Below are 72,089 nucleotides of genomic sequence, written 5' to 3'. Positions count from 1 at the left end.
CTGAAAGAGCCACTTGGACCCGTTTCCCACAGAAAAGAAAACACTGGGAGCCGCAAAACCCGTTTGACATTTAAAATGAAATAACACTGCATACAACGTTTTGTTTTGCCTTTATGCTATGTATAAACAAACTATAATGTGTTGCATTTATGAAATTGATGAACTCCTGCAGAGAAAACGAAATTGCATTTCTGCATGCAACAAAAACATTTTGAACTCCGAAAAAAAGACGTTGGGTTGAAGGTTACTTTTAAGTAAAATACTCAACGTCTATATGAGTCCTTCTTGTATTTATGAAAAACGCCAAACTTAAATTTGCCGCCAGCAGCAAACCAAAAATAACGTCAGCCAGCTGTCAACCTGAAAAATAAAAGGACTATTTCACTGAACAATGAAAACATATGAATATACGTAAAATAATACGCAATTAAAATATTTATCATACTTGTTCAGGTTGACTCACACCTGACAATGCAGTCGTATTCAGTAGGGATGGATCGATGCTTAGGGGAGTGACCGGGAAGGATAATGTGTTTTTTTTCCTCTCTGAACTCACAGAAGCGTTTCCCAAACGATGTTTGCAGTTCGTAAATACTCCGAATTTATCATGTCATGACCTTGTTTGAACTCTCTCAAATTGGGGAAGTGAGACAATGTGCCTTTCTGTAAATCTCTGGCAAGCAACGTCAACTTGTGCTCGAATGCCAAAACATCCTCCAACATGTGCAGGGCTGTACGTCCTTACCCCGTTGAAGAGCTGTGTTCAGCGTGTTCAGGTGCGCTGTCATGTCAACCATGAAGTGTAGCTTTTCCAGCCACTCTGGCTGTTCCAGCTCAGGAAAGCTGAGCCCTTTGCTGCACAGGGAAGTTTTCATTTCTTCCAGACGCGCGACAAAGCGTTTCAGCACCTCCCCTCTGGACAGCCAGCGATAAAAACACGTTGTAGCGGTTGCTACATGCAGTCAGTAAACTGCAGTCAAAGATAGCTTTATTCGAACTAAACAGCCTTGCTTTTAAGCCTCCCTCAACCCGCCCCCCATGGGCGCGGATGCTGCAAAAGACACGTACTCACAAACCCCCGTAGGCTATCTCCCTTAGCCTGAACGCTGGCTCATTGTGAGCCGGTTCGGATGTGTCAGGAAATGGGTCGCCACAACGTCTTATTTAGATTGTACAAGATCACCATAATCTTCAAATTTAGATTTACATTTCAAAAACTAACAAACTAACATAAAATACATTTTAATTAAATACTGACCATGTAGCGGTGTGCTACACGCAGCGCTAAAATTATGACACGGAGTCGGTAACTGCAGTCGAAGGAAAAAACTTTATTCGAAATCTTCAGCCTCACTTTTAAGCCTCGCTCAACCTGCCCCCCCCCCCCATGGCGCAGAGGCTCCAAAGCTCTGTGCTCGCAAACCCCCGTAGGCTATCTTATTGTGAGTCGGTTCGGATGTGCCAGGAAAAGGGTCGCCACAACCAATTATTTCCCAAAGCAACAGGGAGCCGCAGCACAGACGTAAAAGAGCCACATGTGGCTCCGGAGCCGCGGGTTGCCGACCCCCGGGTTAGATCCTCAGAGATCTTGACACCCAGGAACTTGAAACTGCTCACTCTCTCCACTTCTGATCCCTCTATGAGGAATGGTATGTGTTCCTTGACTTACCCATCCTGAAGTCCACAATCAGCTCTTTTGTCTTACTGACATTGAGTGCTAGGTTGTTGCTTTGGCACCACTCCACTAGTTGGCATTTCTCACTTCTGAATGCCCTTTCGTCACCACCTGAGATTCTACCAACAATGATTGTATCATCAGCAAATTTGTAGAAGGTATTTGAGCTATGCCTAGCCACACAGTCATGTGTATACAGACAGTAGAGCATTGGGCTAAGCACACATCCCCGAGGTGCGCCAATGTTGATCATCACGCTGCACAGCATGAAGGTCCCAAAAAATGAGAGTATTGCTCAACATGAAGGCAGGAAAATGTCACAGAACTTAACAAGGTCCAGCCTTCAGACCCTTTATGTTTAGAATATGACAAAGAGTTCTGTCAGATCTTCATACTTTCAAAATCTCCCTTCTAGCCATAGTTGCTTTCAGTTGAGCAGCTAAGTTTACCTGATTTATCTCCATGTATATAAACATTACTTTTTGACTTTAGAAGTTGCTGCTCAATGGGATAAGTCAATAACAAGTCATGCCGTGTTTGAAGTTTCACCCTTATACAAATCTTCATTGGGTAATAGTGAATAAACTTGTCAGGAAATTAATAAGGCTTTTTTGGACTTTTACACTAATCTTTATAAATTTAATTTTCCAGACAACACTACTTCTATGAATGAATTTCTGCAAAGATTGAATATAACCCAAATTTCTACCCAAGATATGAATACTTTAGATGCACCCATTAACCGAGAGGAAATAGTAAGAGTTATATCTTCTTTTCAATCAGGTAAAGCTCCGGGACCAAACAGATTTACAGTAGAATTTTTAAGACATTTACGGATATTCTTACACCTCATCTATGCCAAATTTTCACTGAATCTATATCTTCTGGGACCCTCCCAAAAACTTTTTATGAGACATCTATTTCATTAATTCCTAAAAAAGGAAAAGATTTTTTTGAATGTGCCTCTTACAGACCAATTTCTTTATTAAATTTTGATTCTAAAATTCTTTCTAAGATATTGGCTACAGGCTTGAGAATGTTTTATCTAAGGTTATTTCTCAGGATCAAACTGGATATATTAAGAATAGATATTCATATTTTAATATTCAGAGACTACTGAATATCATTCATTCCTCTCCATCTAAAGAATTTGAATGTTTTGTTTCTCTTGTTGCAGAGAAAGCCTTTGATAGGGTAGAATGGCACTATTTATTTCAGGATTTAGAAAGATTTAATTTTGGTCCATGCTTTATTTCTTGGATTAAGTTGATTTATCAAGCCCCTTTGGTGGCAGTTATAACTAATAATCAAAAATTTTCTTATTTTAAGTTACATAGAGGTAATCAGCAGGGTTGCCCTCTTAGTCCATTATGATTCGACTTTGCTCTAGAATCTCCTGCTATTGTTCTTCAGGACTCCAATGAGCTTTTAGCTATTAAGAGAGGAGATAAAGTGCATAAGGTTTCATTGTATGCAGATAACTTGTTGGTTTATATTTCAGATCCAAATAAATCTATTCCTGCTTTGTTATCTATATTTTCTGAATGTAGTAGTTTTTCTGGATATAAATTAAATTTGAATAAAAGTGAGTTATTTCCTATTAACAATTATTTTGATCAATATGACCAATTTCCTTTTAGTATTGCTAAAAATAACTTTACTTATCTCAATATTAAAATTACCAAAAATTTTAATGACCTGTATAAATATAACTTCCTTCCATTAATTCAGTATATGCAGCAAGTAATATCTAAATGGTCTCTTATGACATTATCATTAATTGGCCGTATCAATGTTATTAAACTGATAGTGTTACCGAAATTTTTATATGTATTCCAAGCAATCCCCTCTTTTGTTCCTAAACTGGTTTTTGATTGAATAGATTCTAAAATTTTATATTTTATTTGTAATAATAAAAATCCTAGATTGAGTAAACCTTTATTGCAGAAATTTAAGGAAGTATGTTGGTATGGCTTTGCCAAACTTTGGATTGTACTTACTACTGGGCAATTAACATTTTTGTTATATCTCTGTTTGGATTCATTTTTCAGGTATACATGATTGTCCCTTATGGGTGGATTTGGAGAAAAACTCAGTGAAGGGGTATTCTTTGGCCTCTTTATTAGGAGCTCCTCTTCCTTTTTTGCTTTCTAAGATCAGTAGTCGAGATTTTAACCCTATTATTAAACATACATTAAGAATTTGGTTTCAATTTTGTAGATCCTTCGACATTAATAATATTGTTCTTTCTAGTAAAATCCATTTTAATTTTTTTTAAACCTTCAATTTTTGATCAGACCTTTTCAATTTGGAAAACCAAAGGAATAGTAACTTCTTTAGATTTGTTCATGGGTTAGTGGATAAATATGACCTATCTAATGTATACTCTTTAAAATTATTTACTAATTAGGAATTTTCTACATAATTTACTGCCAGATTTTCCCTTGGCTTATTCACCCAATATTATTGATACTCTTTTTCAGGTCAAACCATTTCAAAAAGGACTGATAGCTATAATTTATAAATGGTTGCTGAATTTGCCTCTGTTATCTATTGATAAAATTAAAGCTGCGTGGGAATTGAAGTTTCGAAAGTCACTTTCAGATAATCAATGGGATAAAATTTTTCATTTGGTAAATACTTCTTCTATTTGTGCCCATCATTCCTTGATACAGCTCAAGTTAGTGCATCGGGTGCATATGTCGAAGGACAAGTTAGCCCGTACTTTTTCTAATATTAATCCTATTTGCAATAGATGTAATATTGAGGTGGCTACTTCAACACATATGTTCTGGTCTTGTATCAAGTTAGATAATTTTTGGAAAGAAGTCTTTAAAACTTTATCAAAGGTTCTGAATTTGGATCTACAACCGAATTTACTTACAGCAATTTTTGGGATCATTCCATTGAAAGCAGGAGATATTCCTGTTTCCGTTCAATGGATAGCTTTTACAACTTCATTGGCTAGGAGAGCCATTTTGCTTAAATGGAAGGATTCTAATCCATCTACTGTTATTTATTGGCGTTACCACCATTATGTCCTGTTTAAGTTTAGAGAAAATAAGAAGTTGGACATTTAATACATCCTTTAAATTTGAGGAAATTTGGCAGCCTTTGATTCAATCTTTTCATATGAACTGACATGGACCTTCCAGTTGCCTTTTTGAAGTTTTGGATTTGACCAAAAAGTTTTTCCTTGTTTTTTTTTGCTTCCACTCTCAGTTTGAGTTGCCCATTTCTTTTTGTTTTGTTTTTTTGTGTTTTGGGTTTTTTTCTGTACATTTCAATTATAAAAGTTTCTTTAACTTTTTTTATGGATAAGAGGAGGATCAATTATCTTTTTCTTTATTATATACTATTAGATTAATACCATGTATGATCTTGATAATGTCTATTTTTCTTTTTATTTGAACTGTTATTGATATAGATATTTGTGATAATTCTTTGTTTTATATATATATATATATATATATATATATACTCTTTTATTTAACTAATAAAAAGATTGATAAAGAAAGAGACAAAGAATAACACTACCACTTAGCACTGAGAGGTAATTGTAGCTATATTTTGTGAAACATGAAGGAAGGTGGGTGCCAACTCTTACCATCATAACAAGTAGTACACCTACACCTGAGGGGGACCAATATTCTCACGGGCAGGTTGCTTAGAGCTGTCAAGAAGTGTTTAAACTAATTTGGCAAGGGGGTGGATGAATGGTAAAAAAGCAAAGATAGCATGCAGTTAGACTGTTGGGAGGAGCAGGCAGATGATAGGACAAAATTGCAGTCAGCAGGGTGAGTATCAGTGCATTAGGGAAGCAGAATCAAAAAGGGTAGCAAATACAGTACTCAAAGTGTTTATATATCAATGCACGGAGTAGGGTGGATGATCTTGCTGCAGTATTACAGATTGTCAGGTATGATTTTATGCCATTGGTGAGTCATGGCTGAAGGATGGTTGTAGTTGGGAGCTGAATGTCCAAGGTTACACATTGCATTGTTGGAATAGGAAGGCAGGCAGGGAGGTGGCATGGCTCTGGATCAAAAGATGTTGACCCCTTGTGGGTTGAGTTAAGAAATTGCAAGGGTAAAATGACCCTGATAACAGTTATATACAGGTCTCCCAATAGTAGCTGGGATGTGGACCTTAGATGACAATGGAAAATAGAAAAGGTGAGTCAAAAGGGCAAAGTTATGTTAGTCGTGGGCAACTTTAACATACAAATCGATTGGGAAAATTAGGTACATAAAGAATTTCATGAGTGTAAGCTTGTTAAATGCCTACAAGATGTTTTTTTTTAGAGCAGTTTGTCATTAAGCCTATTAACAGATCAGCTGTACTGGATTGGTTGTTATGTGCCAAACATGTCCTTACCTTAGAAATTACCTAGGGTTACCCATAGCCCTCTATTTTTCTGAGCTCCATGTACCTGTTCAGGAGTCTCTTAAAAGACCTTATCGCAAACACCAGAGGGCATATGTACAAAGTTAAGGGAGGGAAGCTTAGGGGAGACATCAGGGGTAAGTTTTTTACACAGAGGGTTGTGAGTGCCGGGAGTGACTTGCCAGGGATGGTGGTGGAGGCTAAAACATTAAGGGTATTTAAGCCTCTTGGATTGTCACATGGATGAAAGAAAAATGGAAGGTTATGGGGTAGTGTGAGTTTAGTACTTTTTTAAAGGATTATATGGGTCAGCACAACATGGAGGGCTGAAGGGCCTGTACTGTGCTGTAGTGTTCTATGGTTCTATGGTATTCACCTCCACCACTGTTGCCGGCAGCCCATTCCATGCACTCATCACTCTGCATAAAAAACTTACCCCTGACATCTCCTCTGTACCTATGGACCAGAGGCAATTAGGGAGCTTAAGTTAAAGGAACCTTTAGGAGTTAGTCATTACAGTATGATTCAGCTCAACTTGAAATTTGATTGGGAGAAAGTAAAGTCTGATGTAGCAGTATTTCAGTGAAGTAAAGGAAATTACAGTGGTATGAGAAAGGAAATGGCCAAAGTAGACTAGAAGAAGCTGCTGGTAGGGATGACAGTAGAACAGCAATGGCTTGAATATCTGAGGAAAAATCAGGAATGTACAAGGTAGATGTATTCCAAAAGTTAATACTCAAATGGCAAAATAGTACAACCATGGTGGACAAGAAAGGGGATACAACAAAATTCAGCAGGAAGATAGAGGATTGCGAAGCTTTTAAAAATCTACAGAAAGCAACTTAAAGAATTACTAGGAGGGAAACGATGAAATATGAAAGCAAGCTAGCAAACAATATCGAAGTGGATAGTGAAAGCTTTTTCAAATATGCAAAAATTAAAAGAAAGTTGAGAGTGGATATAGGACTGCTAGAAAATGAAGCCGGAGAAATAATAGTGAGAGACAAGGGGATGGCAGATGAACTAAATTAGTATTTGCATCAGTCTTCACCGTGGAAACCAATAGCAGTGTGTCTGATGTTGAAGAGTGTGAGAGAAGAGAAGTGGGTGCAGTTACTATTACAAAGGAGAAGGTGCTCAAAAGGGTGGAAGACCTAAGGGTATATAAGTCAACTGGAACAGATGAACTGCAACTTAGGGTTCTGTAAGAGGTAGCAGTAGAGATTGTGGAGACATTAGTAATGATCTTTCAAAAGTGATTGGCATGATGCCAGAGGACTGGAAAATTGCAAATATCACTCCACTGTTTAAGAAAGGAGGGAGGCAGCGGAAAGGAAATTATAGACCAGTTAGCCTCACCTCACTGGTTGGGAAGATGTTGGAGTCAATTTTTAATGATGACGTTATGGAGTACTTGGTGACTCAGAACAAGATAGGACAAAGACAACATGGTTTCCTTAAGGGAAAATCTTGTCTGACGAGCCTGTTGGAATTCTTTGTGAAGATTAAAAGTAGAATAGATAAAGGGAGTGTAGTAGATGTTGTATATTTGGGCTTTCAGAAGGCCTTTGACAAGGTGCCACACATGAGGCTGCTTAACAAGTTAAGAGCCCATACTAGTACAGTAAAGTTATTCACATGGTTACAACATTGGCTGATTGGTAGGAGTCAATGAGTGGGAATGAAAAGATCCTTTTCTGGTTGGCTGCTAGTGACTAATGATGTTCCGCATTTCTTTTTATGCTGTATATCAATGACTTAGATGATAAAATAAATGGCTTTGTTGCCAAGTTTGCAGATGCTACAAAGATTGGTGGAGGGGTAGGTAGTGTTGAGGGAACAGGTAGGATGCAGAAGGACTTAGATTAGGAGAACAGGCAGGAAAATGGCAAATGAAATACAATGCTGGAAAATGCAATGCCATGCACTTTTGTAGTAGGAATAAATGTGCAGACTATTTTCTAAACGAGGAGAAAGTCCAAAAGTCTGAGGTGCAAAGAGACTTGGGAGTCCTTGTGCAGAACATCCTAAAGGTTAACTTGCAGGTTGAGTCAGTGGTGAGGAAGGCAAATGCAATGTTAGCATTTATTTCAAGGGCTCTAGAATACAAGAGCAGGGATGTGATGCTGGGGTATTAAAAGGCACTGATGATGTCTCTCCTTATTGTGAACAGTTTTGAGCTCCCGAGAAAATATGTGCTGGCATTGGAGAGGGAACAGAGGAGGTTCACAAGGATGATTCTGGGAGTGAAAGAGTTATCATATGAGAAACATTTAGTGGCTTTGGGTCTGTACTCACTGGAATTTAGAAGGATGAGGGAGGTTCTCACTAAAACCTTTCAAATGTTGTAAGTCCAAAACAGAGTAGATGTGCAAAGGATGTTTCCCGTGGTGGGGGAGTCTGGCACAAGAGGGCACAGCCTCAAGATAGAGGGGTGTCCATTTAAAACAGAGATGCAGAGAAATTTTTCTAGCCAGAGGGTGGTGAATTTGTGGAATTCGTTGCCACAGGCAACTGTAGAGGTCAGGTCGTTGGGTGTATTTAAAGCAGTGCTTGATATGTTCTTGATTGGCCATGGTATCAAAGCTGATGGGGAGAAGGCCAGGGAGTGGAGCTGAGGAGAGGAAAAAAAGGATCAGCCATGATTGAATGGCAGAGGAGAATCAGTGAGACAAATGGCCTAATATGGTCTTATGACCCAAGTGGTTCAACATAACTACTACTGTTATGTTTTTCTCTGTGTTATAACACAATGAACGTCAATGCCAATGCTTTTTTTTGTTGGTGGGGAGAGGGAGATCGTTGCTTGCTGCTGCTTACAAGCAGGAGGGAGTGGAGCTGGGGGGTGACTTTGGGGTTCTAGCATTTAGCTGTCATTCATTCTTTGGGGACACTTCTGTTTTCGTGGATGGTTGCAAAGAAAAGCATTTCAGGTTGCATGTTGTATACATTTCTCTGGCTTTAAATGTACCTTTGAAACTTTTGAGTACAAAAGGCAGCGACTTGCAGTTTGAAGCTTTGTGCAGCCTCCAGTTAGCGCTGAGGGTTGATTGGCAAGAACAGATGAAGTAGAGTGTCCATTGTAGCAGCCATCATCAGAGTGGACAGATTTCGAGAGGGGATCTTGCGGCTTTAGATCTTCAAGGCTTCAGACACAGAAGACAAGATCGCTGTAGGTAATCTCCACCCCTGCTCCCAGTTTATTGTTCTTCCTTCTTTATACTTGCTCCGTTAGAACAGTAGAAATAGGATATCCAGCCAGGCAAGATAGTGGAATGATCCTCTTGCGGGATGTGGGAAGGCAGGGAGACCTCCAGTGTCGATGAGAAGCTGCAAATTCTAACTCTCCACGTTAAGGGGTTGAAACTGGAACTGCATGAACACTGGGTCATTCGGGAGGCTGAGTGGGTGATAAACAGGACACAGGAAGGTTCAGGGGAAAGGGGTTAAACAGCCACTGCAGAGTACTCCTATTGCCATCCCATTCAACAACACTAGATACTGTTGGAGAAGGTGGTGGGTGGAAATGACCTAATGACTTAGAAGAGGAAAGTCACAGTGGTGAGGTCCCTGGCACCGAGTCTGAATCTGTGACTCAGAAGGGAAGGGGCAAGCTGTTGTGATAGGGGATTTGTTAGAGGAACAGAAAGAAAGTTCTGTGGATGAGAACAAAATTGCCAGATAGTATGTTGCCTCCCAGCTGCCAGGGTCCAGAACTTATTGGATCAAGTCCTCAGCATTTTTAAGTTAGAGGGTGAACAGCCAAAGTCCGTGTAGGTACCATTGACATAGAGGAAGAGTGACAAGGTTCTGCACAGGGAGTTCAGGGCATTAGATGCTGTTAAAGGGCAGGGTTGTGATCTCACGATTGCTACCCATGCCACGTGTTAGTGAGGCCAGAAGTAGGAATATTATACAGTTTCATACATGGCTAAGGAGTTGGTGTAGGAGGGAGGGCATAAGATTTTAGGATCAGTGGGCTCTCTTCCAGGGAAGGTGGGACCTGTGCAGAAGAGACAGTTTGCATCTAACTGGAAGGGGACTAATACTCTAGTAGGAATATTTACTAGTGCTAAAAAGTGGGGTTTAAACTAGCGTTCCAGGGCGATGGGAACCAGAGTGCCAGAACAGTTAGTGGAGAGGTTGTGGAGACAAATGTTATTAAATCCTCAGGCAAAGTCAGGTGCCAAAAGGTGACTAATGTCCTGAGCTGCATATATTTCAATGTAAGTAGTATTGTAGGAAAGGCAGATGAAATCAATGCATGCATCAACACCTGGAATTATGACATTATAGCCATTAGTGAGACTTGGCTGCAGGAAGGGCAGGACTGGCAGCTCAATATTCTGAGGTGCCGTTGTTTTAGACGTGACAGATGTAACCCCTCAACGATAAGTACTCCATTTTGAGTACTGTTGGGGGGATGGAAATAACTTGCCTGGGGGAAGTGGCAGTGGCCGTGCCTCTGACACTGAGTCAGGCCCCGTGGCTCGGAAGGTTAGGGAACTGAAGAGGATGGCAGCAGTAATAAGGTACTCTATAGTTAGGACAGGTGATTCTGTGGATATGAAAAAGAAATACAGATGGTAGTTTGCCTCCTAAGTGCCAGGGTCCACGAAGGTTCTGAACACATCTGCAATATCCTGTAAAGGGAGAGTGAACAGCCTGAGGTTGTGGTACATATTGGTACCAATGACATAGGAAGAAAAAGGTAAGAGGTCCTGAAAACAGAATACATGGAGTCAGGAGGGAAACTGAGAAGCAAGACTCAAGAATAGTAATCTCGGATTGTTGCCTGTGCAATGCAACAGTGAGGATAGGGATAGAATTAAGTGGCAGATACATATGTGGCTGAAGAATTGGAGCAGGGATTCAAATTTCTGGATCATTGGGATCTCTTCTGTGGTAGGTGTGGCCTGAATAAAAGGGAAGGGTTGCATTTGAAACTGAGGGGAACTAACTTCCTTGCTGGCAGGTTTGAAAGAGCTGTTGGGAGTGCTTTAAACTAATATGGCAAGGGAATGGGAACCAGTAAGATGGAGCTGAGGTTTACAAGTCAATGATGGGTGTTGTATGAATTTAGGGAAGAACAAGCAAATGATTGGGCACAAGTGCAGACAGAGCAAAGAGTTAAATTGTAACACAGATGCAAAATTCAAAAGGGCAAAGAAAGCAGAACTGAAGGTGCTGTATTTAAATGCATGTAGCATTCAGAATAAGGTGGACAACTCAGGGTGCAATGAGAGATTGGTCAGTTTAATGTTGTGGGCATCACTGAGTCACGGCTGAAAGAAGGTCATAGTTGGGAGCTTAATGAACTTAATGTCAAAGGATACACTTTGTATCAAAAGGACAGGCAGGAAGGCATTGGTGGTGTAGCACTGTTGATAAGAAATGGAATTACATCTTTAGAAAGAGGCAACATAGGTCCGAGAATGTCGAATCTTTGTGGGTGGAGTTAAGAAACTGAAGGCGTAACAAAAACTTTATGGGAGTCATAAAGGTCTCCAAATAGTAGCCAAGATGTGGTGTGGAGATTTCAAAGGGAGCTGGAAAGGGCATGTAATAAGGGTGATGTCACAATTGTTATGGGGGACTTCAATATGCAAGGGGATTGGGAAAATCAGGTTGGAGTCGAATCACAAGGGAGGTGATTTGTTGAATCCATATATGATGGCTTTTTACAGCAGCTTGTGCTTGATCCTAAACAGGGAAAGGCAATCTTAGATTGTGTGTTGTGCAAAAATCCACATTTTATTAGGGAGCTTAAGGTAAAGGAACCCTTTGCAACCTATTTTCTATGTTTTTATGTTTCTATGTTGCAGATACAGTGATCATAATATGATTGAATTCATACTGAAGTTTGAGTGGGAGTCGGTTTTATAAGTCGGTTTTATCAGTATCACAATGGAATAAAGGGAATTACAGAGGCAAGAGAGAGGAGCTTGCCCAGGTGGATTGGGGGAGGATACTCGTGGGGATGATGACAGAGCAGAGGTGGCCGAAGTTTCTGGGAATTGTTCACAGGGCACAGCATAGATAGGTCCCACAGAAGTTGTTCTCAAATCGCAGGGGTAGGCAACTATGGCTGATAAGGGAAGTTAAGGACTGCATAAAAGCAAAGGAAAGGGCATTTAATGTAGCAAAAGTGAGTGGTAATTTGGACGATTGGGACGTTTTAAAAATACAATAACAGACAACTAAAAAGCCATATGAACAGAAAAGATGAAATATGAGGGCAAACTAGCCAATAATATAAAGCAGGATACTAAAGGTTTTTTTCAGTTCTCTGAAGAGTAAAAGGGGGGTGGAAGTTGATATTGGACCACTGGAAAATGCTGTTGGTCAGGTAGTCTTTCAAGAATCACTTGATTCTAGCATGGTTCCAGAGGACTGAAAAATTGCAAATGTCACTCCAGTCTTTAAGAAGAGAGGTAGGCAAAAGAAAGGAAAATGTTTGACGGTTAGACTAACCTCTGTGTTTGGGAAAGTGATAGAGTCCATTATTAAAGATGAAGTTTCAGGATATTTGGAGACTAATGATAAAATAAGTCAAAGTCAGCATGGTTTCTGTAAAGGGAAATCTTGCCTCACAAATCTGTTTTACTTCCTCTAGGAAACAACAAGCAGGGTGGACAAAGGGGAGGTGGTGAATGTCATTTACTTGGGTTTTCAGAAGGCCTTTGATAAGGCGCCACACATGAGGCCGCTTAACAAGATAAAATTCCAAGGGACTACAGGAAAGATATTGGCATGGATAGAGGAATAGCTGACAGGCAGGAGGGAGCAAGTGGGAATAAAGGGGCTTTTTCTGTTTGGCTGCTGGAGACTAGTGGTTTTCCTCAGGGATTGGTTTTGGGACCACTACTTCTCACATTTCTTGTCAATGATTTAGATAATGGAACTACTGGCTTTGTGGCAAAAGTTGTGGATGATAGAAAAATAGGTGGAGGGGTAGGTAGTGCCGAGGAAGTATTGGGATTGCAGAAGGATTCAGACAAAATGGAAGAATGGGCAAAACAGTGGCAGATGGAATACTGTGTTGGGAAATGTATGATAAGGCATTTTGGTAAAAGGAACAATGTGCAGACTATTGTCTAATTGGAGAGAAAATTCAAACATCAGAGGTGCAGAGGAACTTAGGAGTCCTCATGCAAGACTCTTAGAAGGTTAATTTACAAGTTGAGTTTGTGGTAGAAGGCAATTGCAATGTTGGTATTCATTTCAAGGGGAATGGAACATAAAAGCAAGGAGATAATGCTGAAGCTTTATTAGACACTAGTCAGGCTGGGAGTATTGTCAACAGTTTTGGAGCCCATATCTCAGAAGGGATTTGTTGTCATTGGAGAGAGTTCAGAAGAGGTTCATGAGGATGATTCCAGAAATGAAAGGTTTAACCTATGAAGTGTTTAGCAGCTTTGGGCAGATAGTTGCAGGAATTTAGCAGAATGCAGGGTGATCTCAATGAAACCTACTGAATGTTGAAAGGACTAGGTAGCGTGGATGTGGAGAGGATGTTTTTGCTGGGTTTGTCCAGAACTAAAGGGCACAGCTCAAAATTGAAGGGAAACCTTTAGAACAGAGATATGGAGGAATTAGCCAGAGCAGTGACTCAATGGAATGCTCTGTCATCCCAGACAGTTGTAGAGACCAAGACCATGGGTACATTTAGAGCAAAAATTGAGAGTTTCCTAATCGGACAGGGCATCAAAAGTTATGTCCAAATGACAGGTGTATGCGATTGAGTGAGATCGGGGTCAGCTATGATGGGATGGCCTAAATCTGCTCCTATGCCTTATAGTCTAGAAATAAACCAGGGAATCATCTGCCAGTGAACCTGACATCAGTGGTGGGAAAGTTTTCCGAAGGTATCTGAGGAACCAGATATTTAAGTATTTGGATAGCAAGTACTGATTAAGGATAGTTAGGGTGGCTTTGTGTGTGGTAGGTCAAGTCTAACCAGTCTTGCAGAGTTTTTCGAGGAAGTTAACAGGAAAGTTGGTGAAGGCAAGGCACTGGATGTTCTCTACATGGATTTTAGTAAGGCATTTGACAAGGTCCCGCATGGGAGGTTGGTCAAAAAGGCTCAGTTGCTCAGCATTCAAGATGATGTAGCAAACTGGATTAGACTTTGGCTTTGTGGGAGAAGCCAGAGAATGGTAGTAGATGGTTTCTCTCTGACTAGAGGAGTGCTGTAGAGATCAGTATTGGGTCCATTATTGTTTGACACATATATCAATGATCTCGATGATAATATGATTAGCTGGACCAGCAAATTTGTGGATGACACATAGATTTGGGGTGCAGTGGACAGCAAGCAAGGCTATCATGATTTGCAGCAGGATTTGGACCAGCTGGAAAAATGGACTGAAAAATAGCAGGTGCAAATGTGAGGTATTGCAGTTCAGTAGGACCAGTCAGGGTAGGTCTTACACTGTGAATAGTGGGTCACTAGCAAATTTGGTAGAACAAAGGAATCTGGGAACACAGGTCCATAATTTGCAGAAAATAGCATCACAGGTAAATAAAGTATTGAAAAGGTAATCATTCACATACTGTGTGTTATATAATGAAGAATTAGGGAGCCATTAACCATAATGCAAGAAAGGTATTAGCACATTGACTTGCATAAATCCAAGTATTGAGTCCAGGAAATGGGATGTTATGTTGAAGTTGTATAAGACATTGGTGAGGCCTAATTTGGAGTATTGTGTGCAGTTTTGATCATCTACAGCTTGGAAAGATGTAACCAAGGTTGAAAGAGTGTAAAGAAATCTTACAATGGTGTTGCTATGTCTGGGGGACCTGAATTATATGGAAAGATTGAATAGGTTACAGTATTTCTTTGAACATAGAAGATTTGATAGAGATATACAGAATTATGAGGGGTATGGATTGGTAAATGCAAGCAAGTCTTTTCCAGAGGGTGGGTGGGACTACCAGGGGCCATTGGTTAAAGGTGAAAGGTGAAAAATGTCAGGGAAACATGAGGGAAAAATATGTGCAAGCGGTGCATGTGAGCTCGATTTCAACATTTAAGAAAATTAGATAGGTATATGGTTAGTAGACAGTTTAAATAGCTTGCTACAGACTGTATGAACCAAAGGTTCTGTTTCTGTGCTGTACTCTACTATACCATGATACCCCATTATTCCATCGATAACTCCTTCATCATTTTGCATTATGGTTAATGGCTCCCATACTGTTAAACGTCTAGATGGGTTAGAGTTTGTGAAATATGTTCAGGAAAGTTTTCTAAATCAATATATAGATGTACCAACTAGGGAGGATGCAATATTAGATCTCCTATTAGGAAACGAGTTAGGACAGGTGATGGAAGTGTGTGTAGGGGTACACTTTGGTTCCAGTGATCATAACGCCATTAGTTTCAACTTGATCATGGATAAAGATAGACCTATCCTCGGGTTGAAGTTCTAAACTGGAAAAAGGCCAAATTTGAGGAAATGAGAAAGGATCTAAAAAGCGTAGATTGGGACAGGTTGTTCTCTGGCAAGGATGTGATTGATAAGTGGGAGGCGTTCAAAGGAGAAATTTTGAGAGTGCAGAGTTTGTATGTTCTGTTCAGGGTTAAAGGCAAAATGAAAAAGAATTGAGGAACCTTGGTTCTCGAGGGATATTGGAACTCTGATAAAGAAGGAGAGATGTATAACATGTATAGGCAACAGGGAGGAAATAAGATGCTTGAAGAGTATAAAAAGAGTAAGAAAATACTTAAAGAAAACGGGAGGGCTAAAAGAAGACATGAGGTTGCTTTGGCAGTCAGGGTGAAGGATAATCCTAAGAACTTCTATAGGTATGTTAAGAGCAAAAGGATAGCAAGGGATAAAATTGGTCCTCTTGAAGATCAGAGTGGTCGGCTATGTATGGAACCAAAAGAAATGGGAGATATATTAAATGGGTTTTTTGCATCTGTATTTACTAAGGAAACTGGAATGGAGTCTATGGAAACAAGGTAAAAAAGTAGGGAGGTCATGGAATTTATACAGATTAAAGAGGAGGTGCTTGCTGCCTTGAGGCAAATCAGAGTAGATAAATCACCAGGACCTGACAGGGTATTCCCTCAGACCTTGAAGGAGACTAGTGTTGAAATTGCAGGGACCCTGGCAGAAATATTTAAAATGTCGATATCCATGGGTCAGGTGCCAGAGGATTGAAGGATAGCTCATGTAGTTCTGTTGTTTAAAAAAGGCTCAAAAAGTAAACCGGGAAATTATAGGCCGGTAAGTTTGACATCAGTAGTAGGTAAATTATTGGAAGGAAAACTAAGAGATAGGATCTACAAGTATTTGGACAGACAGGGTCTTATTAGAAACAGTCAGCATTGCTTTGAGCATGGCAGGTCATGTTTAACCAATCTATTAGATTTTTTTCAAGGAAGTTACCAGGAAAGTGGATTAAGGGAAGGCAATGTATGTTGTATGCATTGGACTTCAGTAAGACCTTTGACCAGGTCCCAGATGGAAGGTTAGTTAGGAAGATTCAGTCACTAGGTATACATGGAGAGGTAGTAAATTGAATTAGACATTTGGCTCAATGGAAGAAGCCAGAGTGGTAGTGGAGGATTGCTACTTTGAATGGAGGCCTGTGACAAGTGGTGTGCCACAGGGATCAGTGCTGGGTCCATTGTTATTTGTTATCTATATCAGTGATCTGGATGATAATGTGGCAAATTGGATCAGAAAATTTGCTGATGATACAAAGATTGGAGGTATAGTGGACAGCGAGGAAGGTTTTCAAAGCTTGCAAAGGGATTTGGACCAGTTGGAGGAATGGACAGAAAAATGGCAGATGGAGTTTAATGCAGACAAGTGTGAGGTGTTGCACTTCGGAAGGTCAAACCAAGGTAGAACATGCAAGGTAAATGGCAGGACACTGAGGAGTGCAGTAGAACAAAGGGATCTGGGAGTACAGGTACATAATTCCCTAAAAGTGGCTTCACAAGTAGATAGGGTTGTAAAGAGAGCTTTTGGTACATTGGCCTTTATAAATCAAAGTATTGAGTATAAGAGTTGGAATGTAATGGTGAGATTGTACAAGACATTGGTGAGACTAAATTTGGAGTATTATGTGCAGTTTTGGTCACCTAATTACAGGAAGGATATCAGTAACATTGAAAGAGTACAGAGATGGTTTACAAGGATGTTGCTGGGACTTGAGAAACTGACTTACAGAGAAAGGTTGAATAGGTTAGGACTTTATTCCCTGGAGCATAGGAGAATGAGGGGTGATTTGATAGAGGTGTATAAAATTATGATGGGTATAGATAGAGTGAATGCTTTTTCCACTGAGGCCACAGGAGAAAAAAAGAGGTCATGGGTTAAGGGTAAAGGGGCAAAAGTTTAAAGGGAACATTAGGAGGGGCTTCTTCACACAGATTGGTGGGAGTGTGGAATGAGCTGCCAGATGAAGTGGTGAGTGCGGGCTCACTTTTAACATTTAAGAAAAACTTGGACAGGGATATGGCCCAGGTGCAGGTCAGTGGGACTAGGCAGAAAAATGGTTTGGCACAGCCAAGAAGGGCCAAAAGGCCTGTTTCTGTGCTGTAATGTGCTATGGTTCTAATTCTTCATTACATAATTGACAGTATGAACAATTCCCTTTTCAACACTGTTTTACAACAGCAAATTTAAAAACCTCTTCCTTTGCTCTCACAGAATTTAGAGGACATGTAACTTGCAGAGGGTCATCTGAAAGGCAGCTAATGTACTTTAAGTAATTCACGTTATTTTTAATATTGAAGTAACTCGACAAAAATTGTAAGAGTTTATCTATAGAAGCATGGAATAGTGAGTAGATATTTAAGTTGTGGCAAAACAAGTAACAAATGATCATTCCATGACAACATATTTCAAAATTTATTTTACAAGTTAGTTCCCATTTGAAATTATATCAGATTAATCCTTTGTATGTTTATTTGCATATTTCATCAGATAATTGAATCACATGTTCCTGTATAATTGATGTTACTTCCAAAGTTTCTGGAGTCATAAGTTGTATAATTCACACTTTGGCCATTGAACAATACAACACAGTTTGGGCCTTTCAGCCCACAATGTTGTGCTGACCAATAAACACACACTCCACAATCTACCGTTTCCTTCTTACACAACCGATAATGTTCTATTCTTACATCCTCATGCCGAGTTAAGAGACTGAAATGTCCCTGTTGTATCAGCCATCCCCAGCAGTAGATTTCAGGGACTCACCACTCTGTGCAAAACTGCTCCTCTGACATCTCCCTAACCTTTTCTTCACTCATCTTAATGCCCTATGGCATTGACCATTGCTGCCCTGGGAAAAAGGCACTTGCTGTCCACTCTATCTACACCCCTGTCAAGCTGTTTCTATCCTCCTTCGCTCCAAAGAAAACAGCCCGAGTTCACTCAACCTTTCCTCATAAACCATTCTCTCTCCAGGTTGCATCCTGGTAAATCTCCTCTGTACCCTCTCTAAAGCTTCCACATCCTTCCTAGGGTGACCAGCATTGATGTAATGGGATCCAGTCCTGTAGCAGTTAGTGTGATTCTATTACAGATCAGGGCAATCGAGTTCAATTCCAGTCCAATCTGCAAGGAGTTTGCAGGTGCTCCCCAAGGAAGGCATGGGTTTTCCCCCAGGTCCTCATATAGTCCAAAGATGTACAGGTAGGTTAACAGTCATTGAAATCGCCAGAATTAGGTTAGGGGTTGTACTGTATCTCAAAGTTAATAAATACTACAACTGCGGTCTAACCTGCGTTTATGGAGCCACGTTACCTCACAATTCCTGATCTCAATCCCCTGTCAAACCTAATAAAGACCAGCATATCATCTACCTTCTTAACCACCTTTATCAACTTCCGAGGCAACTTCAAGTAAATATGGAATTTGGCAACAAGATCCCTCTGTTCCACCACACTGCAAAGAATCCTGCATTAAACCTGTATTCTGCCAAAGCCCATCACTTCACACATTATGAAAATAAACTGCATCCTGTTTATATTGCATTGTAATATGAAAACCTTTTACACATATAACCATAAAACCACAAACCACATCTCCAACCTTTGTTACCTGCAAACTTATTACCCACCCCTCCACTTCCCAAGTCATTTATGACAAAAAAAGATCCAGAGCAGATCCCTTCAGAACACCAATAGAACCAACTTGCAGGCAGAATACACTCCACCTAATGCCATCCTCTGCCTTCTGTTGTCAAGCTAATTTCAAATCCACACGATACCCATGCTTTAATACAGAAACCTTGCTAAAGACTTTACTAAAATCCATATATACCACATCCAACACTTTACCTTCAATTTCTCCTGACACTTCCTTTGAGAAGCTCTATCCACTTGCCTGCTTCTTGATCCAGTATGGCAGAGGCTCCCCAACCTGGGGTCAATAGACTCCTTAGTTAAAGATCAGGGTCCATGGCATTAAAAAAAAAATCATAGAATAAAAGAAACAGAAAATCTACAGCGCAATATAGTTCCTTCGGCCCACAAAGTTGTGCCAAACATGTCCCTACCTTAGAAATTACTAGGCTTACCTATAAAAAGTTGAGAACCCCTGTAGTATGGCTTATCTTCTAGTTGACCTATGCATATGTCTATGTCTTGTGTAGCTTTCTGTGTTTTTTTTTTATTACGTAGTTCAGTCTAGTTTTTGTACTGTGTCATGTAAACCATGGTCCTGAAAAACATCTCATTTTTACTATGCACTGTACCAGTAGTTATGGTTGAAATGACAATAAAAGTTGACAGGACTTGATATATACTGTGTCAGGAATCTTTCCTAGACACAACAAATTTTGCCGCATCTAAACCTTTTGCACTAAGGTTCCAATCATTATTAAGGACATTGAAGTCACCCATGCTAACAACCCTGTTACTTTTGTACCTTTCCAGAATTTGACTATCTGCTGCTCAGGGTCCTTTTGGCTACTGGAGGGCCTATAGCATATAGATAATAAAATGAAAACTTATGTCTCAGACTAAAATGGATTTAAGCACAAACACAATTGTCTTATTTTATTATTGGTCCATGCAGATTAATTTACAAAATTAATCCATATTAAAGTCAGGCATGTCATAGAAATACTAAAAAAATTACATTATGAAATTACAAATTTGTTCACGTTCTTAAATGAAAATTGTTCTTATTTTGTAGTTTGGCCTAATTTTCCATTGTGCAGTTGATTAAACAATCTTCAAAAAAAAAGGAATCAGCTGTTAGTGGAGCTGATGCTTTAACTGGAAATCTCAATGGGAACCTCCCAACAGAAGATGTCTCTGTCGTTATCGTCCTTCAGCTCCCATTTAACCACCAATTTAACCTGCAGGGATAGAAAAGAAATGCTGTCATATAAGTGTATCACAAAGAACCATCTGCAATAATCAAAACTTTTCAATCTCATGCTTCACTCCATTGGTGACCTCAAATATTCAGAGACAACAGGCACTTAACAGCTAAAACCACACCCAGAAGCACTATTAAATGCACAGGCCATTTTCCAGAAAGTTGTGGAAATAATCACCAGTCTCCAATTGATAATGATATTGGTTTGTTATTGTTACAGGTACTGATCCATACAGATCACGCCATGCATAATTACGTAAAGCAGTACGAAGAAAAAAAAAGTATTGTGTAGCTTGATCTTGACATCCTAAAAATCACAAGATTAAATACTCTAATCAGCAGAACCCCATTTGCCAGAGCAGAATTTAACCTATGGCCTTAAATCTTCTCCCCCCTACCCCCCCACCAGAGATCACTGCAGACCCAGTGAATTTACAAACCACAACTACCCAACTGAGAGGTTACAGTCTACAGTTCCCCCTTATTAATAGGTAAAGATGCTAAATGCAAAAGAAAAACCAGAACAGAGATGAGTGGGGTAGTGAGCAAAAAGCATCAAGACCAAGACCTCCAGCCGTCAACAGCAAAGGGTGTTGTTTTCTTGTCCCCTTTGTGTTTCCCAAAGGGATTGTACATATTGCACATCAGACTTTAGAAAGTTCAGTTACTTTTCACTATTCTTTTATTTGTAGCAAGCAACTTAGGAAATCATTTACTTCTGACTCCCTTCTTCCATAAACACACACTATTAATTGTTAATTTTCTATTCCATGTATTTATGGCACAAAGGAGATCTTTCAGTCCCATATGTATGATCTCACCTTCCAACTCTGGGGCTAAAGCCTAAAGGTCATGGCCCTCCAAACATTCTTTTAAATTATGACGTTTTCTGGCTCCACTAACCTTCAAGGAACCAAGTTACAAATCCCCACCATCCATTCAGAAGAAATTTTATTCACTTGATCCCTGATCTTTCAACTAATTACTTTAAAATCTACACCCATTTCCCCCCCCCCCCCCCCCCCAACTCCTTTGCCACAGGGTTATAATTATTCCATCAAGGCCAATTAATAACAACACTTCAATCTTGTCTCCCTTCAGCTAATCTTTTCCAGCCTATCCGATCTTCCCTCATAGCTAATAGGTTTAGTGGGAAGAAATTCCATATTACGAATAAGCCTGGCTGCTCCTGCAGTTTTATAACACAGACCATAAGACATAGGAGCAGAATAAGGCCATTCAGCCCATTGAGTACACTCCATTTCATCATGGCTGATCCCATAACACCTGCCCTCTCACAATATCCCCAACCAATTAGGAATCTTTCAACTTCCACTTTAAATAGACCCATGGACTTGGCCTCCACCGCAGTCTGTGGCAGAGCATTCCACAGATTCACTACCCTTTGGCTTAAAAATAATCCTCCTTACCTCTGTTCTAAAAGATCACCCCTCGATTTTGAGGTCTGTGCTCTAGTTTTGGATACCCCACCAGAGGAAACATCCTCTCCACATCCACCTTATCTAGTCCTTTCAACATTCAGTAGGTTTCAATGATATCCCTCCCCACCCTGCCATTCTGCAAAGCTGCCAAACACTCACGTTAATCCCTTCATTCCCAGAATCATCCTCGTGAACCTCCTCTGGACTCTATGACAACACATCCTTTGAGATAAGGGACCCAAAACTGTCAACAATACTCCAATTGTGGCCTTATAAAGTTTCACCAATATCTCCTTGTTTTTATATTCTATTCCCCTTGAAAGCAAATACAATGTTGGCATTTATTTCTTTAGTAGACTCAACCTGCTAATTAGCCTTCTGGGAGTTTTGCACGAAGACTCCCAAGTCCCTCTGCACCTCTGATGTTTGAACCTTTTCCCCATTTAGATAATAGTCTGCATTATTGTTCCTTTCACCAAAATGCATTATCACATATTTCCCAACATTTTATTCCATCTGCCACTTTTTAGCCCATTCTTCCAATTTGTCCAAGTCCTGCTGCAATTGCATTGCTTCCTCATCACTACCTACCCCTCCACCCATCTTTGTAGCATCCACAAAGAGTAGAGTAAGACCAAGAGCAAGAAAACCCTTCAACCACAATGTCTATGGTTACCAACATGCAGTAATCCCATTTACTAAGGACCAGGGACATTCATGCTTTGCCAATTCCCCCTTCAGGCTGTGCATTCCAGATTCTAGCCACCCACTGGGTGCCAATAATTTCCCTCTCCCCTCTAAACCTCCTACACTTTGCTCTCAACATTTATATAGCTTTGCTGTTGGGGGGGGGGGGGGGGTGGGGGAGAAAAGAGTTTACCATCTAGCAAATTTATGTTCCTCACATTTATGTACTTCTATCAGGGTCTGCCTAAGGCCCCACTCCTTGGAAAACAAACCGAGCCAATCCAGTCTCTTCTCATTTTGAAACACTCCATCCAAGGCAAATCTTCTTTGCACCCTCTACTGTGTAATCACATCCTTCCCAAGTTTGGTGTCCAGAACAGTACACAATACTTGAGCTATGGACAAACCAATAATTTATCATGTAATTTTAGATAAAAATAAATCAGAACCTCCCTCTTATTGTAATTGTGCTCCAGTAAATGAAGGCAAGTATCCTGAATGCTTCCATCATCATCTTATCTATTTTCCCAACAACTTGAGATTCTTGGGCTTGTACATTAAGTTTGCTCCCAACCCAAGACTTACTTCTATAGAAAGCCTTCTTTCATAGCTATGCCATAGTCTTCCCTAATCTTCCAAACTACATTATCTCAGTGACTAGGATTAAATTACATTCCTTTGTCAGTTTTAAAATTGATATCATCCTGTAACGCATTATCCTCATTGTCATCACCAACACTACCCACTTTCATTTCATTTGTAAACATACCTAAATCCAATGGGCTCTAAACCTCTGAACCAAATTTCCCTGGTGGGATCTTGTCAACCCTGTTGAAGTCCATGTAGACAACAACCTCATCACTACACCTTGTTACAATTTTTAAAAAAGTTCAATCAAACTAGTCACACGGGATCTCCCCCTCCTCCCCAACAAAACCATGCTGACCATTTGACTGATCCATGGCTTTCCAAGTACAACTTAATCTTTCTTGTCCTACAGAATACCATCTGATAACTTTGTTCCTGCTGACATTAAGCTGGGTATTTAAGGACCTGGGAGTTTATTTCCATAGTCTCTTTTGAATAAGAACATCAAATTTACTGTCATTCAGTTATCAAATAATAGTTTGTCTACCTAACCTTTCTCTGCAACTGTAACATTGTAACCTGCATCCTAATTACTTCCTCAATGTGATTATGTATGGCATGGAAAATACATGTTTTTCTCTGTATCTAGGTGCACATGCCCATAATAAATCAATGGCTGATATCTGAATAGAAAAAAGTTCAAAATCATTCAGAGCCCCAGCAATTCTCCTTCCCCACCTCCCATTGAAGTTTTAAAATACATCTCATTATTCTCTAGGAATCTGTCCACAGTTAACCTCTACTAGCCAAGAGTCACAGAAGTGACGCTGCGGAAGTCGCGGTAAGGCAAGGGTTGCCTGGGGCAGTTTTAGTCAAATGAGACCACTGGAGACACCCGTGCTTACTATAGCTGAGATAGACTGAGGCAAGATGAGTGACACCTTTCCTGAAAGATCTTCCTGAGGCATAGCCTTTACACAATGTTGGGGGGAGTTTCTCAGATGAGTATCGGAGGGATGCGAAACATACCCAACAATGGCTCTCTTGTCTTTAACTGCGGTTGTCCACCCAAAGTTTCCACTAACTGTTAAACTTCTATTGTGAGTGGCAATTGATCTTACCAGTAAGAAATTCAAAATATACAATTTACAATAACCAATATCTGGAAATGATAAGCCAATTCCAAATAAAAACAGCAGTTTCCTGTTCAGATTTCAGAACAGTGTGTTCTCTCCTTGTGCACAAGTAAAATAAAAAGAATCTTAAGAGTGCATGTGTTCTGGGGCTAATTATTTCCACTTTGTTTTATTATAGGCAAAGAGTTACTTCGACAACACTCAGCAGACAGCACGTTGGTTGGATTCTGGGCAGGTGATGAATGTATACATTTCATGAGTTCCATCATGACTTGGTAATATTTGTCATTTTTCTATTATTCAGGAGAGGATAGATCCATTGGAAAGATCCCCAAACTGCATGCTTATTCCAAATGACTACATACATAGGGTTGTTCAGCCCACAAGTTATTTAGCCCGACATTCAACAAGCACACAGATAAGGTCATTTCATTATCAATTCTGAGGATACTTACTGAGGGGTATTCCTTTTTGATCTCCAAGGAATTGATGTAGTTGTACCTTTGATCTATCCGAATAGGGCACTGAATTCCAGATTTACAACCATCATCATTAGGGAGATGGAAAGGAAGTGGAATGCCAGACAAGATACCATGAACCGTAGCTTTGCTCGTGTTGGTTGCAGTTACTGGAAGATGAGAAATAAATAGTTCAGTTAGAAAGATATTCAGACTTGGTCACAAAATAGCACAAGAGCCCAATTCACAACTCAATTCTCCCAGATCTCTGAGCATGAGATAAAACAGGAGTGGGCAGAAATGAGGGGTTGGGGAGAAAATGACCATGCCCATCCCTGCGAGTGACCATGACATCAATTCACCTGAATTGTAACATACATTACCAATCTCTACATGAGTAATACAGGAATTTACACCTTGAGGAACTCTTGACATAGAAGTTGTTTATCCTTTTGTATCTACAGCAGGTCTCGGAACAATCCCACCCCCTTACTTTTATTCTCACACGCCCATCAACTCGACTTCAATTTCCACTGCACCCGCTTACACAAGGGCCAACTGACCAAGTTCTGAGGTTTGTTGCATGAATTAAGCTCCTAATTAATGCTCATATGTTGTGACCATCCAACTAAACTTCAAGACTCAGCTAGCAATGTAGCCAGTCCAGGCTACTACTGTAGCTGGCTCAGAACTCCAAACAAGAAAGTAAGGAAAGCAGAGCGGGGTTAATATGTTTTCTTGTTCCAGTCTCTGAATATAATCATTTCAGTGTACAGTTGCAAGAAAAAAAATCAAAACTCTTTGCAGCAACCTTATGAGCATTAATTACTCATAAAATGTAGTCTGATCTTCATCCAAGTCACAATAATAGACAAACACAATCTGCCTAAAGAAATAACACACAGACAGTTGTACTTCTCATATCTTTATTGAAAGATTAAACAATGTGTTTACAGTCTAGGCTGCAATGTGAACCCTTGTACTTAATAACTGGTAGATCCTCCTTTAGCAGCAAAACCCTCTACTGAACATTTCTTGTAGCTGATCAGATTTTCACAATGGCAAGAGGAACTGCAGACGATTCCTTCATACAAAACTGTTCCAGTTCATCAATAGTTCTGGGATACCGTGTATGAACAGCCCTCTTTAGGTCATGCCACACCATGTCAATTGGGTTAAGATCTGGACTGACTTGATCATTCCGAAAAGACAAATTTTCTTCTTTTTAAACCATTGTTGTTAACTTTTGGATCATTATCTTGCTGCATCATACAACTTCTATTAAGCTTCAGGTGACAGACAGCTACCCTGACATTCTCCTGTAAAGTGTCTTCATACAATTTTGAATTCATTGTTCCCTTAGTGATTGCAAGCTGTCCAGGCCCTGAGGCAGCAAAGCAGCCCCAATCCATGATGCTCCTTCCACCATGCTTCACAGTTGGGATGAGGTTTTGGTGCTAATCTGCAGTGCCCTTTTTCCTCCAAACAATGTGGTGTGCATTTCTGTCAAAAAGTTCTGTCTCATCTGTCCACAAAACGTTGCCCCAGAAGCATTGTGAAACACCCAGGTAGTCTTTTGCTAACTTGAGGCAAGCAACAATGTTTTCATTTTGGACAGCAGCGGTTTCCTTCGTGATGTGCTTCCACGAACACCATTTTTGTTCCATACTTTTCCTATAGAGGACACGTGAACAGATACTTCAGCAAGTTTAGAGAGTTTGGCAAGTCTTTTGCTGTTACACTTTTGGTTCTTTTCACTTCCTTCAGCATTGCACATTGTGCTCTTGGTGCGGTCTTTGCAGGATACCCACTCCTAGGGAGAGTGGCAACAGTATGGAGTTTCCTCCATTTGTAAACAATTTCTCTTACTACAGACTGATGAACACTCAGATCTTCAGAAATGCTTTTGTACCTTTTCAACTTCATGCATCTCTACAATTCTTCTTTTAAAGTCCTCTGAAAATTGTTTTAATTGAGGTAGGGTTCTTTCTTGGGAAGAGCAGGCTCTATCAGTAACCTTACTGGGTGTCTTTAAAAAAAAAATGTAGGGCACCTCCATAACCCACACCTTCAATCTCATCTCATTGATTGGAACATCTGACTCCAAATAGCTTTTGTAGAAGGCATTTCCCCATAGGTTCACATACTTTTTTGAACTCAGACTGAGATTGTTTAAGTCGAGTACAGTACCAAAGTTTGTGTGCTTTTAGTTTAGGTAGACTGCATTTGTTTATTATTGGGAGAGATGAAGATCAGACCACAGAGTAATTAATGTAGAAAACCAGTAATTGCAAAGAGCTCAAACTTTTTTGCAACTGTAGTTTCGAAGAAAACTATATAGAAAGTTGCAAATACATAAATATTGGAAACTACAGAACAAGATAAAAATGCATTTCATTTACTTCCAGTACAACCCCACTTCAGAGACCGTATCATATAAAGCTGGACAAAGCTATGGTGAAATGGGTTGGTTAAGACCCAGAGAAAGCAGAGAGCTGCCACTCTAAAAACCAAGACTATGCTTCCTCTCTTATAGCCACTTCCCACTTAAGTAAGACAGCCACAACCACCAGCAGGAATTACAAAAAAGAGCTTTTACAAAGTCCAAGTCTCTCTTTAATACCAATGCTTTGTAAATGGTTAGGTTCCTTGAGGTTGTCATAGCTGGGTGTGGTTGTGGGGAATAAGCTCTCACTATATTGAATGCTCCCAATGGCTTGTGCCTCAAATAGCTTCCGACAACCAAGTCCAGCTCCTGACCTTCACATGTGGCTAGTTACCAAGCCCAGTGGAACCACTGATGCGTAAGCTGGAGCCCTAGAAACAGTCATGTCAGGCAGATGGGAATCATCAATCACGGTTGGTAGCTCATCTAACAGGAAAACTCTGATCTTAAACCTCTATTTCCTTGCGGCTATATAACTCATGGGGTAGGCTTCAGGAGTAAAAACTGAAGAAAAACATGGAGCTTGGGTCCCTAATTCAGTCCCATGTGGAGCTCAACAATGATTGGCAACTCCTGTGACGCTGCTGGTGTTAAACAACATTGGTCTCTGCCGTTCCTTTGGATTCGTCAGCTACGTGGGGGAGGGGGTGGGGAAGAGAGCCTGGTAGCTGGGCAACAGCTTGTCCTCCATATGGCACTACACTACCCTGACCTGTTTGTGTACAGGCGTGCATATTACAGACAGCAGGCATGCAACATCCATGGTCAACCTCGACCAACGAACTGCCTCAGACAGATAAATGGTCATTTTCTGCATTTTCCCTTCACCTTATTCATTTCCTGCGATTTCTGCAATTGTGTCTAATGCATCCAATCCAATTATACTTGCTTCTTTTTTAAGATTAGCTTTATTTGTCACAGGTACATCAAGGCACAGAGTGAACTACACTGCTTTGGTTCAAATCAAATCAGCAGACTGTGCTGAAGCAGTGCCTACTGCACAAAATCAAAGTTGCAGAAACTTGTAAAATTAGTCAATTCCATCTTGGGTGCTAGCCTCTGAGGTATCCAAGACATCTTGAAGGAGCGGTGCCTTAAGAAGGCGGCATCCATCAAGGACCCCCACCCAGGTATTGCCCCATTCTCATTGCTACCATCAGGTAGGAGGTACAGAAGCCTGAAGGCACACACTCAGTGATTCAGGAACAGCTTCTTCCCCTCTACCAAACAATTCTTAAATGGGCATCAAGCCCATGAACACCCTATCAGTATTTGTTTTACCTTACTTATTTTAACTTAACTATTTAATAGACAGATTTATACCTACTGTAATTCAGTTTCTCTACATTCATAATGTATTTTGTTGCACTGCTTGCTGTAAAGTTAACAATTTTATGACATACCTTTGATATTAAAACAGATGTGGATTTATTTTACTACTTGTTTTAAAATAATGAATAAAGTTTAGATCTTTATCCAATTTATCAGTTACAAAGGTTTGTTTAGCCATGCAAGTTATCAACTGCATTCTAGCTTCTGCCCCTTGTTTCCAGTCCTGAAGAATCCCAACCCAGAACATTTATTCTACTCCACAGATGCTGTCCAACTTGCTGAGTTCATCTAGCATTTTGTGTTACTCAGGGTGAAAACAGCTCACTTGTATTGGAGAAGTTCTTTCTAAACAGAAATGGGCCCCACAGAACAGAGCATGACTTTCATATACAGGTGGCTGAGCAGAGCAACCTCACTTACAGCTAACGAAGGTGACGTTCACACCATACGTTTTTCCTTTGTACAGTTGACATGGCATGGAAGGACAGGGAGTGATATCCACCATGGTAAGATTCCCTGACTTTGAACCTGAAACAACAAGAGTTAATGTCAGTTATTGCAGAGATGTCCCAGATAAATAATGAGAGATCGAAGCAGAACACCAACAGGGATTCTGCACATACAGCAACAGGCCATGTCCAGAATGAGCTTTAGCCCTCAGATATTTCCCACCCAAACCACTGGCTTTCAAACAGTGAACAGCAACCTCCCCTCACTTGAGTGGTGTTGCACAAGCAGTTTTGAAGCATGTGATAGCAGCAATGAAGGGCCAACAGCTCTGGTTTCCATACCATAAAGCTCAGTTAGGAAATGAAACCAACAGCAAATACAGCTGATGTTCAGTGAAGGGGAAATGGTGAACAGGCTGTTTTGAAGAGCACACTGCGAGGGATCATATGTAGATTAGACATAGCAAGAAAGGGAACCTTCAAGAATCTGACATGTTAACAAAAAACTACATTTCAGGATGAACTACCAAAAAGTCTTTGCCAAGTTTCAAAGACAAATTTGCTCGTTGGACAGTTTTTTTCAACTCGGGGGGAGGAAGACTCATTAAGTTATATGTAGAGTATTTTAAATGTAACAAATGTTTACATATTGTGATGCAGCAACTCCTTTTCAACAATTAGCCAGCACTCCCCAGTGAGACAGGGCTGTATTCTGAATGACTATCCTGTACGATGGGTGTCTTTACTCTCTCACACACAGGCAGTGGGTTCCAGCACAATCTAACACACCACAACCATCACCAACAAGCATCTACACCCCCTAACAACCACTGCAAGGATCTGCCAACCATAAAACATGTGTGGTGGGGCCAAATATCAAGAACTGTAGAATGTCCAGGCTCCCACATTTCCTCAGTCTAAAATCAGTCATGATCTTGGACACATCTTCTACTGCTCACACAAACACCCTACAGCATTGAGAACAGCCTCCACAGCTCCTGCAGTCTATCACAGAACAAAGACCACCAAACATTAAAGTACATTAAGGCCCACCAGCCCAAGATGTTGCACTGAACTTTTAATCTAAGCTACGATAAATCCAGGCTTTTATCCCATATAGGCATGACGTTGAAAGAATAATGGAGTCTCTAACGAATCTGCCTCTGGCACAATCTCCGGCAGCACATTTCAACCCATAAACCACTATGTGAAAAACCGACATCTGAAACCCCATCTTACTTTCCTTCAAATGTCTTAAAATTATACCCTCTATTAGCCACTTCAGCCCTAGGGGAGATGTGCCTGGCTGTCCACCATCTCTGCCTCTCATCTTATCCATCTGTAGCCCTCTCACTGGGCTCATATGAAAACTTGGCTTGCCAGCTACCTCTGCTGACAGCCACATGACCCAGCAGTGAGGCCACCATTCATAAATGATACATGTCCGGGGTCAGTATGATTTGGGCTTCAACCTAACAGGAAAGCTGTGATGTTCCGATTAAAGAAACCTCGATTGAGTGAATGCTGTGTAAATACTACCCATACACAATTATCAGTTAGCAAGAAATAGCAGATCATATACAGTACCACAAAAATATATTTACTAATTGCCGCTTTATCAAACCATCTAGAAGGTGGTACAATACAGGAGCCTCAGAACTCACACAACCAAATTCAGGAACAGTTATTACTCCCTCAACCATCAGGCTCTTGATCCAGTGGGATAGCTTCATTTGCCCCATCACTGAACTATTGCTACAACCCATGGACTCAATTTCACAGACTCCAACTCAAGTCCAATATTTTTTGTTGTCATTTCTTTCTTTTTGTATTTGTACAATTGGTTGGTTTTTGCACACTGCTTGAATGCCCAAATTTGTGCAGTCTTTCACTGATTCTTTTATGGTTATTATTCTATTATGGATTGAGTATACCTGCAAGAAAATGATTCTCAAGGTTGTAGATTGTGACAAATATGTACTTTGATAAATTTAATTTCTTACTTATCTTCCACCTTCACTCTAAAGAGAAAAAGCACTAGCTCACTCAACCTTCCCTCAAAGAACATGTTCTAACCCAGAGAGCATCCTGGTAAATCTCCTCTGGACCCACTATAGAGCATTCATATCCTTCCTGTAATGAGGCGACCAGTTAACTAACCAGACTTTTAAAAAGAGTTGCACCATTATCTTGCGGATCTAGAACTCAAACTCTCTCTACCCTTTAGGTAGGAATCCCTTTCCTCTGGAGACCACACACCAAGACCACCACGTCACTGCAGTTCAGGCAGAAGATTACCCTTACTGAATTCAAATCCCTACAAATATCTGAGACATGGAATAATTTTCATTTTTTGTCCAAAGCAAACTATTTTTTAAAAACATAACACAAGAGACATCTGATGCGGCTTTGCATTAGGGCACCTTGTGATACAGGCCATTTCTTAGGAACACAGAACCCTCTTGCAGCATAGTGTTGCTTTGGTGCCAACATGTAATCCCCGAAGAAAACAAGGATAAACACACACAGTGACCAAAATAAAATCCTCTGACACTTTCAAAAGCAACTGCAGTACAGGCAGGGACAGGTCAGCTCACCCTGCACAGCACTGGCAAGAGCAGGGGGCTTAAACCAATCTACAGTCCCTAAGACTTCTGCATAGTACTGAATATACAGTCATTGTTCTTTTTGACTGAACATTTCTCTGTAGAAGATGGAAAAGATTCAGATTCAATCACATGTACATCAAAACACAGTGAAGTATGTTGCTGGTGTTAACAACCAACACTGGGGGTTGTCTGTGCTGGGGGCAGCCCCAGTTGCCAAGTGTTGTCACGTATTCTGGGGCCAACATAGCGTATTGAGCAGAACACAAGCAACAAAATAGCAGCAGCAGCAAAGCAAGCCTCTTCTTCCCTCCCATCCACACAGTCTTTCAACTCCAACGACACCTGGGAGCAAAATTAAAGAGCAAAGAAAAAGCTATTATAAGTTTTGCTTCTGTGCCTGCCTGTTCCTTCTCCCTTTGGTAGTTAAACATTTGCTAATATACTAGAAAGCAAACCACCACTGACATGTGGGTTCTGCATGTCATAGCTTGAACAAACACCAGAGGCCGATACTAGAAAATGCATAGGGGTGTGCCAAAACACTACGTTTTAAATAATGACTGAAATACAGGTCACCACAGTTATGCAAGTTCATAGCCATCTGCATACCCAAAGATTCCATTGACGCAGGAGATAAAAGTACTGCAATAAAGCAACAAGTCCAAAGCCCTAAAAAATACTGGCTTCTCTTCACTATGTCCACACCACATCTACTGAAAAGGGCGATGGCTGCAATTGGCACTTGCTAAACTGCCGCCAGGGAGGAAAACCGCAAGGAACTGGGCATCTTGCCACTAGCAGGCTCACAGAGTAACAAGCCACCTGAATGAGGAAATACACTGGCACTCCATACATAACCAAACTCTGAGATTGCTTTCCTCATGTGTTAAAGGAGGGAACATTAAGTGGCAGACAGAGCAATAAAAATTCAGGTCCTGGGACATTCACCATGACAACTCCCACCCACACACCTTGTTCTGGCTTCTTCCCCCTTCCTTTCCAGTCTTGATGAAGCAACTCAGCCTGAAACATTAACTGTCTATTCCTCTTGACAGCAAAAAGTAGTAAGTTGAAAAGTAAAAGTGGCAGACAGGCAAATCCAGGGCAAAATGCAAAAAGAGCCACTTTTCAACATAATTGTTGAAGGGCTAAGAGTGTTGTAAAAACAAGCCTGAATGTGTGTCAATGCGAGGAGCATTCATAACAAGGTGGATGAACTGAATGTGCAGATAGTTATTAAAATGAATATGATATAGTTGGGATCACAGAGACAGATACTTAAAGGGTTGACGGTGGATATGCAAAGATCGCATGGATGAACTACAACAATTGTTCATCCCATTTTGGCAAAAGAATAAACCAGGGAAGGTAGTGCACCCGTGGCTGACAAGGGAAATTAGGGATAGTATCAAGTCCAAAGTAACATATAAATTAGCAAAAAAAAGCGGCACACCCGAGGACTGGGAGAAATTCAGAGATCAGCTGAGGAGGACAAAGGGCTTAATTAGGAAAGGGAAAAAAGATTATGAGAGAAAGCTGGGAGGGAACATAAAAACTGACTGTAAAAGCTTTTATAGATACGTGAAAAGAAAAAGATTGGTCAGGACAAATGTAGGTCCTTTACAGTCAGAAACAGGTGACTTGATCATAGGGAACAAAGACATGGCAGACCAATTGAATAACTACTTTGGTTCTGTCTTCACTAAGGAGGACATAAATAATCTTCCAGAAATAGTAAGGGACTGAGGGTCTAGTGAGATGGAGGAACTGAGGGAAATACATGTTAGTAGGGAAGTGGTGTTAGGTAAATTGAAGGGATTAAAGGCAGATAAGTCCCCAGGGCCAGATGGTCTGCATCCCAGAGCACTTAGGGAAGTAGCCCAAGAAATAGTGAATGCATTAGTGATAATTTTTCAAAACTCCTTAGATTCTGGATTAGTTCCTGAGGATTGGAGGGTGGCTAATGTAACCCCACTTTATAAAAAAGGAGGGAGAGAGAAACCCGGGAATTATAGACCGGTTAGTCTGACATCAGTGATGGGGAAAATGCTAGAGTCGGTTATCAAAGATGTGATAACAGCACATTTGGAAAGAGGTGAAATCATCGAAGTCAGCATGGATTTGTGAAAGGAAAATCATGTCTGACGAATCTTATCGAATTTTTTGAAGATGTAACTGGTAGAGTGGATAGGGGAGAGCCAATGGATGTGGTATATTTAGATTTTCAAAAGGCTTTTGACAAGGTACCACACAGGAGATTAGTGTGCAAACTTAAAGCACATGGTATTGGGGGTATGGTATCGATGTGGATAGAGAATTGGTTGGCAGACAGGAAGCAAGGAGTGGAAGTAAACGGGACCTTTTCAGAACGGCAGGCAGTGACGAATGGGGTACCGCAAGGCTCAGTGCTGGGACCCCAGTTTACAATATATATTAATGATTTAGACGAGGGAATTAAATGCAGCATCTCCAAGTTTGTGGATGGCACGAAGCTGGGCGGCAGTGTTAGCTGTGAGGAGGATGCTAAGAGGATGCAGGGTGACTTGGATAGGTTAGGTAAGTGGGCAAATTCATGGCAGATGCAATTTAATACAGATAAATGTGAGGTTATCCACTTTGGTTGCAAGAACAGGAAAACAGATTATTATCTGAATGGTGGCCAATTAGGAAAAGAGGAGGTGTAACAAGACCTGGGTGTCATTGTACACCAGTCATTGAAGGTGGGCATGCAGGTACAGCAGGCGGTGAAAAAGGCAAATGGTACGTTGGCATTCATAGCAAAAGGATTTGAGTACAGCAGGAAGGAGGTTCTACTGCAGTTGTACAAGGCCTTGGTGAGACCGCACCTAGAATATTGTGTGCAGTTTTGGTCCCCTAACCTGAGGAAAGACATTCTTGCCATAGAGAGTGTACAGAGAACGTTCACCAGATTGATTCCTGGGATGGCAGGACTTTCATATGAAGAAAGACTGGATTGACTAGGCTTATACTCACTGGAATTTAGAAGATTGAGGGGGGATCTTATTGAAACATATAAAATTCTAAGGGGATTGGACAGGCTAGATGCAGGAAGATTGTTTCCGATGTTGGGGAAGTCCAGAACGAGGGGTCACAGTTTAAGGATAAAGGGGAAGCCTTTTAGGACCGAGATGAGGAAAAGCTTCTTCACACAGAGAGTGGTGAATCTGTGGAATTCTTTGCCACAGGAAACAGTTGAGGCCGGTTCATTGGGTATATTTAAGAGGAAGTTAGATATGGCCCTTGTGGCTAAAGGGATCAGGGGGTATGGAGAATAAGCAGGTACAGGGTTCTTGAGTTGAATGATCAGCCATGATCATACTGAATGGCGGTGCAGGCTCGAAGGGCCGAATGGCCTACTCCTGCACCTATTTTCTATGTTTCTATGACAGGTGCTAGCTGACCTGTCGAGTTCATCCACTCCAGCATTTTACTCTGGATTTCCGGCATCTGCAGAATCTGCACTTATGATTTACTTTAATAAATAGTAGAGTGCTATATTCTCTCAGCATTGTTCTTTATTTCGGGCATTTGACAACAACATCTCATCTAAAACCTAAATAAAATTAATCAAAAGCAAAAGTATCCAGATGCAAGGCAGTCTCTGCGGAGAGAAAACAAGATTAATTGTACCAAATGAGGATCTATCATTAGAACATTCTAATCTCACACGAATTGAAAAGGTGGATTTATCTGAAATTGTTGAATCATAATGGTGGGGAAGTGCCAAAACAAACTGTTTTTTTTTTAAACTCGTATTGTTCTTCGTTAGAACAAGAAGTCAAAGACTTCTGTTAGGCTGGACAACCCTGAAGGTTAACTTGCAGGTTGAGTCGGTGGTGAAGAAGGCAAATGCCATGTTAGCATTCATTTCAAGAAGTCTAGAATACAAGAGCAAGGATGTGATATTGAGGCTTTATAAGTTACTGGTGAGGCCTCACGTTGAGGATTGAGAATAGCTTTGGGTCCCTCATCTCAGAAAAGATATGCTGGCATTGGAGAGGGTCCTGAGGAAGCTCACAAGGATGATTCCAGAAATGAAAGGGTTATCATATGAGGAACGGTTGATGGCTCTGGGTCTATACTCGCTGATATTCAGGATGGGAGGGATCTCATTGAAACCTTTTGAATGTTGAAAGGCCTTGACAGAGTAGATATGGAAAGGATGTTTCCCATGGTGAGATAGTCTAGGACAAAAGGGCACAGCCTCAGGATAGAAGGGGACCCTTTCAAAACAGAGATGCAGAGTAATTTCTTTAAGCCAAAGGATGGTGAATTTGTGGAATTGGTTGCCACAAGCAGTTGGCCAGGTCATTGGGTGTACTTAAGGCAGAGATTTATAGGTTCTTGATTGGACATGGCATCAAAGGTTACAGGGAGAAGGCTGGTAACTGTGGATCAGGAGAAGAAAAAGAAGGATCAGGTAGGATTGAAATGACGGAGCAGACTTGATAGCCTAATTCTGTTCCTGTGTCTTATGGCCAGAACAGGAGAGGAATACAGCTCATTGACTGGACTTTGCACCTTTTTGCTGTGAAGTTCCCAAGTGCTCCCAGACGATGTACTGGCAGGTTAACTGAAAATTGCCCTGTGTAGGTGGGCGGCAGGAGGAGGGGAAGTAGATGGGCATCGAGAAAGATTTCTTTACAAGCAAATATGTGGGGAATAGGAGTTATCAGATTGGTCTCAGAGACAGCATGGTGTTGAGCCGAGTGGCCTTCATTGGAAGCTCATGGCAAACCAGACAGAGGGATTTCTATACACTCAGACCCCACTCAAAGCTGAGGACGCGTTCCCCAGGGGTGGAGCGATATGCAAATCAGCACTATGCATGGTCATTATAACATTACATAAATAAACGTATGCCTGATCAAAAGAATCAAAGTGACATATATATAATATATATTTTATGTATACACAGTAATTCATGGAGCAAATAAGCTAACAACTTGTACAGCAGTAGTGCAGCACCAGAGGAAGAAAGAACGTGGTGATTACATCTTACAGGAGGGAGCAGGCTGTGGGTCCTCAAACCCTGGCTTCTTCTTCAAGCAGAAAGTAAACAATTATGTGATTGGCCATGAGTGGCTCAGAGTGCATGTGAAGAGCTCTCATTGGCTGATTGAAGGTTTACTGTAATGTTGACCGCTCTAGAGAAGTTTTAAGTGTTGTTTTGTTCTATTAGTTTTTACAATGCAACACAACAAAAAAAAAACAATTAAAAAGGTTTATACAGGGCAAAGCAAACATATCAATGTACAATTCATATTAAGCAAAGCACTGACAGTAGAATTGAATAAAGTTAGTTACCCACCCTCTCACTACCCAATTCCAAGCCAACCTAACGATATATAAAAGTTAATCAGAACTATATTACCACAGAGCCATATTTATAAAAAGGTACATTGCCTACTACTTAATCTATAATATGTTTACACATAAAAAATCCATAAATCTTAACTGTAAGCTGGAAGTAAGGGATTTAAATGCAAAAGAAAAAAAGGAGGGATGCAGCCTTAATCTAAATGGGAATTATGAAAACATTCAAGAAAAGGTTCCCACACCTTTTGGAATTTTATATTTGAATTAAGAAGTGAATAATGAATCCTGTAGTTTAGAACAAACTTTTGTCATTTAAATTTCAAAGAAGAATTGAATAACCACACTGTAACGAATCAGCACTGTGTGAGGTAGCATTATACTAGGTCTGAGTGTACAGAGATCACTTAACATGTGTTCTGCTTACCCAACGTACAGCAGACCGCAGCCCCAACATCACATGCTATGCCCCAAACTGCTGGAACAAGTGTAGGTGGAAAAGGAAGTGACTGTGGACGTGCAGAAAATGGAACAATGTCTTAAAACTGCCAGTTGTAGAGGAAACAATCACTAGTTAAACACTGAAGGCATCACATCACTAATATCACTTCTGTTCTTGGACCTCTGCCCGAAACAGTTTCGCCACCCTCACTCCCCACAGATACTTCTCCATTTGCGGAGTTCCTCCCACATACTGTACACTCCAGATTCCAGCATTTTTGCTGTCTCCTATCTCCATCCCATAAGTACTGAAAAGACGAAGAATGAACTAGAATCTGTATAAATGCGACTCAGTGCCAATTAATTGTTTTGAATAAGTGTTATCAACAGTAACTTCATAAAGAAACATTTGTCTAGAACCCACTTAGTTTGCATCACATGAAAGTGAGTCACATACACCATCACCCCACCGATCCACCACAGGAAAGTTAGCATTCTTCTCGTCCTTTAGCCACGCTAAAGGTAGTGGCAATAACTACAGTGAACACTGGACATTTCAATCCTATTAGAGACTGGCCGAATCAGCCAGCACACTCTCGCACCGTATTCAGCGGGTGGCCCCGCACTTACCCTTCCTGGAAATTAAAGAGGGAGAGGCGCAGAGTCCTCAGGAAGCATGTTAATTTCACCGGTAAATAAAACACAAGGTAGACTTTTCAAGAAAACCGGAAAGGAGTGAAACTCTCTAAGTTTGGTGGGAGCACGGGAAACAAATCACCGTAGTCAAAAGTTTTCACCAGGGCGCTAAGTTGAAGCCCTCCCTGCGTCCCACCACTCACCGCAGTCGAAAAACTTCACCGGCTGAGCAGCCGACAGGGCCCATACGCCCAGGAAGACGAGCAAACCGGCCAACACGCGCATCATGTCTTTCCACTGTCCGGCCAGGAGACAGCGGATCCAGCTCCGAGGCCTCATGTGACTCCGCTGCCCACGGGACGGGACCCTCCCACCTCAGCCAATCCCGACACGGACTGCTCTCCGGCTCACCCAATCCCGACACGGACTGCTCTCCGGCTCACCCAATCCCGACACGGACTGCTCTCCGCCTCACCCAATCCCGACACGGACTCTTTTCCGCCTCACCCAATCCTGTCCCGAGCTTTTTCCGCCTCACCCAATCCCGACGCGCTCTTTCCGCGTCAGCCAATCCCGACACGGACTGCTCTCCGCCTCACCCAATCCTGTCCAGAGCTTTCTCCGCCTCACCCAATCCCGACGCGCTCTTTCCGCGTCAGCCAATCCCGACACGGACTCCTTTCCGCCTCACCCAATCCTGACGCGGGCTTCGCCTTCGCTTCCAGTTCCTCTTTTGCCATTCTCAGGGAGGAGGAGCTGCTCTTCTGGATATTTTGCAACCTGATGGCGTGGAAAACATTTCTCCTTTCGGTAACGCTCTCCTCTCCTTTATTTCGCCACTTTGGCCTGTAGCTCTCCTCTCCTTTATTTCGCCACTTTGGCCTGTAGCTCTCCTCACCTACCACCTCGTCCGTCCCTTTCTGCCATGTTGCACTCTCCTCCCCTATCAGATTCCTTCTACTCCAGCCCTCTGCCTTTTCCACCCATCACCTCCCTGCTTCTACTTCATTTCCTCTCGTCTGACTTCACCTCCCAACTCTAGCTTGTCCTTCCCTTCCCCTTCAGTTCTGAAGAAGCATCTTGGCTCGAAACAACTGTTTACTCACTACTATAATTGCTGAGTTCCGCCAGCATTTTTTGTGTGTTGTTGTGAAACATCGTAACTGTTTCCCTACCTACTGATATTTCTCCATCCACTGAGCATTTCTATAATTTTATCTCCCTTATCCCCAGTTTAAATGTTAAACTGTTTAAACAGTTTAAATGCCCTCTGTCACCGATTTTTCCCCTACCCCATCTTCCTTATCACTGGGCTTGGAGACTGGTCCAATGTAATAACCTCACAAATGTTTGTGTGGCTTGTTGACTATTGTAAGCAAACATGATAGCATATTCTTAATTTTACATAGTAATGGAAATATCACATTAATTAAAATGAAATATCTTTGTGAAATTATGCCCTTAGGCCACAAATAGGAGTAGAATTAGGACATTCAGACATTTGAGACTGCTCCACTGTTCCCTCAGGACTGATTTATTTCTCCCAACCCATTTTCCTGCTTTCTCCCTATAACCTTTGACACACTTAATAATCAAGAACCCATCAACCTCCACTTAGTCAATAATGGCCTCCACAACCATCTGTGGCAACAAATTTCAGATTCACCACCCACTTGCTAAAGAAATACCTCATCTCCGTTCTAAAGGGAAATCTTCATAAAATGACGCTATGCCCTCTGGTCCTAAACTTGCCAACTATTGGAAGTTCCAATCTACTCTCCACTTCCACTCTACCTAGGCATTTTAATATTAAGTAGGTTTCAATGAGATCCTCACATTCTTCCAATCTTCAGTGAGTATAGGCACAGAGCCAAACGCTTCTCATATATTAACCCTTTCATTCCTAGGATCATCCTCTGGATACTCTCCAATACCAGCAGATCCTTTCTTAGAGATAGGGTCCCAAAAAGAGCTCACGATATTCCAAATATGACCTTATAAAATCTCAGCATTACATCCTCGCTTCTATATTCTAGTCCTCTCACTTGCTTTCCTTACTACTAACACAACCTGCAAGTTAAACATTAGGGAACCTTGCACTAGGACTCCAAAGCTCCTTTGCATCTCTGATTTCTCAATTCACTCACATTTAAAAGTTTACACTTTTATGCCTTCTACCAAAGTACTGAACACGATAAACCACTTTCCTGCACTGTATTCCATCTACTGGCTCTTTGCCCATCCTCCTAATCTGTCAGTCCTGCAGACTGCTTTCCTCAACACTGTCTGCCCCATAACCATTTTCACATCATCTACAAAGTCATTAATTCTATCATCTAGATCATTAATATATAATATAAAAGAATAGTGGGCCCAACACCAACCCCTGTAGAAAACCACTAGTCACTGGAAGGCAACTAGATAAGACTCACTTTATTCCCACCCTCTGCTCTCTGCCAGTCAGTCAATGCTAGTATCTTTCAAGTAATATTGTAGGCTCTTACAGTATCTTACTTAGCAGCCTTGTGCAGCAGCTTGTCAAAGGCCTTCTGAAAAAACAAACAATATCCATTGTTACTTCCACCTGTTATTTCCTCAAAGAATTCCAACAGATTTGTCATATTTGACTTCTCAAGGAAACCATGCTGACTTCAGCCTAATTTCTCATGTGCTCCAAAGTACCCTGAAACTTCACCCTTAATAATGGTCTGTAAAATCTTCCCAGCCACTGAGGTCTGACTAACTGAACTATAATTTACTTTCTTCTGCCTCTCTCCATTCTTAAAGAGTGGGGTGACATTTGCAATTTTCCAGTCCTCTGGAACCATTCCAGAATCTAGTAATTCTTGAAAGATCATTACTAATGCCTCCAACAATCTTTTCAGCTGCTTCTTTCAGAAACCCAAGACCTTTCAGCTTCCCAAGCACCTTCTCCTGTAATAGCAACTACATTCACTTCTGTCCACTCTCTTGTATTTCTGGCATGCTGCTGGTGCCTTCAGTTGAGACTGACGGAAAAGACTTAGTCAGTATTACTGCCACTTTGTTGTTATCCATGACCAATTAGCATCATTTTCCATCTGTCTAATGTCTACTTTTGCCTCTTACTCTTTAAACAGATCTGGGAAAAAAATCCTCATGCATGATTCCCCGAAGATTAACTAACAGGTTGAGATGATGGTAAGGAAGGAAAATGTGATGTTTCATTCAACTTAATATAAAAGCAAAGCTGTTAGTGCTTAAGGCACTAGTACTATGGGCAGTTTTTGGCCCCTTATCCAAATAAAAAAGTTTGTGCTGACATTGGAGAGGGTTGAGAGGATGTTCACAAGAATCATTCTGGGAACGAAAGGGTATGAGGAGCATTTGATGGCTCTGGACCTGTACTCATTGGAATTTAGAAGGTATTATTAATGATGTTTTCAGTCATGTTCTTGGCTTTTGAGCTACCAGTAAGCTGTCACCCAACTTCATTAGTGCCAACTTAAACAAGTTCATAGGGTGGATTTTGTCCATCAAGAGACACTATGAAGATCATTTTGCCTCTGTGACAACTCTAGGAGAAATACAGGGAGCAGGACTGTTATAACTTTGGTAGCATTTAACAACCTCATTAAATCTTGACTACATCAAACAGGAGGAAGTAGTGAACTTTCCATAATTCATCAACCTGTACAAGTTCATTTCCTTCTGGCCATAAGGTCATGCCAATTCATGCTACCATTAAACAAGTCCACATCAGAGACAAATGCACTGCAGCCTGCTGTTACAAAGCTACATCAGTGAGAAAGATTAACAAGTGTGGAAATGCTTCACCTCACCTCACCTCCTCCAACAAATTTCCTGATTAACAAACAAATTTACAGGGCTAATGGAAGGAAAACTTTTAAGATTTGTCACCTCCTCTACAACATACAGTAAACAAGGTCCTCCACCAACTGCTACTACTGTACAAAACCTCTGACCATGTTTCATGGACAGACCCCAGAAGAGTGAACCACTCCCATTTCTCAGGAGCCAACTCTCAAAAGCAGACTATGCTGAAATTCTGAGAAACTTAGCAAGTCAGGATGCACCTATAGAGAAATGAACACTTGATGTTTCAAGCAGAGACCCTTTATCATGACTGATGAAGGATCTTGGCCTGAAACGTTGATGATTTATTCCTCTCCATAGGTGCTGACTGACATGTTGAGTTCCTCCAGCATCTTGTGTGTTGCTCTGGATTTCCAGTATCTGTAGAATCTCTTATGTTTAGGCATTGCTGAAATTCAATCATTTTTAGTACATGTGCAATGCCCATTGTCCACTGAAGATAAAAGACCAAGATTGCCCAGGACTTGTGTCCTATCAAATGGCAGTGATTCCTGCCCTCCATTACATTTCCTGGATTTGGACTACTGACAATTGGTGCCTCAAAGCACTGACAAGATACTGATCTCCTAGTGGTATCCTACAAATCCATTGGAAACACTAGTGAACCAGTATTATCCCAGAAACCAGGTTACACTGAGCTAGCTCTGTTAGGCAAGCTTCATTGTTTGCCTCTCAAAAGAAACATTCTTCCAAGCCTACGGAAAGATTGCCACTTCTAATTTTTTCTAAATTTAAACATAACATAGTTTGAGAGAACCAATTAAATACAGTGGGAGGATTAATTTCCTTCCAATTCAACAATATAGATCTTCTAGCCATCAGAGTTAGAAATGCAATCATTCGACGGGCAGAAGAAGATAAATGCAGTGAGTCTAACATTGGTAAACCAAAAATTGCGGTAATAGGATGAGGTTGTAAATCAATATTCAAAACCGCAGAAATAACATCAAAAATATCTTTCCAATATTTCTCCAAAAATGAACAAGACCAAAACATATGAGTTAAAGATGCAATTTCAGAATGACATCTATCACAAATAGGACTAATATGAGAGTAAAAATGAGCTAATTTATCCTTGGACATATGGGCCCTATGTACGACCTTAAATTGTATGAATGTATTGAAAAAATACAATTGTATTGAAAAAATTAGAAGTGGTACTTTTGAGACCTATTAAATTTGAAAAGTTATGGAGACCATTTATTCAACATTTTCATATGATGTAATATGACCCTGTGCCAAGTTCATTTGATTTCCCAGCTTTTAGCTTATGTATGTTGAGAGGACCGGAAGTGACGGCATTGATGAATACTTATTTTTGTGAGATATTATAAACAGCCCCCTTTTTTTTTCTCTCTTTTTTTTGTTTCTTTTTTCTTCTATATTAGTTATTAGATTAGTAGATTAGCTAGTTTTGCATTATATATATTTCTTTCTTTCTTTTTTCTGTTTTCTTTATATCATATATTATGAAATATTTAGATTTACCATGTTCATACATATATTTTATGGCTTATATCTTGGTAAACTCATTTATATTGTAACTATTATGTATGTTTTTTTATATGTAATGGAATTTGTATGTTGGTAATTTCTTTATCAATATATCATTTGTATTCTGTCCATATTACTAATAATAATAAAAAGATTTAGAAAGGAAAGATTGCCTCACAGAGAGAGGAAAAGACTCCAGGATGTGGTCAAAGCTTCCTTAGGTTAAAAAAAGATGCAACATGCCACAGGCTGCAGGGTACCTCTGATCACGACTGTTGTTGCAGGAAATAAGTCACAGTGGGGGAGTACTGGTAGTTAAGAAGCAGCCTCTTTACTTGACAAAGTGAGATACAGCAGCATCAGATGGAGACCCTTTTGGTGGAAAAAGATATGCTTGGTCCACAATATACAACATTTTATGCGCTTAAGGACAAAGAAAAACTCAGGGCAATTTATATTTACAATGCTTTATTTTAACTCTACACCACTTTCTCACTTCCCTCTTTTGTATCCATACTACAAACACACAAACAACACATTTAAGTCAGTGCTGTCTGGTTTTCCAATTAACTGTGATGTCTTCCAATTAGCTTGGTTTACAGTTCTTAGGAACCAATTGTTCAGAGTTGCACTTTAGATTTAATCTTCAATGCATATTCAGATCTGAAGGTTGGTCACTGAAGTCAATATTCACTTTATGTCCTAACCCCAACAATGACCATTCTGCAGAGTACAGCAAGATTAATATACCACCTCAAACTGCACACTTACCCATCTTGTAAGGCTGCCCCATTGGCTCAATGCCAAGACCCAAAGAGAAAGCCACTCATTTTTCCTGATAGATCTCCCATTAAGAACCTTAGATGTAAAAAATTCACATTCAACTGCAATTCTCATTTATTGATCCATTCAATTGTTTACTAAAGGCAACAATGGGACAAATCATTGTTTAGAAATGCATGTTCAAAACTTACAAATGAATGCAAAAAAACATTTACTTAAATTTGCCTCAGTCCTTAAATACATAGGTGATAGAAACTTTGTGGTTACATGGACAAACGGACATGGATACTGTTGGAGCAGTAAGGAATACAGAAACTGATTTATTTGGAAATCTCTACAGGGATCCTCCAGCAGAAGAGGCCTCTGTCAAGCTCATCCTTCAGCTCCCATTCAACCACCAATTTAATCTGGGAAAAGAAAAAACATGTCATAATCATAGAATTGTTCTGACCTGGAACAGACCAAACTGGCTTCTCATTGAGCAAACCCATTTTCCTGCATGTTCATCACAGCTCTTAAATTCTCTAGAATGTCTAAACAATTCACTTTTATGTAATGATTGGCCATGTTTCCATTATCCTAACGAGCAGTGGTACAGCAGGTAGTCCAAACCAACCTTCAGTGCTGTCTGTGAGCAGATTTTCACTCACTTTCAAGGTGCTTCGATTCCTCCAACATCTCAAAAGGTGTACGATAGATTAACTCGCTACTATTAATAATCCCTAGTGTAGGTGGATCACACACAATGGGCAAATTGATAGGCATGTGAAATACAGTAGATTACAGAGAAAATGAGAGAATGAGAATGCTTACAGATGGCTGAGGTCAGTGGGCAGTCTCAGATGTCATAAAAACAGAAAACCTACAGCACAGTACAGACCCTTCAGCCTACAAAGTTATGCTGAACATATCCCAAGAAATTACTATGCTTACCCAGAGCCCTCTATTTTTCTAAGCTCCATGTACCTACCCAAAAGTCTCCTAAAAAACACTATCATATCCACCTCCACCACCGTTGCTGGCAGCCCATTCCACGCACTCACCACTGAGTAAAAAACTTACCCCTGACATCTCCTCTGTACCTACTCCCCAGCACCTTAAACCCGTGTCCTCTTGTGGCAACCATTTCAGCCCTGGGAAAAAGCCTCTGACTTTCCACATGATCAATGCCTCTCATCATCTTATACACCTCTATCAGGTCAGCCCTCATCCTCCATCGCTTCAAGGAGAAAAGGCCGAGTTCACTCAATCTATTCTCATAAGGCATGCTCCCCAATCCAGGCAACATCCTTGTAAATTTCCTCGGTACCCTTTCTATGGTTTCTACATCCTTCCTGTAGTGAGGCGACCAGAACTGAGCACAGTGCTCCAGGTGGGGTCTGACCAGGGTTCTATATAGCTACAATATTACCTCTCAGCTCCAAAACTCAATCCCGTGATTGATGAATGCCAATTCACCGTATGCCTTCTTAACCACAGAGTCAACCTGCGCAGCTGCTTTGAGCGTCTTATGGACTTGGACCCCAAAATCCCGCTGATCCTCCACACTGCCAAGAGTCTTACCACTAATACTATATTCTGCCATATTTGACCTACCAAAATGAACCACCTCACACATATCTGTGTTGAACTCCATCTGCCACTTCTCAGCCCAGTTTTGCATCCTATCAATGTCCCGCTATAACCTCTGATAGCCCTCCACACCATCCACAACACTTCAAACCTTTGTGTCATCAGCAAACTTACAAACCCATCCCTCCACTTCCTTATCCAGGTCATTTATAAAAATCATGAAGGGTCCCAGAACAGATTCCCGAGGTACTCCACTGGTGACCGACCTCCATGCAGAATATGACCAGCGTCATCAAAAAAACAAAGAAAAATCCCCCTCATTTCCCTTTTATCTTTTGGCTAAAATTTTAAATTTGTTCCCCGATCCTCAAGTAGTTCATTAATGATTTCCTGCCATTTACCCCATCAAAACATTTCTTAATCCCCCTGACTCCAGAACAGCCCCAATTCTCCCATCTAAATTTATAGCTGAAATCTCCCATCCCAGGAAATCTAATGAATCACTTAACCACATTAAATGGTGTCTGCTGAGCAACTGGACATAGTGGAGCAAATGTATTTTTTCATTCTTTTAGTATATTCCCCACAACTTACCGCAGAAGATGAGCATATATAGATGCTGAAACAAGTTATCGCACATTCAGTTTTGCTGTCAAAGGCTGACATTTCTAAAAGCAGATTTAGATTCACTTTTTCTACTTTTCTGCTGCCCAATATTATGCAAGAATGGATACAGTGCGCAAACCTGCAAGCTACAGAACTTAGCTTAATAGCAGCTTCAGAAACAGAATTGTCCCTGCTGGGATGATGAAAGTGCATGACTTCACATGTCTGTTTGACATACGAGCTATCAGAGCAGGAAGTGTGTTGGTTAACCCTTGTGAACTTAGACCTGTATTTTCTGAATGGTCAAACGTGCAAGTCTTGCTGATAGCTGACCGTATGCCAGAGCAAGATCCACCAAAAAGTACTAAAGCAAAAGGCACCCATCCATGATTTACCACAACATGGCATTTAGGCATTCTGCACCCATCCAGAAAGTGAACTTGCTACATACAAGAAATTTAAATACAAAGTACAAGTTTAAATGCTTTCCACTTCAACTATTCCAAATTATTCATAGTGATAGCTTAGATGCCTAAAGCTTTTAGACAGCAAAAGCAGTATCACAAGATATACAACCATATGGATACCTTGCTTTAAGAGATAAATGATGTAACCTTTCCTCACTAAACATATTCCATGAAGACTATTCAACTTAAGATGTTAAATACCTGATAGAGCAACTAGTTTAAAAATGTTAATTGCTCACTACAGCCTTGTTTTATTGCTTATGGCAATTGTACAATGCCAACAACAACATGGTTTTTCACATCGAGGAAATGCAAACTAAAAGCTTCTCTAGTATTCTGCTATTAAGAAATTAATTCAAGGATATTGAAGCTCTATCATTAATCAGGAGGACAGCGTTACTAATACCAAAGGACTGGAATTGTTGAAGGGTTATTTTAAACCACATTATTAGACAGATTTTGGAATCAAACAGTTTACTTAAATTTTAAATACTAAGGCACACAGAAGTGTACACACATCTTAAAATTCAATGTTCTAAGTTTATTACACAATATCCTCACTGGATGGACCACAGCTCTGCATCAGCCTGCATTCTAAAGGGCCTTGTATGAAAACGCCATTTGTTAAAGTATATAACAAACAATGATCAAGTTGAAGACATTAGAATTCATTCATGTTTTATGACACTTGCTGATGGGTATTCCTTTTTTATTGGTAAGTAGTTGAAGTAGTGGTAGTTCTGATTATTCCGAATGGGACACCGAATCCCAGATTGACAACCATCAGCATTAGGAATATTAAATAGGACTGGAATGCCACTCAACGCCATAAACAGCAGCCACAGTCTTTTGACTCGATGTTTCTGCGAAGAAATTACAACCGTTAGCCTTCATTGATTGAAGGCCAAGTTTCAGAGAAAGGGCAGTACAGGGAGTAATTTCAGCTAACTGGGACAAAGGGCATGTTTCACAATAGGAGTTGCTACACCTACACTTTACATTTCTAAGCAATTCATTACTGTTACATTTTAAAAAGCTTAAGTTTTGTTCTGGCACTCAGTAAGCTAAAAGGCACTTCAGTTTCATCCAGAATTTTAAATACATGAGAAAACTTGTAATGAAAAGTGAAAATATGTTGGTGAATATGCAAGTTTGGCATTGGTAGTTCTAATAATGAGCTGTACATGGAATCCAGATTTATTGATTGAGCCTTTTAAAAGTCAAAGGCCTTTATTACTGTATCATCAAATCTAGTTTATTTAATTTATAATAATTAATCCATAATAGTAGGTTTTCCAAGTTTCCCTTAACAACAATTTTGCTTTTCCCAAAAACTTTCCTCCAGGTCAATTTACTAATCTGCTCCAGAAAGACTTGCTTCCACCTGCATATCCCTTCTCCACTCTGCAAATCTCCCTTGAAACTGCCATCCATGCTTTTATCTGGACACCCAACTATTACAGAACACTCTTGACCTTCGCCCTCATTCTATTCACTATAAAGTTGATTGAAAGCTCTTTTGTTCATAATGTGTTGTGTCATAAATGCACCTTATTATTTGTTCATTTATTTGTGATATTACTATGTTTTGTGTGTACAAGTTGTACGTACTGTGTTGTGCAACTTGGTCCAGAGGAATGTTGTTTTATTTACTGGTATACATGTGTATGGTTGAATGACCATACAGACAGAGCGTAGGTGTTCAGCAAAACGGTCTTCCAGTCTGCGTCGGGTCTCACCAATATATAAAAGGCCACACCGGGAGCACCGGACACAGTATACCACACCAGCCGACTCACAGGTGAAGTGGCGCCTCACCTGGAAGGACTGTCTGGGGCCCTTAATGGTGGTGAGGGAGGAAGTGTAAGGGCAAGTGTAGACTTGTTCCGTTTACAAGGATAAGTGCCAGGAGGGCCAGAGGAAGCAGGATCTCCTAGTGGCCACATATTTTAATTCCACATCCCATTCCCATTCCGATATGTCTATCCATGGCCTCCTCTACTGTCAAGATGAAGCCACACTCAGGTTGGAAGAACAACACCTTATATTCCGTCTGGGTAGCCTCCAACCTGATGGCATGAACATTGATTTCTCTAACTTCTGTTAATGCCCCTCCTCCCTTTCTTACCCCATCCCTTATTTATTTTTTATTATCCCCTCCCCTTTTTTTCCTCTCTCTTTTTTCTTTCTCTGCCCCTCTCACAATCACTCCTTGCCTGTTCTCCATCTCCTTCTGGTGTTCCCCTTTCTTTCTCCCTAGGCCCCCTGTCCCATGATCCTTTCCCTTCTCCAGCTGTGTATCCCTTTTGCCAATCAACTTTCCAGCTCCTCCCCCCCCCCCCCCCCCGACTTCTATCATTTCGGGTTTCACCCTCCCCCTCCCACTTTCAAATCTCTTACTATCTTTCCTTTCAGTTAGTCCTGACAAAGGGTCTCAGCCTGAAACGTCGACATCGCTTCTTCCAATAGATGCTGCCTGGCCTGCTGCGTTCCACCAGCATTTTGTTTGTGTTGCTTGAACTTTCAGCATCTGCAGATTTCCTCATGTAAAAGTCAAGCTGTATTGTGTTCAACTGCAGACTGCTCCAACATTCATGTGCTCAGGGAATTTTTTTTGTGACTATATTTTACTGATATCTCATATGTGCTTGCTATCATATCTGCTACGTGTGCCTTGTGCTGCGTATGTCAATTGATACTGTGTTTTGCACCTTGGCTCCAGAGTAATACTGTTTCATTTGGCTGTATTCATATGTATTTATGTATGGTTCAATGACAATTAAACTTGAACTTGATAGTAAAATACACTGCCCTGGCTCCCAGTTCAGCAGTACCTCAATTTCAAAATTCTAATCTTAATTTTCAGAGCTATCCTATTCCTCAAACCTACATCTCTCTGATTGCCTCAAAATCTCAGCCTGCCAAGATGCACAGCCATGAACAACAAGCGAATTTTGTTTTATTAATTATCCAAGCTGAAAATACTGGTCAAGCTTGTCTTTAGTTCCAAAGTCCAAAGCTCTAGAGTTCACTTTCTACCCTCTCCACCACCCCCAAACGCTCTTAAGCTATGGCTATCTCTCCTCCAACTTTCAATCCAGATGAAGGGTCTCTATCTGAAATACTGGACAACCACTTCTATCCCTAGGTGCTGCCTGACACCCCAGCTCTTCCTTGTAACTATTTTCTCAATTCCATTTTAAAATTCCTGAATGAATTTTGAGAATCCTTGCCGGTAAGAATTTTTTCCATCCCCACATATTTTCCACTTTTTAAAATCCCACTTCATTTCATGTGTGAACTATCAATAGGAACAATTTTCTCATGGGATCAGGCACAATATTTCAAAAATCCTCTTGTCTCACTTAATTTCTTTGAAGGGGAATACCTCAGCTTCTCTTGCAAGCAAAAATCCTTCACCTCCTGGAATCATTAGTAGCCTAATGGATTGATGACAATATATGGAAAATGTTGAAACTGTTAATTTAAGGTAGTGGCTAATGTGGTATTTCCACCTGGCTCCCCAAATGAAAAATTTCACTTTTCCCATATTTGCCACCTGTCTGACTATTCTACAAAATTATTTCCTTAGTGTTTTACAATTGTTGTCATTTACACATTATTCACACTTGTGCCAGTTATGAATAAGCAAAATAGAAAAGGCGACAGCAGCACACTTGTCTTTACATTGACCCTGGGAGACACCACAATCTCCCTCTAGTTACAAAGAACACCATTTCATATCTTCTTAGGCACTGAAGGCCATTCACTTCATGTCCATGCTAGTTCTCACAGCAATCCCATTCCTCAGATTACCTCCCTGTGATCTATTCTCTCTCATGTGCCTATTAGTTCCCCAACCTCCAATTCTCCTACCACCGACCCTAGCAGTAATTTACATTAGCAAATTAAGAACCACCAGCATACTTTTGGGACACGGGGAGTAACAATATCCAGAAGGAAAACTCACATCACAGTGAGAACGTGAGACAAAAGTTATGTCTGAGCCCAGGTCACTGCACTGAGAGGCAACACCACCTACACTACCAAATGTTTGGACCAGTGTTTTACCATTGCCTCCTAACAGTGACCTCTTATTCCATAAGCCTGAATTTGAGGATATAGAATTTGAAAAGGTACAACAGAAGAGATCAGATTGCTTTGCAGGAACATTCAGTAGACTGATTTCCTTCTGAGCTAGAGGATTCTCATCTGTACTGAGGGTTCTCCTTTGCCAATTTTGCACTTTAAAATGAAGACTTACTGCTAGCAAAAGTCACGTTCACAGCATAGGATTTTCCTTTGCAGAGTACACATGGCAGTGAGGGGCAAGGTGTGATATCCACTACTGAAATTTTCCCGGATGCAGATCCTGCAATACAGATAGAGATTAATTATAGCCAATACCAGAAGTTAGTGTTGCACTGGTAAATCATTAAAGCACCAACCTTTATAATTTACTGACTTGATTTATTTAGGATTAATGGGCCCTTTATCCCAACCCCCAGCCCACTGACCCAATTGCCCAGAAATGTATAAGCAAAGCAAAGAGCTTGCTCAAACCAGATTTTGTGTACACTTTTTTTTCAAATCATAAAGCACAAACCCCACTGGGAAAATCATATAAAGCAGCCGACTACAAATTGTTGAGGTAAACAACAATTGCAGCCATAACAAAGCAACCAACAAGGCAGTTTTTGACATCACAGATCTAATAAACTGAACTGGGGAAAAGAAAAAAAGCTGAAATTGCACTTTTCAAGCTTACAAATAAACATTTAGAAAAAACTTCTTGTTCTAGTATGAACCAGCCCTAGACATTAATAAGAAAGCTCAGCATTCAGAGTTGTTTTAAAACACTGTCATATAAACAACTGCTACAAAGGGCTTGCAAAGTGTGAACCGAGTTAAGCACTAATAGACAAAAAAACTGCAGATTCTCGAAATATTTGGCGGGTCAAGCGGCACCTGTGAAAACAGAAACAGTTAATGTGCAAGGTCAGACATCCTTCACCAAAACTGAATTACTGATAGATACTAGATGCAATTAGTCACAGTTCGAGAATGACAATAAGCTACTCAATAAAAACATCAATCTAGGATGTAAATTAGATCCATTGCAATATGTTCCAACAGCCACTTTCTCTCAAAGGTGACATTAATTACAATGGCACATTCAGACTTTAAAACTCAATAACCAACACGGTTTGTTTTTAAGAGTTAAAGAGCTAATCATGATTACATTTCAAAAAGCGTAGCACGTGGAGAAACAACTAACTCTGAATGTTAAAGAGGAAAATAAAATGCTTCGGTAACAATATTACGGAGTTGACGTTTCGGGCTGAGATCTCATCGGGATCTCCTGCATGGATGTTGCCCGAGTTTCTCCATCATTTTGAGTATGTTGGTCAAGATTTTCAACATCTGCAGAATCTCATGTGCTTGTGCAACAATAAATACTCACACTTTAGAGCAAATGAATCATGCAAGATGCTTAAGTTTCTACTGAAGGGACTGAACTACCGAATTAAGATTTATACCGTAGGGTGTTATAGAAAGACAGTCTTTAAACTTTGAACTTCACCGGCCGTGCCGCACACAATGCGGCCAGGAGCATGAAGCCGAAAGCCACCTGACACCTCAGCTCGATGTCGCCTCCACCGCCGATCCATTCCCACCCCTCCTTGCCCTCAGGGTTCATGTCAGCTTTCTGCAGTAAACACCGCCTTCCTTTATTTGAAAAAGAAAACCTACTAAAAGTGAATTTAAGAATATTTTTATTGACAGTCACTCAACTGCACAACGACCTTCCCGAGTAAAAAGTCAAGCGAGCTAGGCCACGCCGCGTTTTTGATTGACAAAAGGGAAAGCCAATAAAACCGCAGCGCTCTAGAACCAGCCAATTAAATGCTTAACATTTGTTTGTCTTTGCGTCATTGTACCGCCTTCCTGATTATGACAGACACTTTTAAACTCCAATGTCGACGAAACGTTGCGAAAAATTAAGCAACTCACGCTTCACCAATGAGCGTAGTGAGTGGGTGGGGCAAGGTCGTGATGGACGTGTCCTTTAGCTAATGAAGTTGGTTGTTACTGCACAAACTGGTGGGAGTACGCCAATGGGGAGAAGGGCTGAAGGTGGTACTTCCGACTCGCCTCCACCGGCCACCGGAGGGAAGATGGTAGCGAGTGTTTTGCTGAGGAGATCTTTGTTAGTTGCTGTTGGATTTTGCTGCAGGAGGTGAGCAAGCAACAACATGCGTCAGTAGTCATTAACAAGTGCTGTCAGCTAGAATAGCATCCAAATTTCTGATGAAAGGTCGTCTATGGATGCTGCCTAGCCTGCTCAGATCCTCAACTATTTGCGTGTATTCCTCCAAATGGGTTGTCTTTTTTAAAGAGCTTCTGAGGTCCAGTTAATCATATTAAGCCAACTATATTCCTCATTGGGGATGATACACACAGATAGCTAAATTCCCTGGGGTCAGCTGTCAGTCGGGAGTACACCAAATATGCTTTTCAGTTTTTTACAAACGAGGATACCAACTTTGGAAAATGTGTTCCCCTTTCTACTTTTTTAATGATATACAGTATGTTAGTGTGCAATGCTTGTTTATCATCCTGATTAATATTGTTAGGATTATTATTCACCTAGAAGTGATTATATGAGTTATTTACAAGCTATTTTACATAAATACAACACCAAAGTTTAAATTACCTTTTGGCTATGAATACTTTGGAATTGCGAATATTAGATAATTTTTTCTATGAATACTGATGTGGATCTTTAAACCAATCTTTCCACAGTTTATTGCTGACTTAATTATGCAGGTGTGATTACTATTTTGTCTCCCTGTTGTCAATAATTGCCATTTGCTTGCAATGAATGTTCAAACTTGACAGTTCATGCTTTGTCAATGAAACCAAACCATTCTGAAAAACATTGGTGGTTGTTCGTCGTGTTCAACGATGTTAAGAAAACTTATTTAGATTCAAAGAACATTTATTACCAAAATATATATACAATCCTGAGATTCATCTTCCCACTGACAGCCATGAAACAAAGACACTCTATGGAACCTTTTCAAAGAAAACAACAAGCACCCAACGTGCAAAAAAAATCACCCAAATGGCAAAAGAAATAGCAAATAACATAGCATCAAACCGCACAGCCTTGAAACAGTCTGGGAATGTTCAGTTTAGTTCAATTTAAGGCTGTGTCGTATGTTGACTGCAGACCACAAAGCCAGTCCACCCCGATCAAACTAGCAATAAAAAGGGAGTAACCGGAAACACACATAAGATGAACTGCAGATTTCTCTAAATTAGTCCAAACCATAAACTGTGCCGATCAAACCTCGCCGAAGACTCAAGGCTCCAGCAGCAGAGGGGGGATGGAAAACTAGGGCAGTTCCATTCTTTGAACTTCAGAGGTCTGGGTTCAGAATTACAAACTGGGTTTTCTTTGGTTGCTGTGGATGGCCAATATGTCTTCTGTGCCTTGTCATGCCCTTCACTCTCCACAGGGCATTGCAGTACCGCCTTTCTGGATGAAGTACCATATGATTGGGTTTTATGCTGTTTGCAAATGGAGCGACATAGGCGACAACAGGATTTCACTTCCAGATGAACTCATTGTGTTCTGTGCTCATTTGGCCGTCAAAACAAGGAGAAAATATCTTGAACTCCCACAGGCCCCAGTGATGCTACTTTAGTCTCCTGAGGCTGACACGTGAGCAGCCTTCAGGAGGGTGAATGCATGAAAACCATCTGACCCAGATGGTGCATCTGGCCAAGTACTAGAGACCTGTCCTGGCTGAAGTGTTCACTGAGATCTTTAACCCCTTGCTTCGGCAGTCTGAGATACCCAACTGCTTCAAGCAGGCTTTATTTATGTTGGTGCCCAAGTAGAATGTGTTGATCTGCCCCTATGACTATCATCCAGTAGCACTTACATCCACAGTGATTTAAGTGTTTTAAGATGTTGGTGATGAAACATATCAACTCCTGCTTGAGAGGCAACTTAAATCCACTCTAACTTTCCTACCGAAGCAACAGGTCAACAGCAGATGCCACCTCATTGGCTATCATTCAACTCTGGTACACCTGGGCAGCAAAGATGCGTACTGTACATCAGGATGTTCTTTATCAACTATAGCTCAGCATTCAATACCATCATCCTCTCAAAACTAATCAATAAGCTCCAAGACTTTGACTCAATACCTCCTTGTGCAGTTGGATCCCCAATTTCCTCACTTGCAGACCCTAGTTAGCTCAGACTGGGAGCAACATGTTCTCTATGATCTGCATCAGCACAGGGGCACCAAAAGACTGTGCTTAGCCCCCTGCTCTACCCAATTTGCACTTATGACTGTGTGGCTAATCACAGCTCCAATGCCATATTCAAGTTTGCTGATGGCATCACTGTCATAGGCTGAATCAAAGGTGGTGATGAATCAGCATTCAGGAACGAGAAATCTGGCTGAGTGGTGCCATAACACAAGACCAAGGAGCTGATTATTGACTTAAGAAGGAAAGCAGAGGGCCATGAGCCAATCCTCATCAGAGGATCAGAGGTGGAGAAGGTCAGCAATATTAATTTCCTTGGTATTATCATTCTGGAAGACCTATCCTGGGCCCAGCACGTAAGTGCAATTACAATGAGGGCATGGTAGTGCCTCTACTTCCTTAGAAGTTTATGAAGATTCGGTTGACTGGCTGTATCATAGCCTGGTATCAAAACACCAATGCCCTTGAAAACGAAGTCCTACAAAAAGTAGTGGATACAGCCCAGTCCATCACAGGTAAAGTCCTTTCCATGATTGAGCACACCTACATGGAGGGTGGGAGGGTGTCACAGGAAAGCAACATACATCATCAGAGATTCCCCCCGCCCCCCAATCTAGGACATGCTCTCTTCTCACCGTAACCATCAAGGAAGAAGATACAAGAGCCTCAGGGCTACATCAGGCCCCTGAACCAAAGGGGATAACTTCACTTGCCCCATCATTGAAATGTTCCCACAACCTATGGACTCACCTTCAAGGACTCTTCATCTCATGTTCTTGATATTTATTTATTTATTGTTATTATTGCTTTCTTTTTGTATTTGCACAGTATGTTGTCTTTTGCACTCTGGTTGAATGCCTGGTTTGGTGTGGTTTTTCATTGATTATGTTATGGTTATTCTATGGATATATTGAGTATGCCCACTAGAAAATTAATCTTAGAGTTGTATGTGGTGTTGCAATATGTACTTGGACAATAAAGTGTCTTTAATTTTTCTACTTTAAAAGTGCCAGTGGGTCAAATAACTGGCCAAGTTATCAGTTGACCTTGTTTTTATCATGGGGCCTTCCACAGTGCTAAAGCTGAATCTGAATTCGGAGTTTTTATTTCAGTCTGCCAACTTGCGTAATGCAATATAGATTTTTGGCTTGGTTACTGTACAAATTAAAACATTGAGGTTTTCAGACTTAAGTTTGTGAAAATTAATTGTGCATACTAATTCATTTTCTTGTTTGTTTTATAAAACTGTATTTGTTATTTTCTACAAATAGATGGCTATGGAGGGGGAGTCATTGGGTATATTTAAAGTGGAAGTTGTTAGGTTCCTGATTAGTCAGAGTGTCAGCGATTAAGGGGGGAAGGCAGGAGGGGTTGGGAGGGATAATAAATCAGCCATGATGGATTGGCAGAGATGATTCATTGGGCAGAAGGGCCTAATTCTGCTCCTATGTCTTATAGTCTAATGAGGTCTTTGCTGTTAAAGTCAGCAGTTATTGCAAAGATGGTAATTATTCCTCTAGCTCTTGAAGGTACTTCAGTGGTCAGTTGGCTGAGTTGTTCTGGAACTTTACAACACCATTAACAAAGAAATATCAATGTATTTCCAAGCATGGATGCTGTGCGACTTGGAAGCGCGGCCAGATACCCTGCAGATGTGATAAATCTGAAATACAAACAGAAAATGCTGAAAACATGCAGCAGGTCAGGCATCATCTGTGTAGACTTAATAGTTTGTGCCTAAGGGTCTTTGGCAGAACTGAGAAAGAAAAAATAATGTTAATTTTAAATTCCAGAGAGTGAAGGGCAATGAGTAGGACAAAGAAAATATCTCTGAGGGTGATACCAGAATTGCTGTGCTCTGGTTAATGGATTAGTAAAGTTAGTTTTATTTAAAAAAGGGGAACAAAGGCTATGATATGAATCAGTATCAGATTTGTTAGCACTGGCTTGTATAATGTGAAATATGTTGTTTTGTGGCAGTATTAGAGTGCAAAAAGATTAAAAACATTACTAAAAATACACAAACTAAATAGTTAAAGTATAACTCACTATGCAATGTTCATGGCTTGTGACAGTGGAGAGGAGGAATAGTTGAGTGTGTGTCTTTTATTTCCTCTACCTCCTCCCCAATGATAGTAAAAAGAAGAGGGTATATCCCAAATGGCCAGGATTCTTAGCAATTAATGCCTTCTTGAGATACTGCCTCTTGAAAATGCCCTAAATGGTGGGAAGAGTTGCACCTGTGCTAAAGCTGGCTTAAGTCTACAAACCCTCTGCAGCTACTTGTGATCCTGGGTTTGGATTTTCCATACCAGACTGTGACGTAACCAGTCTGAATGCTCTTCATGGTATGTCTATAGAAAGGTGCAAGTTTCTTTGGTGACTCAGACTCCATTTTCTTCATGAATCCATCGATGTGTTGCACCCAGGAATGTGAAGCTGATCACTTTTATCCAGCACTGACTCCTCAGTGCAGATTTATATATGTTCTCTCAGCCTCCTGACTTGAGAGCAGATAGGGAATGAAAATACAGAGAAAGGATTATGAAAAGATATAAGACACAGGGCTGAAAGGTGAGCGGGTAGGTTAAGGTGTGGAGAAAAGAATCTGAACCAAGATGGCATTTGGATGACTTGTAGCCTCAAAGGTCAGCCTGATACGGATAGAAATAAGTCAGTTGTGATATTGAGTCCAAGATACTGACGTGTGTTCAAACAGATGGTAAGCTGGCATTCCTCATGTTTACATTTTGTTATAAATGTGCAAGAAGCCACAGGTCAGAATAGGATAAGGAACTAAAGCACAGTCATATAGAAAACTTGATGTGCTCCTTCCTGCATGCTCTGCAAATTAGTAAATCAACTTGTGTTTAGCTTCTTAAATATTAGAGAGGACCACATTGCCTATCACGTGAGATATTGAAAGGACGTGAGAGATGGAAAGATCTTCTTTTCACGTTATATGTCAATAATCTGGAAGACAGAATTGATGACTTCTGATCCTGTTCTTGCTGGAGGACTAGATAGGCTAGATGTGGAGAGGATATTTCTAGTGGTGAGGGTATCCAGAACTAGAGGGCACAGCCTCAAAATTGAGAGGTGATCTTTTAGATTAGAGGTAAGGAGGATTTTTTTTTAGCCAGAGAACAGTGAATCTGTGGAATGCTCTGCTGCAGACTGCAGTGGAGGCCAAGTCCATGGGTATATTTAAGGCAGCAATTGATAGTTTCCTGATTGGTCAGGGCATCAAAAGATATGGTTAGAGGGCAGGTGTATGGGATTGAGTGGGATCCAGGATCAGGCATAATTGAATGGCAGAGCAGACTTGTTGGACTGAATGGCATAATTCTGATCCTATAACTTATGGTCTAATTCCAGATATTGGAAATCTAAATTAAAAGTTACAAAGTAGCATGTAACGCAGTTCAATACAGAGAAGTTGACAATTTGCTCTCTAAGTGGTAATGGGAAGAAACAATGTTCTTTTGATGACTGGATGCTTGTATGTTGCTGGATTTACCTTTAGGTTTCAACTTTACTTTAATGTGGGCCATTGGTGCTGCTACTGTATTCTGTAAGATGCAAAACAGAATGTACAAAGCAAAGGCTAAATGGAAAGCAACTGAGTGTTTGTCAGACGATACTGTAAAGTGGAACAGATATAACTTGTATTCCTTCTTGGTTATAACTTCTCAAATTTGGTTTTACTTTCATGCTACTTATTTCTTAAATGACCTTTAACTTACTTAACCTACTTTCCCTGTTCCCATTCCCAAGTGGGTAGTTATGAAATTTGAAGATCAGATCCAAACCTTCCCTATGCCATACACTTAATTGGAAACCCATGGTGTTTCTAAGAGTACTACATATAATAAATAACTATTGATTGCTTAATTTTAATTTTTCATTTGGATTACTGAAAAGACTAATAACTTTCTGAAGGGCGTAGAGTAGGGTAAGTGCAGGCAAGCTTTCTCCACCAAGGTGGATGAGACTAGAACTAGAGGTCATGGGTTCAGGGTGAAAAGTGAAATGTTTAAGGGGAACATGAGGAAGGTCTTCTTCATTCAGAGGGTGGTGAGAATGTGGAATGATCTGCAAGGTGGAAGTGGTGGATTCAGGTTTCATTTCAACATTTAAGAGAAATTTCGATAGACACATGGATGGGAGTGGTATGGAGGGCTCTGGTCCAGGTGCAGGTCCACAGGACTAGGCAGAATAATAGTTTAGCACAGACAAGTTGGGCTGAAGGGCCTGTTTCTGTACTTTGGTGCTTTAAAAGGTATTTGTAATAGGTGGGACTTCTTTGTATGGAGGCACTGGAATCTGAAGCACTGAGTAACTCAATAGGTCAGGTTGTGTCTATGCAGGGAAATGGATATTCAGTGTTTCAGGTACGAAGTTCCAGTACTGGCAGTCAATGTCAGTAAGATGAAAAAGCTGATTGTGGACTTCAGGAAGGGTAACATATACCAATCCTCAAAGAGGGATCAGAAGTGGAAAGAGTGATCAGCTTCAGGTTCCTGGATGTCAAGATCTCTGAGGATCTAACCTGGTCCCAAAATATCGATGTAGTTATAAAGAAGGCAAGACAGCGGCTGTACTTCATTAGGAGTTTGAACAGATTCGGCATATCAACAAATACACTAAAAAATTTCTATAGTTGTAACGTGGAGTGCATTCTGACAGGCTGCATCACTGTCTGGTATGGAGGGGCTACTGCACAGGACCGAAAGATGCTGCAGAAGGTTGTAAATCTGGTCAGCCCTGTCTTGGATACTAGCTTACAAAGTGCCCAGGACATCTTCAGGGAGCAGTGTCTCAGAAAGGCAGTGTCCATTATTAAGGACCTCCAGCACCCAGAGCATTCCCTCTTCTCACTGTTACCATCAGGTAGGAGGTACAGAAGTCTGAAGGCACACATTCAGCACTTCAAGAACTGCTTCTTCACCTCTGCCATCTGATACCCAAATTGACATTGAATCTCACTTTTTTTAAATATACAGTATTTCTGTTTTTGTACATTTTTAAAATATCTATTCAATATATGTAATTGATTTACTTGTTTATTTTTTCTCTCTCTGCTAGATTATGTATTGCATTGAACTACTGCTGCTAAGTTAACACATTTCACATCATGCCAGTGATAATAAACCTGATTCTGAGGTTGAGACTCTCCACCTTGGCCAGTATAAAAAAGGGAGGGGATAGAGCAAGAAGCATGAATTTATAAGTTGTTAGACTCCTAATAGCAGGAGCCTTTCATGTAATTATATTCCATCACAGCTTAACCTGGTACTTCAGATGTCGTACATCTTTTAGGTGTAACCTTGTTCCATTTACTTATTGAGATGAATCTAATATATTTAGTAGCATTAGTTGAAAATGAATAGGGAATCCTTCATATTGAGACCAATTACTGCCTTTCAAGTAATACCAGCTAATATATAAATTCGTCATTATTGTATGTTACACCATGTGTTATTTTGGCTACTATTAGCCCTACATAACAAGTGCTGGAAGTGCTTTGAATACAAGGTTCTTTTATCCCTAACTTGCCTGATGAAATAAATAAAGCTTTGTGGTCTAACATTCAGATAGAATAATCCATAGCCACTGACCCTCAACTGCTGTTACTAATTCATTATGGTGAAGTGCTGACATAACTGGAAGTTCTGCCACCTTTGGAGTCAAAGAGAATTAATACCAGCAGACAGTGAAAGTGAACAGGTTGCTGATGTATGCTTGAGATTAATGGCAGGTTAATTCAAGGCCAATTGTCATTTCTCAAGTGTGTCAACACTGACTATTTAGGGAATCAGTGAGTTCAGTCTGAATTCCTACAGTCATTTTTGTTGTTTGCTGGCAGTGGTGAACTGAACAGTGTACTTTCAAAATTGGTGTACTCCACGTAGACTTCTGCTAAGTGCAGCAAGCTTTTTCCGCATTTGACACGGCTGTTTAATAGACTTGAGTAAAGGGTAAAACTGCATTAGTTATACTTGCCGGGATGTTTTCTGTTTTGTCCACTCTTTGCTGACTATTTTAACTTCTGTATTTTTAACAGGGTGCGGTGTTGGCCCATTTCTTTGTGGAGCCAACCTCTATTATTAGCTAATGTATCTCGCCTTGTGGCATGCCAACAATCATTAAACACTCGATTCAGTAGAAGGTGCTTCTCAGCTGGTCAAGAAACTGAATCGAAGTCTGATACATCCCAGGATACAGTGACACTCAGTGATAGCTGTGTTAAGGTAAAGTTCAAAAGATGCTGGAGATCAGTTTCAATAACCATTTGTCATCAGTATCACGCTATTTCTCTTTATGTTTCGAGACTCTTTTTCCAAGTAGGATAGCTGTAGGAAGTGAAGAAAATACCAGTTGCAAATATAGGAGATACCAGTTAAACATAGCCAAATATCATGTTTATAACTTAGAGGAAATCGATTTCCTGACTTTAGACCTATATTCAGAACTTAAACCTAAACATATTGAGCTCCTGGTTATGTGAAAGAAGGAGGTGTCTAGAGGTATATGTAGGTAGGTAGGAACGGATAAGAAACCTCAGGAATATAAGAAGTGCAAGGGAACACTTAAAGAAGGAAATCAGGAAGACTAAAAGAAGGCATGAGGTTGCTCCAGCTGACAAGGTGAAGGAGAACCCTAAGGGCTTCAACAGTTATATTAAGAGCAGAAGGATAACAAGGGACAAAATTAGTTCTCTGGAAGATCAGAGTGGTGATCTATGTGTGGAGCTGAAAGAGGTGTGGGGGAGATCTTAAATGGAGTTTTTGCATCTGTATTTACTCAGCAGACAGAAGTGTTTGCTGCCTTGAGGCAAATTAGGGTGGATAAATCCCCAGGGCCGGATAAGGCATTCCCTCGGAGCCTGTGGCAGGCTAGTGCAGAATTTACAGGAGCCTGAACAGAGATATTTAAAGCATCCTTAGTCAAATGTGAGCTACTAGGGGATTCGAGGCTAGCTAATGTTGTTCTGTTGTTTATGGACGTCTCTAAGAATAAGCCAGGAAATTATAGGCCATTGAGCCTGACATCAGTTGTGGGGAAGATTTGGAAGGTCTTCTGAGGGACTGGATAGATATATATATATTTAAATATTTGGATAGACAAGGTTGATTAGGGATAGTCAACATAGCTTTTTATGTGATAAGTCATGTCCAACAAATCTTTTGAGGAAGTTACCAGAAAAGTTGATGAAGGCAAGGCAGTGGTTGTTGTCTACATGGACTTTAGCAGAGCATTTGACAAAGTCCCACATGAGAGGTTGGTCAAGAAGGTTCAGTCGCTTGGTGTTCAAGATGAGGTAGCAAATTTGATTAGACATTGGCTTTGCGAGAGAAGCCAGAGAGTGGTAGAGATGGTTGCCTCTCTGACTGGAGGCCCGTTACTAGTGGTGTGCCACAGGAATCGGAACTGGCTCTGTTGTCGTTTGTTATCTATATCAATGATGTGGATGATAATATGGTAAATTGGTTCAGCAACTTTATGGATGACACCAAGATTGGGGCTATATTGGATGGTGAAGAAGACTATCAAAGCTTGAGGGGAGATTTGATAGTAAATTATGACGATAAAGATAGGGTAAATGTAAGTAGGCTTTTCCACTGAGGTTGGATGAGACTGCAACCAGATGCCATGGGTTAAGGTTGAAAGGTGAAAAGTTTAAGGGGAACATGAGGGGAAACTTCTTCTCTCAGAAGGTTGTGAGAGTGTGGAATGTGCTGGCTGCACAAGTGGTGGATACAGGTCGATTTCAACTTTTAAGAGGAATTTGGAATGGTGTATGGAGGGCTGTGGTCCCTGGTTCAGATCGATGGGACCAGGCATATTAATGGTTTGGCACAGACTAGATGGGCCAAAGTTCCTGTTTCTGTGCTGCAGTGTTCTATGACTCTATAGAGGCATGAAATGTTCTTGAGTTAGAGTACTTGAAGCATTTCCAAAACTCATTAGTCTTCATGTGGAAAGAGAAGATTAATTTTCATTGGTTTGTGCTGGGTTCAAGCTTTGTCCCCGGTTCCAATGTATTGGGTGCCATGGTAGTGTAGCAGTTAGAACAATGCTATTGCAACTTAGCACAATGGAGTTCAGAGTTCAATTCCATCATCATCTGTAAGGAATCTATATGTCTTCACTGTGGAATGCATGGGTTTTCTCTGGGTGCTCCAGTGTCCTCCCACAGTAAAAAGACATATTGGTAGGTTAACTGGTCATTGTAAATTGTCCTGTGATTAGGCTAGGGTTAATTGGGTATTACTGGGTAACATGGCTCAAAGGGCCAGAAAGGCCTTTTCTGCACTGTATCTAAATAAACAGATAAATAAATAAATAGACTTAACACTCAACCAATTTCTCACATTGAGGTTATATAATAAAACTCAGAGAATCTGTGGACGAATTGTTTGGAAAATCCCTCTGTGTTGGGTCCAGGCTCGCTGGTTAGTAATTCGTGTGCTCCGTCTAACACACTGGGGGACCCAGTTCCTGTTCTTGAAAATCGCTGAACTTTGGTTCCTGTGCTCCTTTGAAAATTTTCTGCTGCTGTTTCCCATGCTCCCCTTAAACAAACTGGTTTCACTGGAAAATTTTACTATACAATTGTATTATATAAAGTTAAATTAAAAATGTGTTGGAGTGTGATTTGTCGTAACACTCAGTTTCCAATATTTATTTCAGACTCCTAGTATTTACAGTTTTTTTAAATGTTCATTATACTTTGTAGCAGCTTTTTGAAGAATCCTACATGATTAATATCTCATTAGATAATAACTGTCTTCCAGCGACTACAGAAAATTTTGGAAAAGGATGAGTTCCTGAGGGTACAAGTGGAAGGAGGTGGCTGCTCGGGATTCCAGTACAAATTCCTACTAGATAGAACAATAAACTCAGATGACAGGTAAAAAAATCAGTTGAGTTTTGTTTGATAATGCCACAAAATCTTTTCTGCTGGGCTGTAATAGTTATCCATTGTAGCAAATGCATGTGCAGTTAACGAATAGGCTAACACACCCAAAATGCTGGAGCAACTCTGGGTATCAGCCACCATCTGTGGAGAGGAATAAACAGTCAACTAATAGAGGTCCAGATGTAGAGTTTCAGCCCAAAATGTTGTCTCTTTATTCCTTTTCATAGGTGCCAGCTGACCTGCTGATTTCCTCCAGCATTTGGGATGAGTTACTCTGGATTTCCAGCTATGCAGAGTCTCGTGTTTATGATCTTGAGTTACAGAATAGGCTTTGTGGGGCTCTGTATTTTGATGGAAGACATTAGAGGACAGAATTTATCACCAACTTATTCAGTTTTTTGAGGCTGGAACTACGCTTGTGTATGTAGTCTACCAGGTGCATATACACACTTTATTAGGTATAGGAGTGGAACCCAGAGTGGTCCTCTGCTGCTGTAGCCCATCCACTTCCAGGTTCAAGGTGTTGTACATTCAGAGATTCTGTTTTGCACACCACTGTTGTAATACATGTTACTGTCACCTTTCTGTCAGCTTGAACCAGTCTGGCCATTCTCCCCAGACCTCTCCCATTAACAAGACGTTTTCGCTCACAGAACTGCCACTCAATGGATGAATGTTGTTTTTGTTCCATTCTCTGTAAAATCTAGAGACTTTTGTGTGTGAAAACCCCAAGAGATCAGCATTTTCTGAGATACTCAAACCACCCCCTCTAGAAACAAATAATCATTCCACTGTCTAAGTCACTTAGATTACATTTCTTCCCCATTCTGCTGTTTGATCTGAACAACAACTGAATCTCTTGATCATGCCTGCATTCTTTTACGCGTTGAGTTGCTACCACATGATTGCCTCATTAGATACATGCATTAATGAGCAAATGTAGCTAATAAAGTGGCCACTGAGTGTATTTTAAAATGGAACCTCATTACTTATTTTCAATGCTTTAAATTTTAAACTTTTACAAAAAAAACTCAATGAGAATTTGCCATCAAGGTTCGGTTGGATAGTGTAACTTCATAATAAACGTCAGTCTTATCTGGGCCTTTTCTCGAATTTCCGTGTTCAACTCTGGCTTTTGTAATTGGTAATTAATCCCCACAGTCATGTCTCCAAGCTTTCATAAATTTAAATCACTGTATTAGGCCAGCCAAAGTATGTGCTATGTTGTATTGTAACCAAGATCTCAAACCTTCGTGGTATCTCATTGTCTTGTGGAAGGCAATAAGTTATATAACTTACACAAAGAATCACTTCCAATCAGAAGATTCAAAAAGGAATTTTCTGCATATTTTGCACTACTGAACTTTGCAAGATGAGACATTATTTCAAATAAAGCTTGCAACAGTATCTGTGAATTGTTTAACCTAACCACACCTGTCATAATACAAATTTTTCACATTAGTTTATAAACCATTTGTCTTGAGGGATACTGTATGTATATGTAACTTGATACACATGACAGCAAGTGTAGCAATAATTAAATTTATAGTTTATGTAGAATTAAATATTTTTAAAAAACTTAATTTTCTACCCTGCAAGTTAATGGTATGCTTGTCTTTACAAATTAGGATCTTTGAACAGGATGGCGTTTGTGTTGTCATTGATTCTGATAGTCTGGAGTACTTGAAGGGAGGCACAGTGGACTACAGCGAAGAACTCATCCGTAGTTCATTCCAGATATTGCACAATCCACGGGCAGAACATGGATGTTCCTGTGGGAGCTCTTTCTCCATTAAATTGTGAAGTATAGCAGCTTATCCTTTCCACTATGTTGAAAAGATGTGCACAAAATAGAGCTTGGCTGAAGAAAAATGCAGAGCCAAGCTTAAAGCAAAACAGTGTATGATATTACAGTCTTGCTGAAGATTACAAAGAAAACAAATAGGAACAGAACATTGGAGTTAAATTATTTATACTTGGCAATGCAATACAGTGAGATGTTTTGAAACAATATGTGCTACTAATAATAAAGGTTGCACAGTATCTTTTATGAAGGCCTTGTACTTTTTCAGATTGAAATAATAAGGGCAGACAAAGCATTAAATAATTGAATCCACAGCCCAAGAAATTGGAAAGCTAGGTTCAGTGGATCTAACCTGGAGAAATGTACAGCGATGTGTCTATTGGGTTTGCAGCTTTGGGTAGAAGTGACTGTGTAATAGACTTTTATCTGAACTATCTATCAGTGACCTTTACTTGTTATTATTGAGATCCCAGTGAAATACATAGCAACAGCCAAGATTTAACATTTTAATTTGGTTTGGTTGATCTTGTTCCCAGAGTTCTGTTTCTAACATTAAATATGTTGAAGAGCCACGTATTTTAATAATTTTCAGACATTTTATTCATCAAAGTTACATAAATCGTGAAGTGTTTCCCATTTAACATTCTACACCAATTAAAACCATAAATTACAGCAGAGACCATTCAGCCCATTTTCCTTGTAATAGACCTGTCCTATTATTCCAATTCCCTGCCCTTCACCCAAAGTAGTACAGATTTTACATTATTTATTTGATTGCTTTTTGGAAGCACTATTGAATCTGCTTGCCTTTTCCATTTCTTTCCCTCACCATCTACCAACAGCTTTTTGTCAATTACCTTAAATTTGTGCCTGCAGGGGAACTTTCCAGTTAGAAATAAGTTCAACCTATATTTCTTTTAGAATCCCTTTATATTGTCAGCCTCTATGAACTCTTCAAAACCTTCTCTGCTTAATGAAGATCAATATTAGCTTCTCTGGTTGCCACTTGTGTTCTAAAATTTGTTAAAATCTTAATGTGGTCAGTTGCTTCCTATTACAAGATGGTAACTCCAATGTAATCATGAGCTTCCAAAACAGCTGAGTTAAGGCTGGTTTTCACTAAATCCTGAACTATCAGAGATCCTTTTTTCCAAGTGTTCCTTTCCTTTTTTTCCTGAGTTGGTACTGGAACATAGGCCACCGACGTCAGCTTGCCAGAGTCCTCTGTCCTGGGACAGTCTTTAATGTTGTCTTCAGGTGTAGTCCATCTTCTTGGGGTATCGTTCCTCTCCTAAGGATGAGGTCTTTGGAGCTTTTGTTGGTGTTTCTGTAACTGGGTTTTTAAGGGATGGGTTACTAGCCCTGTATCAAACCCACCTCCTTTTGTAGTCAGGCTTAGGACTGGCCATAGCAGAGTTAGCCTTGAGTTGATCTTGCTTAAAAAAAATGTAATTACTATAAAGAATACATTCATTATTGCTTTTTACACTTAAAAGAAATGGAATAAGGGGGTTGTTGGGATGGGAGGGTGTGGAAGTCTTGAGCAAACTTTTTCTATTATGAGTTTGCATGTTGCAGGGCGGCTCTGGAAAGATGTGTACGAAGCGAAATTATGAAACCCTACTTCCAGCATTATGCATAAAGGAAACACTGTCAAAATGAACCCTTATTTTTATCTGTACTGGTGATTCCTCATTTCAGATCTGTTTCTGGAGTGTCCTGTACTCTGGACGCTCCTGAGTTCAGACCAACATGTCCTAGTACAGAGTTGACTTGTATTAAACTTATTTAATAAAAGAAAATACAAATGGTCTCTCAGATAAGGGAGAGATCATGTATATTGAAGGTCCCTGAATGGTGTAAAATAATTTTTCCTCCTAACTTCTGCTTTCCATATTCCTTTCTACATCATTGTGTCTTTAAAAGGTACATTTGTTGGGAATTTTAAATGTTTTTTTTCTCTCTGATGCCACCTTTGTCCTTGGTGTTTGCTAAGCATTTGCCAATTTCGGTGGAGCTCTGCAGCCCACTCAGTTTTATGCTCTAAACATTGCCCTCTGGTGGCACGCAGAATAATAGCTACTTGAGACCATAAGACCCCGAAGCAGAATTAATGTCATTTGGCCCATTGAGTCAGTTCCACCATTCAATCATGGCCGATTTACTTTCCTTCTGAACCATATTCTCTTGTCTTCTCCCCAAAACCTTTGACACCCTTACTAGTCAAGAACTTATCAGTCTCCACTTTAAATATACCAAAAACTCTTGTCTATGGCAATGGATTCCACAGAGTCACCACTGTCTGGCTAAAGAAATTCCTCATCTGTTCTAAAGGGTCTGTGCCCTCTGATCCTGGACTCCTGTTATTGTAAACATCCTCTCTATCCCCACTCTATCTAGGCCTTTTAATACTCAGAGGTTTCAGTGAGGTCCCCACCCCACTACCCCACATTCTTCTGTACTTTAGAGAGTACAGGCTCAAAGCCATTAAACACTTACTTTCATTTTCAGATCATTCTTGTCATACTCCCCTGGACCCTCTCCAATGTCAGCACATCCTTTCTTAAATAAGGGGTTCACAATGCTTCAAGTGGAGTCTGAGTGATGCCTTATAAAGCAACAGAATTACATCCTTGCTTTTATATTCTAGTCCTCTCAAAGTTAATGATAACATTGCTTTTGCCTTCTTTATTACCAACGAAACCAGCAAGTTAACCTTTTGGAAATCTTGCGCTAGGGCTCCCAAGTTCCTTTGCATCTCCAATTTCTGAATTTGCTTCCATTGTAGAAAATAGTCTATGCCTTTATTCCTTCTACAGAAGTGTATTTTCCTCATTGGGATTTGGGGTTTTTAATTTGTAAAATGTTTTGAAAAACTAATAAAAAAAAATTTTAAAAAAAGTGTATTTCATCTGCCACTTCTTTGCTCATTCTAATCTGCTTAAGTCCTTCTGCAGATGCCCTGCTTCTTCCACACTACCTGCCCCTCTACCTATCTTTGTATCATCTTTAAACCTGGCTACAGTAGTTTCAAAGGTTCATTTATTATCATATTATACAACTCCGAAATTCATCAATTTGCCGGATAGCCATCAATACAGTCATTCAGATCATTAACTTATTAACGTAAAAAGTGGTGGACTCAGCACCAACCCCTGTGGCTACCACCAGTCACTGGTAGCCAACCAGAAAAGGCCCTCTTTCTTCCCACTCTCTGCCGTCTGCCAGTCAGCCAATCTTCTCTCCATGCTAGTATTTTTCTTGTAATACTATGGGCTCCTATCTTGTTTAGCTGCCTCATGTGCGGTGCTTTATCAGTCCTTTTGAAAATCCAAATAAGCAACATCCACTGTCTCCTTGCTCCAACATACCTCATAGGAGCATAAACAAGTTTGACCTTATGCCACATAACAAAGATGTTGGAACAAATGATCAAAATCCTGGTTGAAGAGACAAGGTTTGAAGACCAATTACCTTGTAATCCTATCACTAAAGAGGAAGAGATACTCTTCGTGTCCAACATCTCAGTACCTGCAATTAAATGATATCTTTAAATTAGCATAAACATGGTATTTTTGTTCTTCAGCTGCCTTTTGCTACATTCAGAAAGGCTGTGCATATATTATATAAAAAAAGAGTTGGGGACGTCTGCTTATTGATTTTTTTCAGGAAAACCAAATGGTGTAAGATTAAATTTATAAAATGCAGGAGGAACTCGGCAGATCAGGCTGCATTTAGGGTAAGAAGGCTTTGAGCTGAGACATCGGGAAATGCCCCTCCAGCATTTTGTGTGTGTCACTCTGAATTTCCAGCATCTGCAGAATCTCTTGTATTTAAGATTAAATTTAGCAAGTTTTACAGGAACTATTTTGAAGTGCTCTTCCTGACAATGTATGTTGTTCCATGCACTCTAAAAAGGAAATTGAAGACATATTTTCAGCTACTTTAAAAAATGAAAATCAGGCAGGATATACAAATGGTACACCAGATTGGTTGTTGCTTGCTTAAAGCCCGTGTTTATATTGAATTATTTTGCAAGTGTTTTAATTAGGGAACTGTAGGGAAGATTAAAGCAAGAACATGCATTGGCACAAATAGAAAGTAAGTGCCATTATCAAAAGTTCAACATAGAGTAAAGTGCTTATTTTCTTTTCCTTTCCAGCTGGGTAAAGTTAATACCATTGGACAGCTGACAAGTGGAATGTTCCATCCCTGCCTGTCCTCAGTCAGACCTCCCTTTAGATTCAGATTTGTTGAAAAAGAGCCTATTTCCCTTTCAGTTATTTGTTACTGAGTGAGAGAATTTGTTCTGGTAAAAGAAAGTTGGCACACCAGTGAAGTGGGATTGACCACAGTCTGAGTTAAAAGCAGATATGAAAGCACTGGCAATTTTCAGCATTTGTGCATTTTTGTGTTCAAAGATAAAGGTGAGATGAATTGTTGCTTTGTATGCAGTAGTGCAGTGGCCATCATTTGTAATGTGGCAAAATTTGTAAATGCTTTATTTTATGATATAATAAATACTTTGCACTCTTCACGCTGCTTTTATTAATGCACTCTGGTATATTGCCAGTAGGTTTTGGTGAAATGACTTCTGTACCATTGCCTTAACAAGACCTTGTTAAAATACATCATCCAGTTAATGTGGCAGGACGTGTAGATGTATACTCTGTGCTTGGGCCGTGTTTCATTGGGTGTCAGCCTTGGCTTTGCACCAGGACTTTTGTTCTTTAGTTCAAGACCCTCTCCAGAGATTTGAAGACATGTTCCAGCTAAGTGTAGTTGCATAGAAATGTAGCCCTCACAGAAGAAGAATCATTTCACATGACAGAACACAAAGTTCAGAAATAAACTTATTTCTATAGTTTCAGTCAGAACTTCTTTTGATAATATCATCACCACATTTTCAAAGAGACTAGTTGCATCTGACAAGCTGGTGTTTACTGCTGAATCCCCAGAAGGCTGCCTATGGAAAAACATGATTGTAAAAGTTCTTTCTTTCATTTTTCATGTCAGAAATATATTTGACAGCTTAGCCCAGCATCATACCTGTAATAATACAAGTTTTCTGAATAAAATGCTTCAACCAGGCCTGTCTTCAGATTTGTTGAAAATGAGCCCATTGCCCCCTCAATAACGTGCACATTTTTCCTTCTTTCCATGCATACAAATCTTTTGTAGTGACAGAAGCTGTAAATGGTTTGTTACATGTCATAGTGAGGTACTGCTACAATGGGAGATATTTTGAGTGATACAATTGTCACTCTAAATGTGCTTTCTAATTAAACTTACTTGTACCAAATACTTAACCTTACTTCATAAAGACTGAAAGACCCAGCAATGGAAAGAAAATGTCTGAGAGTAATCAGTAAGTTCTTACTGAATGTGTTGAAGTATGAAATGGGCACATAGTGTGTATTGCTACTACTATTCATTGAGATTAAAGAAATATTAGTTTTATTCATTACATCTACATCAAACATACAGAGAAATCCATTGTGTTGTGTCAAATCAGATCAACGGAGATCATGCTGAACAGCCCAAAAGTGGCACCACATTTCTGGCGCTATCATAGCATACTCACAACTCACTAACCCTAACCCAAACTGGAGGCATTTGGAATCCAGAGCCATGCAGTCATGGACAGAATGTACAAACGCTCTCAAAACTCAAACAGAAGTGTACAAACTCTTTACAGAATGTGGTGGGAATCGAACCGGGCAATCACTGACACTGTAATGGGATTGTGCTAATTGCGACATTCGTTCTTTGCCCCTTTTAAATCAGTGACCTAGATTTAAATAACTAAGGCAAAGTAATAATATCAATAGATTTTTAGAAATTTACCATCTTTGTAATTTAGACGATTAGATTTTAAAAAAATTAGTTCAAATTAGAAAATACACATGAATAAATTGGTGAATAATTCGGCAAACAGTGGCAGCTAACGTTCAACATTCACAGCTGTGATAAACAGGAGATAGTCTGCAGATGCTGGAAATCTAAAACAACACACACAAATTGCTGGAAGAACTCAGCAGGTCAGACAGCGTCTATAGAAATGAATAAACCTGCTGAGTTCCTCCAGCATTTTGTGTGTGTTGCTTCCCCACTATGAGGTGCTACATGTAACAAAGAGATGATGTGCATCATGGGAAGAAGCTGAAACTCACTAACTAGCTTAGATGCTAACTTTTACTAAAATAAAAGTATGCCGAATTACAACCATGATGTAAAAATGTGAATTGGAAGAGACAGCGAACTTTGCAATGATCTGCTTAGCCCGTGGT

General features: G+C 40.3%; 2 protein-coding genes, 1 long non-coding RNA gene and 1 pseudogene across 5 annotated transcripts; 2 read left to right on the top strand and 2 right to left on the bottom strand.

Moving 5' to 3' along the window:
• Window positions 1-20,078: 20,078 nt before the first annotated feature.
• On the bottom strand, window positions 20,079-38,345 carry LOC132389562 (NPC intracellular cholesterol transporter 2-like). Its single transcript, XM_059962041.1, has 4 exons — window positions 38,186-38,345; window positions 28,931-29,038; window positions 24,730-24,902; window positions 20,079-20,398 (listed from the first exon to the last, which is right to left on the bottom strand). Exons 1-4 carry the CDS (start codon window positions 38,319-38,321, stop codon window positions 20,312-20,314), a joined length of 504 nt encoding a protein of 167 aa, XP_059818024.1. The 5' UTR covers window positions 38,322-38,345; the 3' UTR covers window positions 20,079-20,311.
• A 69-nt stretch (window positions 38,346-38,414) lies between these two features.
• On the top strand, window positions 38,415-51,036 carry LOC132389578 (uncharacterized). The gene is made up of 3 exons (XR_009510598.1): window positions 38,415-38,792; window positions 41,102-41,162; window positions 48,126-51,036. It is a non-coding gene; the product is annotated as an uncharacterized LOC132389578 (long non-coding RNA).
• On the bottom strand, window positions 43,804-52,505 carry LOC132389570 (NPC intracellular cholesterol transporter 2-like; annotated as a pseudogene).
• Window positions 52,506-52,924: 419 nt separating this feature from the next.
• On the top strand, window positions 52,925-70,334 carry isca2 (iron-sulfur cluster assembly 2). Of its 3 annotated transcripts, XM_059962023.1 has the most exons (5): window positions 52,925-53,021; window positions 61,137-61,323; window positions 63,871-63,986; window positions 65,624-65,799; window positions 69,962-70,334. In XM_059962023.1, exons 1-4 carry the CDS (start codon window positions 52,960-52,962, stop codon window positions 65,796-65,798), a joined length of 540 nt encoding a protein of 179 aa, XP_059818006.1. In that variant the 5' UTR covers window positions 52,925-52,959; the 3' UTR covers window position 65,799; window positions 69,962-70,334. The 3 variants fall into 3 exon arrangements, with proteins under 3 accessions (XP_059818006.1, XP_059818012.1, XP_059818003.1); XM_059962029.1 differs by lacking the exon at window positions 65,624-65,799; XM_059962020.1 differs by having other exon boundaries at window positions 65,624-70,334.
• Window positions 70,335-72,089: the final 1,755 nt, after the last annotated feature.

This window comes from Hypanus sabinus, chromosome 2, assembly GCF_030144855.1.
Source record: "Hypanus sabinus isolate sHypSab1 chromosome 2, sHypSab1.hap1, whole genome shotgun sequence".
Taxonomy (NCBI): Eukaryota; Metazoa; Chordata; class Chondrichthyes; order Myliobatiformes; family Dasyatidae; genus Hypanus; species Hypanus sabinus.
The sequence above is the reverse complement of the archived record's forward strand: the minus strand, read 5'-3'. Positions and strand labels throughout refer to the sequence as shown.

What these genes read in the sequence shown, in the direction of transcription:
- LOC132389562 (XM_059962041.1), bottom strand. Translation starts at nt 38,321, where the DNA reads ATGAGGCCTCGGAGCTGGATCCGCTGTCTCCTGGCCGGACAGTGGAAA. An exon ending in GGTGAAGTTTTTCGACTGCG is followed by an intron (nt 29,039 to 38,185) that starts GTGAGTGGTGGG and finishes TTGTTGTTTCAG; the next exon opens with GTTCAAAGTCAGGGAATCTT. An exon ending in TCAAAAAGGAATACCCCTCA is followed by an intron (nt 20,399 to 24,729) that starts GTAAGTATCCTC and finishes CTATCCCTGCAG; the next exon opens with GTTAAATTGGTGGTTAAATG.
- isca2 (XM_059962023.1), top strand. Translation starts at nt 52,960, where the DNA reads ATGGTAGCGAGTGTTTTGCTGAGGAGATCTTTGTTAGTTGCTGTTGGA. An exon ending in GTTGGATTTTGCTGCAGGAG is followed by an intron (nt 53,022 to 61,136) that starts GTGAGCAAGCAA and finishes TATTTTTAACAG; the next exon opens with GGTGCGGTGTTGGCCCATTT. An exon ending in ACAATAAACTCAGATGACAG is followed by an intron (nt 63,987 to 65,623) that starts GTAAAAAAATCA and finishes TTTACAAATTAG; the next exon opens with GATCTTTGAACAGGATGGCG.